The sequence below is a fragment of the Stegastes partitus genome, unplaced genomic scaffold, assembly GCF_000690725.1.
Source record: "Stegastes partitus isolate 25-593 unplaced genomic scaffold, Stegastes_partitus-1.0.2 Scaffold750, whole genome shotgun sequence".
Classification (NCBI taxonomy): domain Eukaryota; kingdom Metazoa; phylum Chordata; class Actinopteri; family Pomacentridae; genus Stegastes; species Stegastes partitus.
Window position 1 is genome coordinate 341,733 of NW_007578481.1, and position 70,723 is coordinate 412,455.

Genomic DNA, 70,723 nt, shown 5'->3' on the forward strand with positions numbered 1-70,723 from the left:
CTTAGTAGCTGCTCTTCCTTCTCTAACTTTTTGACGATCATCACCCATCTAAAAAGCCTCCAAGCAAGCCCTCTAACCTGCCTATGAGGGCCACCAAATACCTCTGATGCATAGTGGCAACTTTCCTGTGTCTGCTGCAGCAATTTCACTACATCCAGGCCAAACATAGGTGAAGGGTCCACAGGCAGCTTCAGTAAACAGTCCCAATCTCCCTGCTGAGGCTGGGACATCCAAAGGTGGTGTCTAAAAACCCCCAAAATACGCTAAAGCTTTACCTCACGTTAATAATGTAGGAGAGACATGCAGGGCTGTACAAAGCTCCTTACTCAAACCCCCAGAACCTTCCAGCACCTGACGATACATGTGTCGAAGGTAGAGGGACACAATGAGCTCCAGTCTCCAACGTCCTCTTCTTCTTGTTCTTCCTACTCTGTCACCTCCCTGGAGTGGGAGTGGGAAAGGAGCTAATATGAGGCTGGACTGCTGTGGGCACCACAATGGGGTTAGGCTGGGCTCCTTGCCAAGGCCCTGCAATCTCCCCTTTTTTATTTTGTGGCCTCCATCTTTTCCCCCCATTTTTACTCTGTGAAGTGCAGAAAAACGGGGGAACCTACGCACTTTACCCCATGAACTTGCAGGCATTATAAAACAGTCCGTACAAGACAGTGGGCGCTCTCCAGATAATAGTGCATGTTGGTGACCCAAACACAGCACACATCTATCATGGTCGCCCTCCAAGCGATGGACACCCCACAACCCACGCAAATATGTCCCTAGTGGCTTGCTATAGTTGAAAAACCACACACTTGGCCTAAGCCAAGGAGGCGATCTAGGACTCAGAGAGCCGAGATGTGAAGGGAAGGGGGAGCAATTGAAGAGACATCCACTGTTGAAGGGGAGCTTTTGTCATAGCAAGGATCGTGCTAATGCTTGTTTCTAAGCATGGGACAAATACACATTCGTTGTTGAAGTGTTTGCAAAAAACTGAAAGCCTCTTGCTTGAGAGGATGGTTACGCTGTCCCACCGGAAGTTTTGAGAACCTGTTTTGCTCGCTCGTCCGTGACTCACTGGGTAATTAGGTGGAGAGATAGTCTTGAGACGATAGAGAACAGAATGAGGAGCAACTGAATTAAAAATAAAGAATAACAACCCAGACTTTTCCTCAAAGAATATATTTAAAATAGTTACACAATGTTCTCTGCCTTTCAAATGGGATACCTACTGTCATGCTTATATTTTGATTTCATTGTTTTGCACATGGTGGTGTCAGATTCAAAGACAGAATCAAAGTCTTTGTAGTAATATATTGATAGAGTCACAGCATGAAAAGGTTTAAATAGTTGTTCATTAGGTCATCAGAGTGATTCCTTAAAAAGATTCTCATTGACCCTGAAACACACATAGAGACTGCATTATATAGGCGATCTTTTAAACGGTTTTGTTCATAACAGGTGTTCATGTTAAGTCTCACTTATCTCCCAGACAACAGCACCATCTGCAGGCTTTAGGCAAATAGTATTCCACAGCAACAACGCCCATAGTCGGTACATTTCCTGATTAAATGTTTAAAATGTTTTAGGCTAAATTAAAAAAAAAAAAACAAAACAGTGGAGGAGTTTTAACTCCAGAATTAAGAAGCTGGCCATATAGAGATGACTTCTGCCAATGTATGGGAGACAGGAGTAAGTAGCCTTTGAACATCTAATAAAATTAAATGATGTGACCACATACACAACATGTATGTTGTATGAACTTGTTTGGGCTTTGGTTGTGGTGTCCCTGGGGATAAACCACCTTGCGTCCTCCTCTTCCCCTACAACAGCCCATGTATAAGCTCACAAGACAAACCCCAGGCACATCAGGGTTGCACGAAAATTATCGACAACAACAAAAACCTTGTGAAAATCACAGACACACTGAATTTTAAGGCCTCTGGAAGTTGAAGCAACTCACTCCAATGACAGTTTCACCACCACACTCACATTCACATTCACACCGACGGACAATTTAGAATCACCAATTAACCTCAACATGTTTTTGGACTGTGTGGGAGGAAGAACCCGGAGAGAACCCACGAACATGCAAACTCCACGCAGAAAGATCCCGGGTGTCCTCACTGGGATGAGAACCGGCGATCTTCTTGCTGTGAGGCAACGGTGCTAACCACCGCCCTTATTCACTGCTATGGAATGACGTGCATTTGTGCTATATAAATACAATTAAATTTAATTGAAAAACAAATAAATTTGAAGTTGTGCCAAATGTAAGGTGTGCTTTTATTTTACATGTGACTCATATGTTTTTTCTTCTTCTTTACGTTTCTTTACATAAATCATTAAAACAACAATGTGAATTTTATCTGTCATTTCTTTTATCTCTGTCTGTAGACTCTGACTCAATGAGAATAAGACGTCTGCTTGTCCAGATTTGTCAAACAAGCCCCAAAATTCCCAGATAATGTAATCAAATAATTTCCTGCATGGCTGTGTGTGTGTGTTTTATACACCCATATAATCTCTTAAGCTTTGTATTTGGTAAAATCCTGGATGTCTCATTCTTCTTTCAACTGCTTCTTGGAAATATTGACAGAACAGATAAATAAAATTAAACAAGGATATCGGACTTTATTTATTTATTTTTTTACTGATTTGATGCAAATCACTATGACCTGCAGTGATTATTGATTTGATATCGCATGTGTTACACTGTGCCAACTAAATAATAAGCAGATTCCAGCTTGAAGTTCAACAGTAGCCTGTGCAGAGATACCAAGTGGTGTGTGTGCAGTGCAAGTTCAGTGCTAACCTGCACAGGCAGAGAAGCACTAAGCCTTTAATCGTACTAATCCTTTTCTAGTATTATAATAAGCACAGCTGTGGGCCTGTTACACCCAGTAAAACCAATTTCTTGTAAATCAGTTGTTTTTTCCTCTTTCCCTGTCTGGCCGCCCTCTGCAGACAATAAACAGAACAGCCTGTAATATGAGGAAGTCTTACTGAATTTAAAAGTGAACAAGCAGGTTTAAAAACAGCTGTTCCGCGTTTTCACAGCACAATTGAAGCAGACAGACGCCGTATCAAGAGCTCCTGCTTTCAAGTTTGAGGGGATCACCAGAAGAGGAAACGGGAAAAATGGGTTGGTGCTTGTGTTGTTGTGCTGCTGATAAATGTAGACTTTCAGCATGTTTGTAGAATAAACAAAGACTTTTCAGAGCTAGAAGCCTTTTTGCCAGGGAGACAACATGGTTCTTATCACGTTTTCATAGATGTCTTCATAGTTTAAAGGTCATCTAAGGTGTGCTGCTGTAACTCAAGTCTGAACTGTTTCTTTAAAAATCATTCTTCATTTGTATCTCTGTAGCTCCTGTCACGTATACACACACGTTACTGTGGCTCTTGTTTGTAAGGATGAGTTCAATATGTAAGTGCAACCCACTGTCATGTGTTGACACATTCTGTGCCGATTCTGGTCTCTAACAACTGAAATATTTGCAGGTAATGGAAACATCATGGATGTTGAAACTACCGGAGCTTCAGAGAGAACAGCTCGGCAGGACAAGCTGGACCACGGGGGTAAATACTGTAGAACACTGGACTTGTAATTAAAGTATTCATCTGAAACATTTTTTATAAGCAGGGACAAGAAAACAGAGGAATTTGTTCCACTGAGGCCTAAATCCTGTCGTCTGATTTTTCTCTAAAAGGCGTGGCAGCATCACACGCGATGGCAAAGACCGATTCTGGCAGAATGGAGAAGTACAAGTCAATAATCAAAGAAGTGGGAAGTAAATATGACATCGAGCCAGCTCTCATTGCTGGCATCATCTCCAGAGAGTCCAGGGCTGGAAATGCGCTTCATGACGGCTGGGGCGACTTTGACAAAAACAGGGGAGCATATAACGCCTGGGGACTGATGCAGGTTGAGAGAAAATCCCACTGCTTTACTCACAACCTTCTCTGTTGAGCCTCACAGAGCCTTTACAACATCCCATTTCCTCTCCATCTCTGTAGGTTGATGTCAATCCAAGTGGAGGTGGACACACTGCTCGGGGCGGATGGAACAGCGAGGAACATCTCTGCCAAGGCACCGAGATCCTGATTTATTTTCTCAAGCGGATCCGCAACAAATTTCCCGACTGGAACAGTGAGCAGCAGCTGAAAGGTTTGTTTTACTGAATCAGTAAACTCTCACATGTATCAGCTCTCTTGAACAGTTTGTTAATTCTAGTTTGTGTTTGTCTCTGCAGGGGCGATAGCAGCCTACAACACAGGCGATGGAAGAGTCCACTCCTATGAGAACGTGGATGAGAGGACAACGGGCAAAGACTACTCCAACGACGTTGTTGCCAGAGCTCAGTGGTACAAAACCAACGGTGGCTTTTAATAGCTGCAGTATTATTATAAAGTCTGGTCTAAACTGCTGCACCTTCATTCATTTTTTTTTCCTGTATTAAACTGCACATTTTATCTCTTAAATGCTTGTATTCTTCTCATCACTTGTCTTTTTAGTCATCTTAGTCAATCAGCTTGAATTATTCTATAAATCCATGTGCACTTGATTAAATTCGTCTGTACTGGTTTGATGCAATTACTTAATTTTTAATTAAACATAGCGAACATGTCTTTCACCAAAATGATGTGTTAAGCTGAATAAACATAACGCAACTCACAAACTGTGCCTCTGCTCATTTGTTGTTCTGTTTTGCTGTGACATAATTTCTGCAGGCTTTCTGTGGATATGATTAAATTAGCGTACCCAGGAAAAATGGCTCTAAAGCAAACCATTTGAAAGTGATTGATTCATTTAAATACATTGACATTTCACCGTTTTAATATGTACTGTAGGTTTTTTGCTTCACTGTTGAGACGGATAAACACGACCAGAGAGAAATATAATTTAACATGATTAGCTCTTCACCCAGATTTTTGTACAGTTTTACGTTTTTCTGCTGCTTTTAGGTGATCATTCGGAACTCTGGTCTGAACTGCCTACACTTTTATTAAACTTGTCTTCACTTTCATTCACTTAATTTTATTTTTTCCTCTATTTTATTGCACATTTTACCTCTTACATGCTTTTATTTTTCTCATTCCTTGTTTTTTTTAGTCAGTTTCAATCATTAAAAAAAAAATTGTGCACACTTTAGTCCACTTTTTTTTGTTGTTGAATAAATTACTTAAATTTTTTTTTATCACATATTTAATTTAACTTTTTGCCTCGAAAGCACTTTGGATAGCCTCCGTATATGATAAGCTGCTATATAAACAAACTTGCTTGCTTGTTGTTACTGTGTCTTAATAGCTGGTTGCAGTTTCACAAGTTTAAAAACTGTGAAACTATCCTTTAAAGGTTCATTTTTCAACATACTCCACATCTGCTCATCCCTTTTCATTCACATTTCAGTTGATTAAAGTTAATCCAGAAGGAGGTCGACACGTTCCAGACGGCGACTAGAACAGCGATGCCAAGGCACAGAGATTTCTGTTGAGTTTATTGACAAATTTCCTGATTAGCAGGGAGGTTTTACAAAATCAGTAAACTTGCACAATGGCTCTCCTGCATTCTCAGATTTAACGGTCTCTGCAGGGGAGATTGAAGCTGATGTGAGGCTTGAAAACATGGTGATGTGAAATGAAGCTTCCCGCAAGAAAAATCTTCTACAAATCATAAAAGAAAAACCCTCTGTGACGTGTTTGTAGTGACGTAAATAAACATAATTACGTCTCTGGTTATCAGACTAGGTGTGAACACTTGCTGTGATCATTTTCGGTAATATTCACCGTAGCTTTGTGAACTTAACTGCCCTGCTGTTGGGGTAACATGTGGAGTTTGATCGTTAACTTCATGCTGCACCACATCAGGTTTTACAAGTTGTTCAGGCGGCTGGTAGAGCGAGAGGTGCAATCGAATCCTGTTGCACCACCGGTCTGTTGCAAAGCTCCATTTCTTCAGTGTTAAATCTGTGCACTGTGGAGTGAAAGTAAGTTCTGTGCATCAACCTTGGACTTGTAGAATAAGTACGAACCACAGGGGAAATAAACACAAAGTGAATTCATCAGCTGTTTGTTTTGTTTTGTTGACGTAATGTTTGACATAATTTTGACAGAATGATCTCGGCTTCTCAGATTTTGCTAATTAAAAAATAGCCACACCCATCCATTATCTATACACCGCTTAATCCTCACTAGGGTCATGGGGGGCTGGAGTCTATCCCAGCTGACTCAGGGTGAAGGCAGGTTCACCTGGACAGGTAACCAGTCTATCACAGGGCTACACTTAGAGACAGACAACCAAGCACACTCACATTCACACCTACGGACAATTTAGAATCACCAATTAACCTCAACATGTTTTTGGACCTTGTGGGAGGAAGCCGGAGAACCCCAGAGAACGGGGAGAACATGCAAACTCCACGCAGAAAGATCCCAGGTGCCCTCACCGGGACGCGAACCAGCAACCTACTTGCTGTGAGGCAACAATGCTAACCACTGCGCCACCTTGCAGCCCAAATAATCACAATGAATCATAAATATATAATATTGTATTTAGCACGAGAGCATTCAACAAGTACACAGCAGGTTCAGCCATTAATTCCACATTTTGCTACAAGGGTCATGACATAAACCTGCAGATGAAGAACAATATCTTCCCTCCTTTTGTCTCCTGAAAGGCAGTTAACTCTACAATATATACAACATACTCTGGATGAAAGATGTCCAAACCACAACACAGTCAGTAGCTTCCTGTTTTAAACGTGTTGTTCCTGTTCACGGGGTTCAGCGGCAGGTGCAGTGATGCTCCTGGTGCTTCCGCAGGTCCACTTTGTGCTGGAAGCTGTAGTGGCATCGAGGGCAGCGGTAAGGCCGGTCGTCGCTGTGTTTGCGGCTGTGTGTGATGAGGTTGGAGCTCTGGCTGAATGCCTTCCCGCATATCTGACACACATGGGGCTTTTCTCCTAATGCGCACAAAGCACAAGTAATTAGTACACACAGGGTTTTAAAATGTATAGATACTGTTTAAACCCAAAGATGACATACAGACATGAGGGAAGTGTTTCAGAGGCTCAAACCAAAACATATTTGCATTTTTGCTTTGTTGAAGAACATCTACATTCACTTCCTTACTGACAGTTAGATGTGAGGGAGGGCACGAGGACTACACCCCCCAAAAAATTGCATAAATTCCAGACATTCAAGCTTGATCTGGAAAACGAAAGGCCGTAAACCTGTGTGGGCTCATGCCTTCTTCAGGGTGATGACACAAAGAAACCAGCAGAATAATTATAGTCGTGTTCACAGGTGAGCCACACTCAGTTCCTGCATCATGTTCTCTCTTAAGGGGAATCACATAACCAATATAACACAGGAAATGCAAATTTCTTGTGTAGTTCAAACACTTCCCTCATTGAGGATGGTGTGAAAAAAAACAGGAAGATAAAATCCACAATAGGAAATGAACATCTAGAAGAGAAAACCGCAGATGCAGTTGCACCGTGGCCATGTCAGTAAATAGCGTCTTCCATGAGGAAATCGGACTGAGCGAACTTAATGCAGGTTATTTGTGCTGGGAATTTAAACTATCCTGGAACCAGGCACTACATGGGAGTGGTTCAACCCAAAGAGTGCTGAAGTTAATAGCGTTGATGTCAAGGGTAGGGATAAAATCAAACACCTTAAACAAATACTGGATGTGTCTATGAGTCCACCAGCAACCCTGCTCTCAACAACGACTTTGATCATCCATCTTTTCTTAAACTCATCAGCGAGGTTGCAAATTAAGAAAGTCATGTTTATAATTTTTTGGTGAGCTTTTCAGTGTCTGATTACTTTTCAAACCCACCTCAAATGCTTGCATCTGGGTTTTTTATGCCACTTTTTTCTCATTTGTACTCTTCCTTAATATTATTTCCTTCCATGAGCTCCACCACATGTTAGCTTAGCTTAGCATAAAGAGTGAAAACAGCTGGCGTGGGCCTGCAAATCTACTGTACCAGCAAATGTGTCACTCATTCACACTTTATGTCTTCTTTGTTTAATCCACACAAAAGCCCAAGTATAACAGACAGTCTGCATGTGAACAGTGTTGCTAAATGTGGTCATAAATCCATTTTGCACTGCTTTGTGATTAAAAACAAAATAAATGCTTGTAAATGAAATAACATTTTTAGCAAACATCATGAGGACTAGAATTAGCGTTTGACGGACTAGTATACACAAGTTCTAAGGATTAACAGGGTTGTATTGCTTCAGATTCAGACAGTAAACACAAACCAACCGGTGTGTATGAAGGTGTGTTTCTTCATGTCGGACTTCTGGTGGAACCTTTTGCCACAGTACTGGCAGGGATACGGCCGAGTGTCTGAATGAATCAGCAGATGGGTGGAGAGGGTGGAGGAGCGCTTGAACACTTTTCCACACTCGGCACAGTCAAACGTCTTCTCCTGAAAACAACAGGCACGTGTAGGTTCAGGAGAGCTGCACCTCATGCGTGTGTTTTGTCTCAATAGGCGACAAAAACAAATGTGACACTGACCTTGCCTCTGCAGGGCGACCACTCGCTGTCGACCCTGCTGGACTTGATGTGAGCCGCTGACAGACGAGATCTGCTTCCGTGACTCTTACATATGTGACTCTTCAAACTAGACAGACATGAAAATATCTGCAAAGGAAGATGAATGCAGTTTAATGCTGGGGATAGCTGTAGGAGAGGGGAAGGTGGAAAACGAACTCTAGACAATGTCGGGAAACTGTTTACATTTCTTACTTCTTGAAAATAATTTTTTTTTTTACAAAATCTGTAGTTTTGGGCTCGTCAGAGATGATATTTTTTGCAAAATTCTCAAAATGTTGACGTTTTAAACGTAGCTACACTCTTAGAAATATCTGTGAATAAACAGCTGCATGACTGTATTTTAACAGGAATTGTCCACAGAACCTGATTCACAGGTATAGTTCTGTTTAATTACATTTGAAAATATGATTATTATCAGTTGATAAAATTATTGTACGGCTGCAAGGTGAAGCAGTGGTTAGCACCGTTGCCTCGCAGCAAATAGGTTGCTGGTTCGCGTCCCAGTATGGACACTTGGGTAGAGTTTGCATGTTCTCCCCGTGCAGCGTGGGTTCTCTCCGGGTTCTCCGGCTTCCTCCCACAAGATCCAAAAACATGTTGAGGTTAATTGGTGATTCTAAATTGTCCGTAGGTGTGAATGTGAGTGTGCTTGGTTGTCTGTCTCTAAGTGCAGCCCTGTGATAGACTGGTGAGCTGGGATAGACTCCAGCGCCCCGCGATTCTAGTGAAGATTAAGCGGTTTATAGATGATGGATGGATAATTGCTGTATTGTCTTTGTTTATGTTTGCATGTGTGGAGAGAGTTGAAAGTTGGGACTTGGAGATTAAAAAATAACAAAACTTGATTTTAGTTTTTTTTTTTCTTTACTCAAATGTAAAAATATATAAGTTAAAAGTTCATTGAAGATTTATTGGAAGACTCCTTGCCACTGTTGGTTCAACGTTAACAAACAGAACAGCAACATTTTGAGTCTTTGGCACAACTTACAAAGAGGCTATGAGAAGGTGAAATTAATTAACCTACTCCGGTCACTGTCGGGATAAATTATGAAAACTTTGGTCACTTCTCCTCTAACGTCACCGTCTGCTGCAGCATTTTATTTTGTGCATTTAAATATGCTCTGTTAGTTTGTTGGTTTTATGCTGCACTCTGAGCTCACTGTGGCAATCATGTAAATCACTTTTTCCTTCAGCAGAATAAATAAACATCACAAATTAGAACTCCTGACGTGTTGGCCTGTTTGTCTACAAGACAAATGTTAATTACTGTACCGAAGCGGCGCTTTGCTTACTTTGCCACAGAGGGGACAGTCTTGCCTCAGAGCACCGATCTCGGAGCAGTCGCTGATTCTGGCCTCTCTGAGGATCTGAGCGTGCTCAGTGAAGTCTCCCAGCGCCCTCAGGTCTGGATAACCGGAGCTCACACGAGGAGTCGACCACACTGTCGGTGTGAGAGGGCGAGGGTCGACTTTCTCCACTGGGATGAAAGTTTCTGAGTTGACTGTTGGACCGCAGGGTTCGGATGATCTACAGTCTGAGAACACAGAAAGTATGCAATAAAAACCTTCATCGTCAGAGTCACTTGAGACGTTATTCATCTATTCTGCTTCTTGTTCTTTGAAACCATCATTGCTACCTGCTGGAAATTGTAAAATGTAGTAAACCAAGTCATTTAGGAAGCGTTCTGTGTCTCATTCTGTCTTTGGAGACGTGCTTGTGGTAACACCCACCGTATGATACTGGACTGAAAGGCTGAAAGAGCATATTTCCATGAGAGCGGTTGGCAGCAGTGAGGTCCTGCTGCAGCAATACAACAGACACTGCCTTATCATCAGTTGTCTGTTCTGCAGTGTTCTCCAGGGAGGAACCCCAGGACCCCGTGTTGTCGTCCAGCTGGCTGAACATCGATGTGGTCGATCCAGGACTGGGGCTTCTAGGTGGAGGCCGAAGGTGGTGCAGCCCTCCTCGCTTCACCAAGAAGGAACGAGGCATCGCTCAAAGGGGGGGAGGAAGACCTGCTCTACACCTGATTCAGATATCTACAGGACGAAAAATAAAATGAGGTTGAATGTGCAGTTTAGTTCAGCATGACTCGACGAATCCCACTTTCACAGACTGACATGTTGCTCAGTTTTAGTTCATGATATAAGAAATGAACCAGCTGAGATAAACTTGTCTGTCATTTTAGTAGTTCTTATTTATTGTGTATTATTTTTTATACACTGCAACCGAAAGCATGTAATATACAGGAAGGGTATTTGTACTTCCCAAAAGAGGGCAGCAGAACTGTACGTTCATTAACACTTCCTGCTTGAATCTGTACAAACTCTGCACATGCTGTTAGTTGTAGTTTACATTTAAAGCATTAAATGAATATTTTGCATCTGAAGACATATAACACAACATATTAAATGCGACCTAAAGATGTTCTAAAACACCAGATTTACTTGAGCTCTCTACAGACTCTTTAAACGGTAACGTCATCCTGAATCCAGCCTTGATGACTTTATCGCCTTTGTTTCGCTCTGATTAACGTTCCCTAAAAGTGATGATTATGATCAGTTTCCCAGCAGCAGAGGGTTAACTGGCATTGACGTCCAAATCTTACAAAATACCCTTTATTTCCTCTCTTTGGTCTTTTAAATTCTGCTTGAAAAACTCTAAATGCAGTTTGTCAGGAGAAGCATATTCGACCAAAAAGGCAGCAGAGATGGTTTTCTCTGGCGGGTGAAAGCAGCCTGAATGTGACCGATCCTCACATTTGGATTTAGGGTTCAAGCGAACATCATTTGTGACACAAACTGTCATATGAGAATTGTCAAAATATCACCTAACAGCAACACATTTCAAGACTCAGTGTTGACACTTGACAAAATGTGAGCGAGTGGGGGAGGTCAGCAAACAGGACAGGGGTGTTAGATCACATAGCAAACACTAATAAAGTGGCATTTACGTGGCTTGTTCAGAAGTATTTTACAAAAACAGGACGCTCCGGTTTAAGACGGAATGAATATATTAATAAGAATGTTTTAGGTATTCTATCTTATGTTACATGTTTAGGGGTGTGACCAGTGGTACTCGGATCTTTTACTTACTTCAGCGCAGAAATACAACGATGTAAGTCCTGCAGCATAGTGAAGAGTACAAGTACTATCAGCAACATGTGAAATTAAACACCACATGTTAACAGGTCCTGTGCCTTATTCACTATAATACATTACAAGGTTGACAATGCTGATATATATATATATATAATTATATTTTAGTGAAACTATCTGAAGTGGATCTGCTTTAACGGCCATAAACGCAAGAAATTCAGTGGTTCTCAACCTGCGGCAGAGGCCCCCCGAAAGGGCCACATGATAAATCTGTGGGCATGTGAGATGATTATACGGAGCAGAAGAGCTGAACTACATAATTATGATGCATAGTAATGTGTTCATTTTTTAGACTTTCAAATCGCTTTGTTTTCTTTGAGAAATCTAGAACAAATGTAAGCCCAAAACAGTTATTTGAAGTTTTAAGACTAAATGCCAACAACAAACATGGCAACGAAGCTTTGTAAGGTTTGGACAAGCAAAAAAGATAAAAAAAATTTAAAGCAATGCATTTTAAATGATAAGGTTATCATTATAATGATCACATCTAAAGTACATATATTCATAAAGTACACACACACATATATCTATATTTGTACTTTCCACTGCTTTACAGTTACTTGTATGCTACCAACTATTTATCCTTAAAATGTTTTTTTTCCCCTAATGAATGTAAACTCAGTTCTGGAAACCAGTTACCTTCACGTTTGCAACTCTGGCCCGATGATTTATTGTCTGTGAAAAACTAATATTCATGATTATGAGAGAAAGCTTCACCTTTTGGACATATTGAGTTATTTAATGGCGGTTTTACAGCCACACTGGACTATAAATGTACTGATGTTATTATGTGTGGAAGCATATATTTCACTTTATTTTATAGACAAAGCACACAATATATAAAAATGGCTGGAAATATAGCTGTAAAAACATCATTCTTAATTGTAGACTTCTGTATTAAGTATACATTTGGTGTTGTTTAGTTCAATTAAGACAACATATTCAAACTGATGTTAATATTAATCAAACTGGAAAGCACAATCTGGAGGAGTAAACAAAAAAATGGATCTAAACAAGAAATATAATCTGTGATTGTAGCCTCAATGTTGCCTGTTAGTTTTTACTCACTCACGTCCTGTGAAATGCTGGCTGACATACAAGACGCGGTTCATCCAACCAACTGCACGCGATCAACTCTTATCAAGATACGTTCGTAAAGGATAACCATCTAACACGAGGATTCCTAGCATAGATTTTTAAGAATTTGCTTTGAGAATATATTATTTGTGCGCAAATCAAAGGTGAAGTGAGCTTGTAATACGATAAAAATGTCAACTACAGAACAGTACAGGTGCTAAACGATAAAACTGAGACAGATGTTTTTGATCAGAGGTGCTTTCGTCATAAAAGTTTGCTTCTAAACTTTGATGTTCACTGTAAAACAACATGAAAAGTGACTTACGGTAAAAGGAGATCAGTCATATGTTCTTTTTTTTATGATAAAGAAAGGGGATGATTCACACGGCCACATGAAAATAATCACTGAGCAAAGAGATTGTTCTCTGAATTCATGAGAAACGTCTCTAAATAGTATCAAGCAGCGGTGAAAGTTCTTCAAAGAAAATTAAATCTAGAATCTACAAACAGAAATAAAAAGGCAAATACTCACCAAATCTCACATTACACCAGAGCTCCGCAGCATCACACAGAAACTTCACACTAATACTTTAACTGAGATGAGGGCAGATATGAAGTTAAAAAAGACACATGTGAGGTCATTGCGCTGAGGTGGGTGGCAGGAGGATGATGATCTCTGATGCGACCAACGAGGAAGTGTTTGAGCTCTGACACCTCTGAACCGACTCCAACCACACTGCTTCCTCGTACACAAACCCAAAACTCTGCACACTCGCAGCAGCAGCAGCGGCAGCAGCACGATCTGTCCAGCTCTGCTTTAGAAAATAATGTGCAAAATGTGGATATGTTGCAGTGGTGCACAAACATCATGGCATTAACCTTGGGTAGACAGATAAATCTGAGCAGAGCGGAAGTGAACGGACAAGTGTGCTGCAAATTCTTTAGAAAGTGTTGACACACTATGTTGACACAGATGTGTTGCAAAAGAGCCCACTGAGGTCAACACTAAAAGAAGCTGGCTGATGCAACAGTAGATCCTTTTCTATAGAATTCAGTGCAAATATATAGAACATTAATGAGGAAGGGAAACAAGAAGAAATGTGCATGACTTTAAAGTATAGGTCTAGTGGGTGATTGCCCTCCATGCTCTGTATATTTTCAACAAACTGTGTAAAAAGAGAAAAAAAACAGCACATGAAATGATCATGATATAGAGCAGTTAAAGCCGGTTCCGTTGTGGCAAATAGAGTTCCGGTGTTGTCCAAAAACTGTTAAAAAAACCACATCAGTGAGACAGATTGCTGCACCGGCTGATGTGTTCCTACATTAGAATGAACACTGATGCTCTATGAGTGTTTCTGTTACCCTAATGACTGATATTGTCGTTAGGGGAACAGATTGTACTAATGCTGGCAGAGTCGTGAACTGGGGGCTGCAGGGTGATGCAGTGGTTAGCACTGTTGGCTCACAGCGACAAGGTCGCTGGTTCGCGTCCCAGGGGGACACCCAGGATCTTTCTGTGTGGAGTTTGCATGTTCTCCCCGTGCAGCGTGGGGGTTCTCCGGCTTCCTCCCACAAGGTCCAAAAACATGTTGAGGTTAATTGGTGATTCTAAATTGTCCATAGGTGTGAATGTGCTTGGTTGTCTGTCTCTAAGTGTGGCCCTGTGACAGACTGGTGACCTGTCCAGGGTGTCCCCTGCCTTCACCCTGAGTCTGCTGGGATAGACTCCAGCCCCCCACGACCCTAGTGAGGATTAAGCGGTGTATAGATGATGGATGGATGGATGGATGGAGTTGTGAACTGGGGAGTGTTAAGGGGAATGAGGGCTGAGGAGCTGTGCAGCAGGGTTTGAGGGATATTGAAATGTAAGACTTCAAATCAACCAGATCCAGGTGTGTGAGGAATTATCTTCAGCAGGGAATCCAGATGAAGAACAGGCCTTAAGCTGGCCTGAGTCGACCGACTGTGCATCGTACAACAGTCCAGCACTGAGTGGTGAACCAAGCCTTCTTTATGTCAGGTGCAGATTGAAAACAGGTGAGCCACATCCTGCCACAGGTGTCCTCATTCAGCTGATTATCCAACAGGTGTCCAGCACACATCCACACCTCACGCAGGCCCACATAAAGGGAAAGGGAAAAAGTAGAAAGAGCTGCCAACTATGCAGAGGTGGAGGTGGACAGTTATGTCATAATGTTAAGGGAACCAAGGGACAATGAATGTTACCCAAAACAAAGAAAGTAATAAAAAACTGAGGCAATCTAGCTGCTCACTGGATAATCCAAACCAACAAAAGAATACCAGAGGGCTGTACTACGAAGCGAGATTAGTGGGCTATCGTATCCACAATCTCATTCTTTTGGTCACTACAGAGAGCTAATTGAAGTAGGTGAGTGCAGGAACATAGATCGGCTGGTAAATCGAGAGCTATGTCCTGTACAACGCCCACAGATGCTGCACCATCTGCCCATCTATCATGAATATGATCATGAAATTCTTTAACCCCTTGGCGGTACCGACTCTTTACAGCTGCTTCACACTCAGCTGCAAACTGCTGCAGAGCATGCTAAAGGTCACAGCCTGGTGAAGCCAACAGAACCACATCATCTGCAAAAAAAGCATCATTTTCAAACCCCTAAAACCATTCGAGATCCTTATTGCCCTCTGGATGGGGGCACTGTTTTACAGCATGAGGATGCTTTGTAGTATGTGATCACTCAGAATGCAATTCCATGACTCAAATCATGCTAGCAAAATGCCCGCCCACAGCATAACACAGCCACTAAATACCCCCAACGGTATGGGCCAAGTATTAAGGCTTGTACTTGAATTTGTCACCATTTGTACGTCCACCAAATCTTACTCCTCAATCTAAAACCATATGTCAGAAAGCTAAAAGTTAGCTTTGCTTTAGTTCTGTTAGCTGCATAATAGCGACACATGGGAGTTTAAGGGTTTGTGTTTTCCGATGGTGACAGATTAATCTTCATTGCATCATATCAAAACTAGATTTGAACTGAAAGAGACGACTAATCTTTAGCGACCAGTAACACACGACAACAACAACAAAATCAGGCCTTTGCAAAGGTGCAATGTCAAAGTTTATTTGTATCATTCATAGGATACAGAACACTGAAATGTATTTTTTCCCCATCATACAGGAATTAATATAATTTTTACTGTCATTTAATATATTTGACAACATCAGCTGAACTGCAAGAGAGAAAGAGAGAGGGTGGACAAGGCTCCTGGGTATGATGCTGTGGATATACAGTACGTAAGTCTGAGAAATCCTCCATCAGATCTAAAATGGAAAAAAACTCTCATAGTTTCTTTCTTTTTTTTTTTTTTCTTTTTTACTGTATTGTTAAATTTCCTGCTTTAAATCAGAGGAAACATGTGGGTGGGTGTTGCAGTTTCAAGATGATAAATCTGGAGTAACAGTGCGATCGTATTTCACGTAAAAATTCACTTCATGTCACATGGCTGTTCGATGAAGTGGCTAACTCGTCGATGAAACTTAAACAAAGTCATTCGGCACACTGTGTAAATCACTACTTTTATGGCACATTAGGATGTTTAATCATCGTAACGCTGTTAGCAGGAGGAACAAAAGTACTGACGGTGAATATAAAAATAATACTAAGGATGAAGGCGATTACCGTTATTCAAAACTAATTTACAAACATATCAAAATGTTTCGTCACAGTAGATAGAGTTGTATTGAGACAGTGGTGAGAACAGAGCACCATCACTGAACAGCTGTACACATGTGGTGATGTGTTGAAGGACACCGAGCGCTGATATGGATCCAGATTAAAGTCAGAAAGGACGCTGTTCTGAAGGAAGCTTCCTACAAGAAGTTTATATATTTCTGAGTGGAATCCAAACAGAAATAATAAAGTTATAATCCTTAAGGTTTTGAGTCATTTGGCAACATCTATACTTACTGGTGGGATTGGCAGGTTAGTTTTAATACTGATGTAGCTCCAAGAGTTTAAAAAAAAAAAAAACTTTAATAGAGCAACTAAACTATGATGCCTTAATGTTTTAATGGAGAAGAAGCCAGTCGAGAATAAGCAGGTTTCCATCTAAGTATGAGGCAAATTTAAGGAAATCTCAAGGAAATCCTAAAAAAATGTGCAAATCATGTTCATTTTCATTCATTGGCGCAAAACTTTTCAGTTTAAATGAACCACTGCCACGTGATGGTGTCATCAAAGAGCTCCAGGTAAATCTTAAATCGCGTTTTATGTTACTTTTTCTAATATTTTCACATTTTCAAAACATATCTTTCACGTCTGCTGCATACGACTGAATGAACTGTCCTTGGTCCGCCTAACGATTTAAACTTCCACACAAAGAGGCGACTGCCCTGCGTAAATGCACCAAAAAACCAAATCTGATCACAAATCTGGGACTGATATGATGAGAAATCTTAAGGATTATGACTTTAAGCATGAAATTCAACCAGATATGATTTGAAGTAAACACATTTAGAGGCTTAGATGTCACGTTCAACAGAGCCGGCATCAAACTACAGCCTGTACTGAGAACTCAAAGGAAACATTTGAACAACCGTCATTTGGCCTGACCTTATCCACTGATTCCAGTGTAGAGATTTCAGTTGCTACATCCACCACTAAAAAGCTGTTATGTGCAACAGTCTGGTGGGCAAACCAACATCCTCTTTAGCTCCTTGATGGCCATTACTGGAAGATCCAGTTTCCTTATTTCTCAGGAGACGGCAATAATGCTCTGCGTTCTAGTTGTTTTATTTGCGTTGCACAGACTATGTCGGCATAGTGAAGGAAAATTTGTCAGAGGATTAATGAAGCACAACACAAAGTCAGGATGTATAATCTTAAGGTCCCTCTGAAGAGATGAATAGAACAAGAAATGATCCCACCACGAATCTATTAATCCACACCGTCTCTCACAGCTTAATGTCATGAGTGGAGAGTTTGTCTTTCCCTGTAGTGCAAACAGCAAAGATCACTGCTCTGTACATATGATACCCTGTTTGATAAACCCTCTGACTTGACTGACAGTGATGCAGCTTTAAATATCATCTATATACTTTTGTTCCTGTCAAACAGTATATTTCATATTTCTCCATACATTTTACAACCTTTTTTTTCTTTTCTAGACAGAATATATTAACGTTTGATATGTAAAATATTTTCCATCCACACACTCTCCAGCCATGACGGCAGCCTTTCGTCAGCACTCTTTACAAAATGAAACCACCACCGTCCCCTTTGGTCGGCCCACAGCTGTAGCTGTCAGAAAGTGATGTGGGCGCATGAACTGGTAATTCCAGATCAATGCTGATACCTGGATTGGTTTTGTTAGTTTTTATGGGACACTGGTAATCAAAGGAACAGTTCGAAGAGAGGACTGATACCACCCTCATGGCTGTCTGGTAAATGTGAAGCTACAGCTTGGAGTCGAGTTAGCTTAGCTTAGCATGAAGGCTTGAAGAAAGAGGAAACCGCTAGTCTTGCTCTGTCCAAAAATCCATCCATGAACACGTGTAAAACTCACCTCTCAACTGTTTAAAGAAGCTTAAAAACTATATAATGTTTGAAAGGAGACATTCTTCTATTTTAAAATTCAAAGTTTAATACAAAAACTTGTAATTAGCTAACGTCAACGAACCACAGTAAGATGTTGCGATGTAAGTAACATTACTGATTCAGTTTACTGGCTTTATGGCCCTTATCTATTTGTGCTAAAGTTGCACAATGTTTTAGACGTGACTATTATAGCGCTTACGGCCTTTGCTCAGCAACAGCTACATGGCTTGCTTTAATCTTTAAACATAAAAACAAGCTGGCCTTCAACCATAGAATAAATATATAAGAGGCCTTCTGGACTAAACAGTAAGGTCAAGGGGCACCCCAGTAGCTCAACTGGATAACACAGCGACCCTAAAAACGGGCTATAGTCCCCGACACAGCGGTCGTGGGATCAACTCCTGACGACAGCCATTTGCTGCAGGTCCTTCCCTGGTCTTCTACCTCATTTCCTGTCTCTCTCCACTGCTCTGATAAATAAAGGCAAAAGCCAAATAGAAAATAAAAATAAAAATGCAGACATGCTGCATTCTTTCTAACAGCCAGCAGGGGGCGACTCCTCTGAAGTCGGATTGTACAGAAATACATGAGAAAATAATCCTACTTCTCACTTAATTTGTTACCTCAGTAACCATTTTCCTCATGTGTTTATGGTCTCAATTGCTGCTTTCAAGTCTTCTTTCGCACAACGAGGTGTTCATCTAGTAAATTATGGTCCCATTCACAGTAAAATAGGCGATAAAGCAGCACAGGAATGCAAGCTAAAGGCTTCATAGAGACACTGGAGTGGTATCAATCTTCTCGTCACAATCTCGACAGCAAATAAAGTCATTTGCCAAAATGTCAAAACTGTTCCTTTAGGTCACACATACTAGTGTTTGTTTTTGAAGGAAACTGTTCCCATCATTGGTCCAAGTTGAGAAGTTCCACAGAGGAAGTTAAACTGTTCAGTTTGTTTTTAGATGTGATTGCTCTGCACAGTAGCTGTCAATGTAATCTATAGCAGAGTTAGCGTAAGTTTGGACAAAGATGAAAAAAAAAAAAAAAAAACAAAAAAAATAAAATAAAAATAACAGCAAGAACAAAATGGAAGGAATAAATCCAAAATCATAGCAGCACGTTTTCTGTCTCTGAAACACTCAGTGTCACAGTAAACTCATGACAGATGACAAGTTGGCACAAAGGACGGTGCAGAAAGTTTGGCCTCTGTCGGTATCTCTACACTCCTACAGTTTCATATAGATATATAAAAAAATTAAAAAATATCAAAATAAATTACAACACATAAATAATAATTAAAAAAAAAAAAAAAAACGAAACAAAAGATTTGGCAACAATGAGTTTCTTCCTTCCTTTTTTTTGTGGGTTATTGTGAAGTCACATGAACTTGCTTGCCCCTCTTGTCTTCTGCAAGCCGCACACAACACAAATATTTAGTATGTTAATGAGTCACCTATGAATGCCATCTTGTGATGTCCCTACCAGTTTGATACTGATGTGTGTGTGTTCTTGTCACGCTCATTTAAATGTTCTTGGTCTACACAGAGGTGAACAGATGGCTGACAGAAGTTGTGTTTTTTTTTTTTCTCTTTTCCTGAAGGCAGTGAAGATGGATGTGAGGCTTCCTTATGAGAGGCGTAAAAAGGGGGAAGGGGATTACAACGGATTTAATTCTGAACCAATCAGGAAGGAGAGTAATATAAGGGCAGACAGAGTATACAGTGTGTCAAGTGTCTATTATTCAGTTTACAGGGAGAGGGCGGAGTTATTTTCCTGTCTGTCTACCCATCGTTCACTCCTCGCCACAGTCACAGATTCAGGTCCAGTGGTAGATCTCGAGCAGCAGCGGTCGCGCTGGTCCAGTTTTTCAGTGTGTTTTGTGTGTATGCATGTCGTGTGTGTGTGTCGTGTTTGGATGGATATGCGTTTCGACGGACAGTTTCTGGCGCAATTACACGTTGGGAACAAGGAGAGAGGCTTTACATTACCTCTCTGTCGGGGGAACACAGGATCGGACACTGTGGGCAACAAGGTGGTAGGAGACGGTAACGGGAGCAGAGACAACAGGTAGTGATGATCAGAAGAGGTCCAATCAATGCCACTATGTCTGCATCAAGTAAAAGGTAAACACCGGAAAAGCTGAGGAGGAGGAGGAGGATGAGGAGGAGGAGGAGGAGGACTGGGATGGACAGTACAATCCCAGTTTATTGTAGCAGTTTGTCCTGCAGAGCTCCAGTGTCTCTATAGGTCAAAGAAATCCAAAGAAATCACTGCACCCTCCTCCAGGTCTCAGTTATCCAGCGCCTCGGCACACACCATGCTGCCATATAGCTGCTGTGGGTCCGGATGCGTCTGAACTCGCTCCTCCGCCTCGCTGTCCGTGCTGCCTTCGCTGTCGAGGCGGGCGGACGGGTGACACGGGCCGGACAGGGTGGGGTAGAGGGCGGTGGCGGGCAGTGGGCTGGGGAGGAGGTCCTCATCTGAGCTGAGGTAGTCGCCCTCAGCGGAGGCAGGGCTGGCCAGGCACAGATCCTGGTAGTTGGTACTTCCTCCACCACTGGTGACCCTGGAGCTGGGGGCCGCCCTATGCCCTCGCAGCAGCCTGATCTGAGTACAGAAGAAGAAGGAGGGTTTTACTTCAGTGAGGTTGTCTGTAGTTCAGCTGTACTTACAGAGTCAGGATTTTAAAGCCTGACATGATTGTGTAGTTATCTTGTCAGTAAATCCCAACGTAAACACCAAACAACCATGTCTTTGGCACTTCCGGCAACCAAACAGTGTATCTGAAACTGACTCCAAAAATAAATGTAGTGTCCATCTGCTTCCTGTTTACTTTCGGTTGCTTGTCATAAAATAACAAGATACAAAAATTGTTCATGAGGTAAAATATAAAAGGTGAGAAACTATAAGTGATGTTGTGTATTGTGTTTTAACGGACCACAAGTGAACAACCCAGTTCAAGTTCAGCCACGAATTCTCAACAGGATTGAGGTCTGGCCTCTGACTTGGCCACTCCACAACATTCATTGTCTTTAAAGTTTATATGCTTTGTGTTATCGTCTTGCTAGAAAACAAATCTTCTCCAAAGTTTCAGTTCTCTTGCAGACTGAATGAGGTTGTCCTCCAGGATTTCCCTACACTCTGCTGGATTAATTTCACCCTCTACCTCTACAAGCCTCCCAGGGCTGCCAAAAAGCATCATGATAATGCCACCACCGTGCTTCATGGTGGGGATGGCGCATCTTGTGCGTAGCATCTCATGTGATGGGTAAAAAGCTATTTTTTTTTCTCATTAGACCAGAGAACCTTCTTCTAGTTGACTTCAGAGTCTCCCACATGCCTCCTGGTGAACTCTAGTCTAGATCTAATATGAACACATTTCAACAGGGGTTTTCTTTTTAAGCAACAGTTGTTGTATGCAGTCTCTCCTATCTGAGATGCAGAAGCTTGTAACTCTTTTAGAGGACTGTCTTGCTGGCCTCCACACTAGTCTCTTCCTTGCAGAGTTACTCAGTTTTTGAGAACGGCCTGCTCTAGGCAGATTTATGCATGCTTCATATTCCTTCCATTTCTTAATGATGGATTTACCTGTATTCCAACAGATATTCAGTGACTGGGAAATTTTCCCTGACTTGTGCTTTTTGATAACCTTTTCACAGAGTTGCATTAAGTATTGTTTGGTCTCAATTGTGCAGTTATAGCCAGGACTTCCCCAGTCTTTATAATACAGTCACTTGAAACACATCCACTGCACTCAGATGGTCTCAACTGTGTGACTTCTAGCAGCAATCGGCTGTGTTGAAACATGTGAGCCACCTCAAAGTGGGTAAATACTTATTTGACATTTACAATTAATTGACATTATTTTGAATAAATCAGTTCAATAGTACCGTACATGAGTACATCAATGCAATAGACAGCATGTGCTTGTCATCTCAAAAGTTTAGCGCTTCTTTCCAAACAAGTGACTGAAAGCTGTCAGCTTTAGAATTAAAACTGAAGGGCAAACAGATTTTGCGGGAAAAAAAGCGGTTAAGTACACCTTGAACTGTGTCATTGGGTGAGGTTTACTGGTCTGTGAATCGTGTTAAATCGGTTTGACGAGCACTAAATGTCAGGTACTGGGAATTTTTTGAACCATTTGTTGGGTGTGAAAAAAACCCTGTGAAACCCACTGACATGTCTGTTTTACCATTCATGGGTTGCGTAAATAGGGCCGTGGGATGTTTACAGCAAAATCAGAGCACCCACCTGGCAGTCGAGTCAGGGAGGGGTGCTCTGATTTTAACTGTGTACAAGATCAAAATTCTACATAAATGAACAAATTTAAAGAGAAAAAAAACAAGCGCTTGTGGTTTATTGCGGCTGTCCAGCTGTGCAGCAGTCTCTCTTGCCTGACAGAGGAGCTATATGCTAATCCTGCACGTACCACAGTGACTCACAACAAATCTCAGAGGTTTTTGTTTTCCCCCAATCAAACTCTTAGGCAAGTTGCAGGGCGCAGGGGAAGGGGAAACCAGTGGTTAACCAGTGGAAATGTTTTGACTGTGACAGCCTGCTAAGCTACAGCAAAAAAAAAGAAAGAAAAAGGAGCCATGTTTTTTGGGTCATTTTCTAATATTTTGTATTTTTCAGTAAAGCAGGTTAGTTAATATTAATATAATACAAAGATTTATATTCCAAAGCATTATGTCTTTGTAGAAACCCCAAAACGCTTGTCAAATAAATGTATATAATTGTGTACACATATTTGATGAATTCAGCTGCATGTATAAAATGTGCCATCATGTATCAGCAGCATCAATGTGACTCAATTGCAAGAAGATGGCTTGGAGCTCTACACTGAGATTTTTCAAAATGGCTCATTGCTTCCTCATCTGTACTCACGCAAGTTTCAGTCTCATTTATAAAACCACTGCTTTGATTAGAAATAGAAAAAAAGCCATGCAGAGGAGCGGTAAAGGGCAGGGCGGTCTCATCACGCCTCTTAACTTTGAACACACTCCCTCCTTGTCACGCACTGCCACTCTCTGAATGAACAAACTCAGAACTGAGCGAGAACTTTGAGACCAATCAGGGCAGGAAATTATCTCCATAAACCCAAGACGTCATTGAATTTTCTCAAAACCGCAAAGCAGCCTGCAAGTAAAAGCAAAACATGTAAATTAGCTATACTGGTGCTTCATTTTTCAACAGAGTGAGTTAACTGTGCATAAAAGCTACAGAGCTGTGGGTTTAACAAGAAGACAAGGAGAAAAAAAAAACCTTTGTGAACGTCACACACCTATCTGTGTGAACCTCAGTCCTCTTTCAGGATTAAAGTTCACAATGAATCAACTGGTGAGAACGCAGCTGTTGGGGGAGAGCAGTGGTCTCCTGTTACAAGAAAGACACTCAAACAGCTGTGTGTGTGTGTGTGTGTGTGTGTGTGTGAGAGAGAGTGTGTGTGTGAGTGTGTGTTGGGGTGGAAGTGGTGTCTGTAGGCTGCACGTAGATGACAAGATTTTTCGGTGGTGGTGGTTAAGCAAAGCTGCAGCATATCTGTGTGCGTATATACAGTACACACATACTCCATTTACCAAGTTTCACTTATGCCGAAAAGAGCGACTAGCTGTGCGTTTGTCATCTACATTCTTGAAACCCTAACAGATCATGAAATGTGACTGAAAAACAGGTGCTAGACACGATTTGTCATCATGTGGTCGAGACAGAAGGCCACCATCTCTGAGTCTAGTGCTGCTGGAGGTTTCCAAATGTTAAAGCAGATTTTATTTTCTCTCGATCGAAGGGAATCAGTGGGTTTCTCTGTATAATATTTAAAGGAGCTGAGCTTACTACGTGAAGTGCTCTCAGATGACTTGTGATTTGGTTCTATACAGAGAAAACTCAGTTATAACTGTCTCTGGGTCAGATTACACAAGATGTTTTATAGAGCAAATATCCCTGAATCTCTGCAAGACAGGTTTCAAATAGAGGACAGCACTCAAATCGGTCTGGTGTCTTTTAAAGCTGGAGTAGGCAGTAATTATTTGACGTCATTGGGAATTTTTTTTCTTAACTATTTGTACTTTTAAATATCAAAACGTTGCCGAAAAATGCTCAGAAGCACGATGTGATGTCTCAACAACCGGCAACGTTATAGAGCCGGCTAACAAAGCTATTAGTCTGACTCACCGGATGTAGGATGCGGATACAAGCCAGCGATCATTTCAAGTTGTCTTTCCATCCGCTACCTGTGAGTAATTCAGCTGGCCCTTCCCTACCTGTGGGTTACCGTTTTCTTCACAACAGGAAACAACAACAGCAACCTCCAAAGCTAGCAACCCACCACGCTAAAAATGTTAAGCTTGGCAGAGGATTTGGCTTGTGCAGTAAGGAAGTTGTGCAGTGAATTATCCACATAGAGCAAAAGGATCATGTGGTGCAGTCAGACCATTATCTACAACACAGTAGGGTGTCTAGCCGAGACTACAAAGATATAAAACAAAGGAAGCAGCAAATTCTCTGATACCGAAATTAATTTTCTGCGGATTAACTAATTACCTCTGAGCTCTCTGAGAAGCAGTAAGAAGTTCACTGGAAACAGATAATATTTTCATGCTCAGGGTCAGTAAGGGACACAGTGAGGACGGCATGTGTTGTTACCATGGTGTTAACTGCTCCCAAACAGTACTACTTCATGTACTTCATCCATGTTGAAAATGCTACTTGTGACACACTGGTTATGAAACTCTGTACTTCTGAATTGAGTAGTACCTCGTTCTTGAGCTCAGTGATCTGGTCCCGCAGCTGGTTGATGTATTGTCTGGAGTCTGAGTGGTTCAGCTGGCCCTGGATCAGCCCTTCCTCCTTCTGAAAAAACACCCACAGCTGAAGGTCACAGTCCTTTTAATTGGTAAAATATTGTTAAACTGCTCGAATCAGTGACTCTAAATGTAAATTGTCGATGTATGCACAACTACAAACAAAGTCACATCCAGGCAGACGAACCTGTATCTCCAGCTCAGCGATCTTCTGCCTGAGTTCAGCCATGGCAGCCATACTGTCGGCTTCCCTCAGCCGCACTGCCATCACCTCCTCCTTACTCTGTGTGTATTACATGGGGGAGAAAGAAAGTGGGTCAACAGAGAGACAAAGACAGAAGATGACATTTTCTGGTTAATGGCTGCCTGCTGCTGTGGCTGCAGATCGTGGATAACTGTCCCATCATCAACATCCTGCTCTGGCCTTTTCCTTCATTGCATCTGCGAATCTTCTCAGGATATGAATTCCAGAATTTATAACCAGACTGCCAATTTCCCCATCCGCTATCTGTTTCAGCTCTACAGAATCTATCTGGTCTCCCTTCTCTGTGGTTTCATGCTCTTCATTAATGTCTTCATCCATTCAGTGTCTCGTTACTATGTGTTCTGATACCATTTAGCCTCGCTCTTAGTTAATTCTCTCCCCTCCTGCAAACTCATTCCTAGTCCCTCTGCCCTCCGTTCAGACCTTGCAGTCGAACTCGGCCTGCTTCCTTTTCATCTCGTTGAGCTGGGCCTGCAGAGCTTTGTTCTGATTGGCCACCATCTGTAGCCGGTCCTGCAGGGCGGATCGTTCCTGCTCGTGGCGACCGATCAGTTTGCTGTGGATCTGGTTCTACAATGGAGGAAGTCAAACAGGAGACGATGAGAATAGGGCGCCAACTACTGTAAATAATGAATTAATCATTATGAAAGGAATCTTTACACGTGTGAAAATAAATGCCTGACAATCACAGTTTACTAAAACTTAAGCTGAAAACCATCTGACCAACGGCCAAGTTACTAAACTAACAGGGATGTGAAAAGGAGTAAAAACTCTGCACATTTATGAAGTGACCCTTTAGCTTAAGAACCAACTGACTATTTTGTTTATGTTGTCATTACATCTTTATTATTCGTTGAGGACAATGCTTATGTATTAAAAGGGAAAACTGTAAATGAAAGAAGGTAGTGTTTTGTTGTACTTTCTTAGGTGTTATGAATGGGACAAGAATTAAAGGCAGTATACTAAGAAAACACTTTTTTCAGGTAATCGGTTCCATATTCGGCTAATCGTTTAAGTTTAAGGGAAAAACAAATCCCTACAAGTCATATGTTGTATTGTTTCCTACAGTATCCTGACGCCACATGACCCATCTACCTTTGTTCATTTTCATGTCACCATTCATACCAAATGCTTGCAGCAGATCGAACTTTTTTTTTTGCGCCTTATACTCGTGTATATAAAGAAAGGGAATGCCCTCTCTCATTGGCTGACAGTAACGCTGACCTGGCTCTCCAGCTGCAGGGCTTTGAGTTTGACCTCTCGGAGCTCAGCCTGACCCTGAGCCTCCCTCAGTCTCACTGTCATCAGTTTGTCCTGCAGCTCGTTCATGGCGTTCTTCTTCGGGGATTCCTTCCAGTGTCCGCCGCCGCCGCCGGTGCTGCTGCCGCGGGACATGTGATGCTGTGGGGACAAAGCGTGAGCGGGTATAACTCCGTGCACACACACACATGGATACTTTACACCAAAACGGTTTGTGTGTTGTACCTGCCAGCGCTGGTTCAGCTCAGTGACGGTGTCCTGCATCTCTCTGAAGGAGCGCAGTGTCTCCAGCTCCCTCAGCTTCATCTGCTTCACCTCCTCCTGCAGGGCCGCCACGTTGTTCTCATCCGGCAGGCAGCTGCTCCTCTGGATGGACGAACATTTCAGGTTCAGCAAGATGTCGGCGAACAAGTTCACAAGGAAGACAACTGTGGTTAAACCTCGGTGATGCACACGATGCATTTTGGTGAGTGACACTTTGCTCGTGAGAAAACAACCAGCATTACTGCCACATGTTGCTGTCTTCAGTCATCTTAGTGTGAATGTCATTAATTTCGCAGGTATTTTATCCATCCAGCTGCTGTGGAGTCATTTCAGTCTGGACCAAAGTTCTCACTAACGGACAAACAGCTGCTTGCGTGGTTACAAATGTAATATTGAAAACTGGAAAAGATCTAATACAGTTAAGTCATTATCATGAGGAGCTGTTGTGTCTCAACACCTCTCAAAGGAAAATCAAAAGCCTGAACACTCAAGCATGTGTTCCTGTCATTCACTGAGATATTATCTTACAGTAAACTAAACTGTAACATCAAACACATTCACAGAAGCTGATCACTCTGTTCTCTCCCACGCAGTCAGCTGCTGTAGCTCACCTTCTCCAGGTCTAACACTTTGTCTTGCATTTCCTTCAGCGCTCCGAGCAACTCGGCCTCGCGCAGCCTCGACTGCTCCAGCTGGGTCTGCAGGTTGCTCACAAACTGCTCCGTGTACTGAAAACAAACATCGCAGTGTTACACTGTGGACCACATCGGCGGTGCTTTGTGCCGGCTTGAATCGTTTTCTCGAGCCGCTTTCTTAAATATGTGTTGCTGTACAGACTCTAAACTGAGAAAGCTGCTGCTCAGCTTGTCTGGGTAAGTTTCCATTTTCTTGTCAGTTGCAGACGAGCTGCATGGATGGAGTTTGTCATGGTTAGCAGTTGAGCTCAGTTCAGATTACCACAGTGTGTCTGTGGGTGTGAATTCTGCCACAAGCTGCCGTTTTTAATCCCTTTCTCTTTCTGTTTTCTGCTGAGAAAAGAAGACACTGAGTGAACCCATACTATCCTGCAGTCTTCAATCATTGTATGTCTCTGCCTTTTTCCCCCCCTGAGAGATACAGTTGTTATTAAGCCACATTCAGGGATACAGTTGATTCCTGGCTGCAGCCACAAAGTTACTGCATTCTTCCTCATTTCTCAGACAAATCGATCACTGCTTTATGATGACTTGCAGCCGATCTCGACAGCAACATAAAAACTTCATCCAAGGCCTTGAAAAACGTAATAAATTCTCCTGTTGTGTCCTCGGTAAACATCTGGGTCCAAATAACCTTCAAACTTCAAAATAGCTGATCACCAAAATCTGAATCGAGCAGCACTTTTGAGTCAGAGTTATGTCACAAATTAGGAAGCTACTGTAGGTTTTCATGTCACCACATCAAGGTGAAACTACAAAGTGATGCGTTCGAGAGCAGCGGAGAGACAGAGAGCTGACTGGAAATGTATTTTCCTATCAGGCTAAATACTGAAAAAAAAAAAAAAAAAAGCTCGAAATTGGGCGAGCACATAGCGTGAGTGCAAGATTTTCGATTTGTCATATCGAGCCTCCCGGCCTTTGTTATCAAAGAGAAACTGCGAGTGTCTGGAGGTGTGTGAACCCTGGTGGGTGATGGCTGCCGGCAATTTGAGCTCAAATAAAATCACTTGTCACGAAATCAGTGGCGGTTCAAGTAACTTTTGGTTGTCAATTTAGTCAATAATTAGCTTGGCGCACGTCTGTCACGCCGTCTTCTCGCACATGATCGTGAGTTGCTGAGGCGAGCTTGTGCATTTTTACTTTAAATCAGTGTTTAGCAGCACGAGCAAAGACCACGAGGCTGTTTTTGTCTATGCTAGTGAAAGGTCCATCTAAAACCGACAGCCTGCGTGCTTATCACAAACACAACGTGGCGCTATATTTCTGAATACGCTGCTCTCATATATAGCAGGAAATCATATAAGGACACTGAGGATTATTCAGTCTAGGCATGTCAGAATATTTCAGAATCTAACAGTGAACAGTTTCCATATCCTTCACTTGATTAAAAGTAGAAATACTACATGTAAAAATACTTCAAGTAGAAACCCTGCACTGGAATGTTAAGTATTATGAACAAATTCTACTTTAATTACCAGAAATAAAACTTTTCAATGAGCAACCACTGCTTTGAGAGTGTTACACGATTCACTACATCATAGTTAAGATAGCGCAATTAAACACATAATATTCTATTGGCAAATATTATGTATAATAGTGGATCACATCTGACACATTTTTTTAACTGTTTTGAATGTAAAATCTAAGCTTGTGAACTAATTTGTAGCTCTAAACGTAGCAAAAAGTACAAATACAGTGTTTTAATGTGAACTGCAGTAATTCAGAAGTGCTTCAAATCTTCAGATCTATTTGTTGTTGTTGTAAATGGACAATTTTTTATGAAACCAGCAATACTAAAATAATAAATCATTTAAAAGTCCCCCTAAATAGTATAGAGTGGGTTTGGGAGCTTTGTTAGCTTATTGTTTCATGATGGAACTGCTGTTTATTATGTCAATAATACTGCCTGTGACTCTGTTTGATTCTGTGCAAAATTAATAAAGAAAACTTGAATTAAAAAGTCCCCATAAGGCAGATGATTTCACATAAACATCAAACAAAGTTGATCAAACTTTTTAAAATAATACAATAATAGAATATCAATTCAGATTAGCTGTGTCTCACAAACTCTGCAAAGAGGAAAAATTGGATACTTGAAAAAATGTGGTATTGCAAAGCTTTGACTTTGTCGTCCTCAGGCTGAATGCAGTGCTGTTTATATTCAGACAGCAGTAAAAGCTGCATGTTATTTGTTTCTACTCCAGAAAACTGGATTTAAACGATATTGTGATTATGAGAGTAAATTGCTTTAGCAGTGAGGCTGCTTACATCATTGTTTGTTGAAAACTGTAGACTCCTTAGAGCCTGTTACAGATGTAAACATCCAGCAATTTATGGGAGAATAAGCACTGTAATCTAATAACGGCTTCACTTTAAAGTCAGTGTGTTGCATCCAAAACTAAACTGTGGAAACGCTAACAGAGTCCAGCGCATCAGTCTCGGGTGCTGAGCTCTGCAGGGTCGGTTCATGAGTGAATCACTCATATCCTCTCAGCTTCATGTGGAAACACGACCGTGTGAGTCGCTTCTTTGTTATCAAAAGGAGCTCAAAGAAAAACTGCAGGAAACAAAAAAAATCAGCGCACATTTCTGTTGTGACTGTGACAAACTGGTGCCTTCGGCAAATAATTACACAAACCCGGGTTTTCCCTGACTTTCTCTGTGTGAGCAACCCATCCCGCTAAGGCTGCACGGTTTAGCGCTCCCACCCAGGGCGTGTAGTTCCTGATGAGGGTGTGTTTGAATATGACAAAGTGGAAGCTTGACTAATGTGGAGGGAGCTCAGAAAATGCAATCGAAGCAGCGTGGTGGGTGATCATCAGTGACAACGTGCACATCTCAATACATTAACAGAGATAACGGCAAACATTTAAAGACAGGATGAGGAATTTTTAACCTTTCGTAGCCGTATTTTGCGTGCGAGTTGCTGTCTTGGTGGTTTTTGTGCACACGGAAGTGACAAGATGTTCCTACTTGATGTGGGTTCAGGCTTCAAAGAAAAACATGCTAATGTTTGAAATGAAATTTAACACATTGGTCAAACCTCAAGGATACAAACAAGGCATTTAGTAAGTAACAGAATATGAGCAGTGAGTAGAGTCTTCATTTACAAGAAAACACCACAGGAAATGTTTTATATATAATCTCTCAGTTTGCTAATTGATTGATTGATTTATTTATTGGTCTCAAATTAATATTATGAACAATTTTTGTTGTTTGACTTTTTTTTCAATTAGTGATAAGTTGTGACAGAAGAAAGTAGTGAGACGTGTAGAACAGAACAGTCTTTGAGCTGGCGTTTGAATTAGAAATGTTTTGTTATTTTCTTTAAAGTGAGAGTAAATCAGCCAAATAAAGGCAGCAGAATCAGTGACTAGAGAGTTATGATTTGGACTTTTGTAAGTGTGAGTGACGAGCCATGTTAAGGAGGCACGGCTTAGAAGAAGCTCAACGACCAGGGAACTTAAATATATCACTATAAAATTTACAATATAAATAAAAAATCAGGTGTGAAGTTGGAGGGAGTTGCCAAAACATCCGACATGCAGTTCAGACAGAGCAGCTTAAATTTCTATTTTCGTGTTGTACATTATAGATGGAGTCACCATGTTGACACAGAAATCTAATGATCTGTGATGTTTTTAATGGAAAAACTTTACATTTTGGAATTATTTTATTTGTTTGTGCAGTTTTATGTCTTTATCAACTTGGTTATCATCTACTGACTTGATTTAAACGGACTTAAATGATCCGTGGTTGTGTTTCCGCCTGATGAATATGAATTTTTAACACCCTCACACTAGAGGTCAAAGGGTGCAAACTCTAAAATAAACTTTGATGGAATCTGTACGTTAAGAATTTCCTCGCAAGCTCATTTTTCTTTCATTAAGTTGTGAAACACGTCCTACACTTTGCGCTTCCATTGAACTCTGAACAAACAGTGATGTGGCAAAAATCATTTCCCAATTTTTTTGCCCCGAGATCGACCTCAGGCCCTAAGCGGATTTGACAACTTCAAGAAAGGTCACAACTGCTGCGGTTTGCGTCTATAAACGGGTATAATAAAAGAAACGGTTCAACATTTGAGGAAGTAGACTTCTTGTGAAGAGTCTGTAGGTTGAACTCAGCAGGAAACATGAAGCTTTCGTTCATTTACCTTCTGCTGCTGCAGCTCTCTGATGGTGTCCTGGGCTTTCTCCAGGCTCTCGCTGGCCGTGTTGCACTGCTGCCTCACCACCGCCAGCTCCCGCTTGATCACGTAGTTCTCCTCGGCCTCCTGCGCCCTCGTCACCTGACCCTGAAAAGCAAGGCCAGAGCAGGACCGGAGGTCAAGATCGGCTGGAGAGCTTTCAACTTCAAAATTCAAACTATGCAGGGAAAACAAGGTAACTCTGGTCAATATTGGGAATGCAACATTCTTAAAGTGAAGAGGAATTTGGTTACACGTTTTTTTTTTTTTTTTAAGCCTTTAAAGGAGCATTTTCTAAATTTTGGGAAAGATGCTTAGATGCTTGCAGAGAGCCAGCCGAGAGGATCAATCTGTAGCTTAAATAGCACAAAAAATGTGGGTCGCTTGGCTCCGTCTGAAGGTAACTAAATGCCTGCCAGCACTGTTAAAGCTCACTAATAGACACGTTATAGCCTCTGAAATGCACAAATGACGAGTGTTTTTAGGCTACAAACTAAATTTCCCTCCCAGAAAATTTCATTTTTACACTCTTGTGCAAACAAAATATGCTGATTAGAGAGTCTTAGATGTACCATTAGGCTGATTTGAACAGACTATAGCTGTTTCCTTAGTTTCCAGTGCTTATGTTCATCTATGTAAACCACCTTCTGGTCGTAGCTTCATATCTTCTTTTCTCATTTATGGCAAGAAAGCAAATAAGCGCATTTCCCAAAATGTCAAACTATGTGTCGGACATTTTATTAATGTCGTTGTAACAAAAAAGTGTAATAATAATAGTAGTAAAATGAAACTTTAACATGCCACATGCAGGGATTTATACAACCTCATATTGTTTTGTTTTTAATATCATGGACGAACACTACATGCATTCAGGGGTTACGGGGGTCTTGTGGACAGAACAGATATACGACATTCATGCACTTTTGTCTGGTTATTGTTCAGAAGAGGGACAGAAGCAGTGCAGGAGAGCAGTGGAGGGAGGTTAGAGGACAGCGAGGGGAAAGTGGTTGACAGTACTCTACCTGTATCAGTCTGTCTGCCAGAGCAGCACTCTCCTACAGCGCCACCGAGGAGAGGAGGAAAAACAAAGTGATGAAGAGAGTGGAACAGAGTGGGACACCAGGGAGGAGAAACCACCAGAAAAACCCAGGAGGAAATTCAAGGGAAAAGAGAGAAAGAAAGAGAGAAAGAAAAGAAATGGAATCACAGGTTGAGGAACCAATCATTTGAAGCGAATGTCGAGAAGCGTGGAGGAACAAAGAGGCAGCAGTGAGATCACTCAGAGTAAAAAGTATTTCACTGGAAGAGGAGAAGATTAAAAGCTACAGTCTCTCTCTCAGTGAGCAGAAAGGACAAACAAGTTGCTCTCTAACTGCACCAATCATCCACAGACGCAGGGATACAAGAACAAGCTCCTCGGGGAGACTACAAAAAAAAAATGAGCTCATGAATTTAAATGGTCACCACGGCGTTTAACTGGAGCTTCTCGGGTCTATTTTGTACGTCAAGAGTCGTAACCTGGCTGTTTAGTCTCAGTGATGCTGCTGATTTGTATTAGCATTTAGATAAAAGGAGTCAAAAGCCGTCGCTCACCTTCTCCAGCGTCTCGATCCTCTGCTTCAGCAGCCTGTTTTCTGTGCGTAACCTCTGAAAATAGAGACGGGGACGATTATTTGGCCTTTTCGTTTGAAAATTTTAAACCCAGGCACAGATATGTAAAACCCACACACACCTTAATCTCAATCTGTTCCTCCATTTCTTTGTTCTTGATTGTGGTGTATTCTTTCTCCAGTCTGGAAAAAAAAAAATCCATTTCCGTCAGAGGAGGATAAAACAGTAAAGTGCTTCTTCCCACTTAATGCAGCACTTAAAACAAACACACGTTACACAACACCGGATGTCGGCGCAGAAACCTCAGATTTGCTAAGACAGAAACAAAAAATCCTTCTGGGGGACATTGACTGCAGTCTCTAATGAGTGTTCTCTTACTTCTTCATCCTCTTGGGGTTGTATTTGACCTGGTAGGCCCTGAGGATCAGCTTGTCCGGACAGCTGTCAAACTGGTGGGGGATCACCTTCTGGAAATGCTGCAAGGCCCAGAGGGAAACACACACATGAGACAAAGATGCTCATTTGTTATTTATGAAGAAACAGGCAGACAGTTTTTGAGATGAGCGAAGACGAGCAGCTGAGGATCTACAGATGCCTTGTGGGCAAACCGGCTATATATTCACAACCGCGATCAAAGACAATGAACCACATTTTTTGTTTAAAATCTAATTAAAAACTTGCAAAATGTCACTCAAACCAATAATTTACTACCATAATATGTTGTCTGCACATCAGGCTACAGAAATAAAGTTCACAGATGCATTTATTTTGAATAAGAATTACTGCATGTGTGAAAACGGACACATCTGTCTCCACAATTTAATGTCAAAAAGGGGCAGGAAGACACCAACAGTACAAATCCGATAATAAATGAATAAATAAATAAATTGTAAACCAGCATCTGCGAATCACTAAACTAGTTTTTATATAAAAGAGCTGAATGACAATCAATTCATCTGACTATTACAGCTACTACTACTATATATATACTTTTTTAAGATTATTTATTTGTTTTTTTTTTGCCTTTATTGGATAAGACAGTGAAACGAGGGGAGAAGAGCCGGAGGAAGGACATGCAGCAAATGAGCTGCTGGCTGGTCGCCGTCTCATCCGGTTGAGCTACCGGGGCGCCCCCACTACTACTATATTTTAATCGTTAATTAATCGCCTCTGTCTTCTATCAAGATGACAAAAAAAAAAAAAAAACTGATCTGGTTCCAGCTTCTCAATTGTGAAGATTTGCTGCTGTTTCATCATCTCTCTCTCTCTTTGCTCTCCATCTCATTATCCTCACTGTTATTAGTCACTCTCGTAAATTCTCGTAAATAACTACAGTTCTATGGTTCTTATTTAAACTTAACTTCATTCTTCACTGCACAATATCTTTTGCTTCTGCTTTGCACGACTACAGTTATGTTTATTTTTAAGCTATTTTTCATATCTTTTTCTTGTACATTGTTCCTCACTGTGTGTATTTATTGTTGCACCAACCCACCAGAACAAATTCCTCATATTGTGCAAATTATATCTGGCAATAAATCTGTTTCTGATTCAGATATATGGTGAAAATGTGATGATATTGTAGTTTTTAAACTGTTGGTCAAATATAACAAATACTTTGAAAATGTCACCATAGGCTTTGGGAAATAATAGTGAAATTCTTATTATATTTTACAAACAAAACATTAAATTCAAGATTAAATAAAACACAAAAAGTGAAAAAAAATCAAGCTATAAGTTGAAAAACATCTGTAGTGCTGGCAGCTACCATCTTGATTTAGTCTCTAAAGTTCAGATAGTAGAAATAAAGATTTTAATCTAATTCTTGATAAGATTTTTGCTGACGAGCAACAAGACTTAAAACAATATCTAAAAATCAACACCGTGCCAGGGTTTCATGTCACATCGTGTCACAAGAAGACCGATATTAAAGCTCGCTGACGGACTGGAACAGAGTGAAACTTCTTTTTATCTCAACTTCAGATACGTGACTCGCTACGCTTGCGTGCAGAAGGGAAAGCGGCACGTGGAGAATTTGACTTGTGGCTGAATCCGTGCACGAAACGCGCTTGTGCAGAAAGCGGCACAAAACTGCGACTGCTTACCTGCGACATGCCCTCCATGTCCAGCTGAATGAGGTCAGTCTGGTTGTACTGCAGGATGGCCAAACCCACACGGAAGATAATCTCTAGGCCCTGCAGAGATCACAGATTCATGTGATTTTGCAGGTTGAAATAGCAGGTTAGCACATCGAATATGCACATCTCCCGATACTGATTCACACAATGTTTCCTACCTCATACATGAAAATATCAAAGATGCGCGTGGCAACAGGCAGAGGGAGGAAGGTGAGAAAAAGGGTGAGGAACCAGGACGAGGCGTACATGGACGTGTGGAAACTCTGGGAGCGGAAATGGACGTTCAGCTCTGGAAGCTGCTCCTGAGGCGACAAAAGAGCAAAGTTTTAAACCTCAAATGACCAAAACAGGAGTGCACATGTTAGAAAAGAGGTGCTGGAAATATAAACGAATGATTTGCTGCCCCTTTGTGGACAAGCGTCACACTGCAAGCCTCGTGTTCGTCGTCTCCGGCTTCATATTTACCTGTAGCAGATATTCGAACTGGTAGATGCAGAGACCGAGCTCTGCCATGCTGGGTTTGAACAGCTCCCTCAGACGGTACTCCTGCATCAGACGCACGAAAACGCAAAACGCCTCCTCCTCTGGCATCTGGGAGGAGGTGAGAGGAGGATGAGCGAGGCTCCCTCATTAGGTACAAATTAAAAACTGCCTCTGCTGAACTGTTTATTACACGGTGACTCTCATATTTCACAGATAACCTCGAGAGACAACTTAAGTGCATTGTAATTTTTCAGAGAAATCTAGCGGGACTGATCCTAATGAAGCAGAGGCGCACCGCACCGAGGCTTCGGGCAAAATATCCTCATTATGGATTGTTCTCCAGAAATACAGCATTCGATCATTACCTGCATCAGAAGCAAGCCAACGATGAACGCGCTGCCTTGGCAGTAGCCCACTTCTCGATCCACCAGAGAGTACGCCTGGAAAACACACACACACACACACATTTCATTACATTTTCTCTGCTCTGTATTTGTAGAAAAACGACATCTGTAATCCTGACTGAACATCCAGACAGCGAGCAACAGGACCGACGTGTCACCACAGATCCCTTCATTTCCTGAGCGGCTCGGCTACAAGGGAACCCGAATGATTTGTAGACAGTCAACAAGCCTGTTTCCATGGTGTTCGGCCACACAGTCCCACATTTTCTTGTGTTTCTGGGGATTTTGTTTCAGGAGCAAAATGACATTAGGAAGGTAAGACTGAGCCTGGCAAAACAGAGGCCTTAATAGCAGCCAGCCAGATCTTTCCAGTTCCCTGCAGGATGAAACATGGCGCTCTGGTTTGCATGTTTGTTGTGTCGTTAATGCCACACAGGACTAATCCACCAAGCTAAAATAGGCAAGTTTGACACATACTAAGTTATTTAAATCAAATTATAAAGGAAAAAGGCAACTGTATGATGATTTCTTTTTCTTAAATGCAAAAATTTGCTGCTAGTTAGTTGGACAAAGTTGTTCAAAGATGTCTCCTCAGCCTCTAAATGTGAGAGATTTGAAAAAATAAACTAAAGAAAACAAACCAGAAAAGATATATGGATTTGTTATGTGGCTGCTTGTTTGAATTGTGCATGAATGAGGCCCATGAAACATGCTCAGGTTGCAGTTTTCATGCCGCTGATTGAGTGTTTGTGGCAGCGAAGCTCAAAGAAACGCAGCAAGGCAGCAAAAAAAGACGACTGTTAGCTAGAAAACAGGGATGTAAGCAATGCACAATGAAAACCATTAAAGAAAATCTGCCTTACAGAAGCTTTATGAGGAAGGAAATGTATGTTTGTTGGATTTCAATGTATGTGCATGTGTTCTGGTTATTAAAATTAAACATCGATCAGCATCTTTAACTTCTCGGCCACCAGGTCATCCAATTTTAGCAACGTTGGTCCCATACTGGCTACACAAACATGCAGGCGAGCAACAGAAAAACATTTAATTTGGCACTATGTAAACATAATCTGAGCCTCTAGTAGCAAAAAAAAAGCCATGTAACTTACACATACTTGTGCCAACAAAGGGGTTCAAATAGTTAACGTGAGAAGATCCGACCTCACGGTGATGAGCTGCCGCAGTTCTCACCTTCATGACGTTGAAGAGGACTTCTTGCCCCAGACTGTCCTGGCCTTTGAAGAACTCGTGCTCGGGGTAGGTGCGGGCGATGTCTCGGCGGATGAGCTTCTCGCAGGGGGACGACATCTTTAGCAGCTCCGAGTACTGGTTCTTCACCGGCATGTCGGTGGCGTTGCCCAGCAGCTGCCAGACGATGGCCCGGAAATGATGAGGGATGCCCTTCCTGATCAACTCCTGGAAGACATCAAAGAGGACTGCTGATTGATACCTCGCTTCTTTAAGCACACAAAGCGATTTAAGGATCTCAAAGTCGCATCTTTAAGAGCAGACAGACGAGAGGAGAGGACTCAATTACAGATTGATGAAGACGTGTATTTACAAAAGGCTATTTAGCATCACTCCATAATTACACTCAGCACATTATGATTGATCGCTCTTTCCCCTTTTCTTCTTTTTGCATCTGCAGAGTTTGCAGGCAGCCGATATATTTATGCTTGGTTTGTCTGCCCTGACTCAATTTTGCTGTCTGCTCCCTCATCCATCTTCTCTTCCCCTGGGTTTACTCTTTTTTTGTGACAGAGGACACAGAGAGACAAAGAGGGAGGGAGGGGAGGCAGAGGACGAACAAAGAGGAGTATTGGTGCAGTGCAACTAAAAAGCTCTGCCGTAGAGGACTGAAAAGGCTGTTTCAACACAGAACAGCTTTATTTGAATAGATCTGTCACTTGTGCTGAATGTAGGGATATCCCTCCTCCTCAAAGATCGGGATCAAGTCTTTTTTTGAACTGATTGGTATTGGCACTGACCCTTTGTTTGTGTCTGCATTATCAATCTGTGATCAATTAATTGATATTAGACTGTTTTAGCTGACAAACGGGCCGCAAAGTCAGCTCTGGTACATGAACCACCGGGATAGAAGAAGAACGCTGGCTTGTTTCAAACACCGTAGTCCGCTAAGTGTCGCAGAAGTCTTTGTCATGGTGCTAGCTGAACTCCCACAATGCTCTCTGCTTGCTATAACAGAACTGCGTCTTTTGGAGCTTGTGGAAGTACAGTACACCTACATTCTCAACAGTTTTTATCCCACTGCCATAACCCCACTGAACAGCTGAGCCACTCCAAGCCACAACTGCTGTATGCACTTCCATTTTGCACTATTGTACATACCTTTTCTACTGGATGTGTAAATTCTTGTATATATTTGTCTTATTATCTTGTTTATTTTCTTTATTATTATTTATTGTATTTTATTCTTTTTCTTCTGTAGTTATTTTACTTTATTTTATTTTTTAAATGTTCCTATTTCTATTATTCGTGTAAATTCCTAGGGCGACACTAACCAAATTCCTTGTATGTTGTGTACATACTTGGCCATTAAAGCTGATTCTGATTCTACATGTCAGACAAGAGGAAAGTATTGCATCCAATTAGACTTTTACAACAAGGTGCGGAACCACCCAAGTAAGGAACAGCTTGGATGCGGAAATGCAAACTTTTTTGTGTGTGAATGCACTGCAGTGTTCAACTGTCAAGCACATACGCTACAATAATTTTAATAACCTGAAATGACTTGAAAATATTGAGGAAAATTATGTCAGATTGGGACTAAATATTAAATTGCTCAGATGAAATCGGGACTTTACCAGGACATCCCTACTTGAATGTTTTGGTTTGAGTGCAGCACAGCAGAGCTCATAAATGATTATCTCACAAACACTTTGTTCCACACATGCATTCAGCTGGAAAGGACACAGTAACCGTATAAATTAAAAGTCTGTGTACATGGCAACTGATAACAAGCCCTGTGTGTTTTTGCTGCAAAACAATCCAGCAAACCTGCTGTGAAACCTCATTTGCCAAGTGTGAGGTTTCCTTAATGGAGCTCTTACTGTAAATGAAGCTCACTGACTCATTCTGAGGAAAACGCTCCATGTGACACGATTATCTTCCCATTTCCTGAATGCCCCACCTTCAGGAGTTTGTCCTTCTTGCGTCTCCACTCCTCCCACTCGTTGACTATGCGTCCCCATAAGATCCAGGTGTCTTCCTCCAGGTGCGACAGGTTCGAGGAGGCCGAGGAGCTGGACACCAGCGAGGAACCGCTGTTGCGTCGGGAGCCGCTCATCGACCGCATGGACTTGGAATCGGCTTCCAGCAGCCTGCATGCAAGGAAAGGAAAGGAAGAAGAATTTATGACTAATTATTCCTGATGGAAACACACAACAGCACACTGGCTGTATACAACATGGTACCGACACTGGAGAGTAGAAAATATCAGCGTTTGGAGTCATGTGACATTGAAGCAGACTGTGACATTGTGACGAATTACAACCTTGAAGAGGCACCAGAGGCCTCGGGGCTTGTTGCCTTAAACTAGAGTACCAGAAGCTGAGCCATGAGCCGCCGCATACAGCAGGCTGGGCTCATACACAAGAGGGAAAATGTTAAACTATACAAAATATATGGCTCCATATATAATCAGGCTAATATTTTAGGGTTTTTAAACTCAAAATTGGGGTTGTTCAGTCATTAACTCAGCAACCAGCCAGTCAAGCTGATAAAAAGCTCTTATCTGTTTCCAAATATTTCCAATTTATATGCTAAGCTAAGCGATCCTGCTGCTAAACTATTCCATTAAATGTTTTTATGTATTTTTTCCGACCCTCGTGCAGCCAATGGGGCAGCAGGACAGCAGAAAGCAGAGATGATGTGATTAAAGAGGCTGCTCTTTAGCCCGAGGGTGTTGTGTTCAGTCCTGTTTGACCCCTAACGTCGGATTCTTTTAGGTCACTTGACTCTTCCGCCCTGCACTCTGACCCATCTGCTGAAACTGGCTGTGAAATTTAAAATCAAACGGTGCAACTCTGTCTTGCTTCGAAAGAGATTTCTGGAGTTTATAGCCTGCGTCGGGGTCAATAAAGTCTTTTTAAAACAGAATGCATTTTCTGCATTGGCGGGTTACGTAAGGAGAAGTGTGTAACAGATTTGTATTTACAAATTCACATGCAGAATCTGGTGCTGTCCGTTGTGTGGGATTAAACCTTATCTAACACAGGGATTAAACCTCATCCTCGAACAGAAAAGTAATATTTTTCTATACATGGTGGTACAGCCAGGTGATGTATTTAGCATTTTTTTTAACCTCCTGAAAGAACAAAAAGTAGTTTCCAGCATATATGTTGTAATATGTTGTACTTTGACATGCTGAAGACTTAATTAGAAGACTAAAAGTTAAACATTTGATTGAATACTTAAATCTCCTTTCCATCATGTCATACCTAATTACTTAATTGCCCCTCGGGGACAAATAAAGTTTTTCTGATTCTGATTCTGCCATGACAGCTGGCAGCGAAACTGAAATGTGAATTTTAGTGTTTCAGATCTCACTCTGAGAGAAAGTGAAAACTACTGCAGTAGTGAAAGACACAAGAAGCACATCTAGACTACTTGTTTGCTGTGACATATGATATGATGTAAGACATAGGGAATATACACAGTTGTATGCAAACATTGAAGCACCCACTTTAAAAAACGATGCCGTTTGCATAGTGAAAAGATGTAAATACAATCCCTGCAGTAAATAGACACTGATCCTCTAAACCCCAAAACCCTGCAGTGGGTTTTAAAAGGCAATTTATGTTTAAGAAATTAGGAAAGAAATACACCATTTATCCGAGTCAGACCTGTAAAAACTGAGAGATTTTTTTTTTTTTAACTTTCCAATGGTCCTTGAATTACTCATAACGAAATCTAAGCTTAAATTCATGGTATTTCATTAATCACTTAATTCTAAATGTCTTTACAATTAGGCTAAAAGTGAACCATTCAGTGCAACCAAGAAGCCATTAGTGACTGTACAGTAACCAATAGATAAATTCTCAGACTTTTCTCCTGAACTGCAGGCTGTGTTTTCCCAGAACAGAAAGGAAAAAAATTATGGAAATTTTTAAATGTAAGTAGTACAAAATCTGTAGTTTGCTTAGTCAGCTTTTTTCTTTTTTGTGCTCTGGCAACATCTGTGGGCACATCTGTGAACCTACTTATTCCATTTTATTTATTATTTTGTAAAATAAATAATCAGGAAAGAAATTCAACTCTCATTTCTTTTTTTTGAGGATTTAAGGTACTATAACCGTGTCATACTGCACAAAAGACATTTTTGAGTCCTCTCTACTTCTAGTCATGGTTGCGTTGTTTCCGTAGAGACGCAGGACTTTTTATTGCAGTGAAAAATTAGACGACAGTTAGTAAAAATGTGAACAAAAAACCACCCAGAACCTGCTTCGGGTTCAGGAGGTTAAAAACTGAGTTTTTCTTCAAATGTCAATCCAGTACTATTTTTTATTTCATGACTTCAAAAAACAGAAAAAAGTTAAAATTCAAGTCGAAATTAAACAAAATGTAACGGGCCCAGAGTGTCCTAGCTTTTGTATTCAACTGTACAACAAATACTTATTGAGCTGTTCCTGTCAGAAAACTGCTTTTCTCAAGATTAAAGCTCAACCTTCTCAACATGTGTTTAACTAATAATCTACTCCTCGTCCTCCTGTTCTGGCACAACGCCTCGTACTCATTGAAACTGCAGATTAAAAAAGCTGTAAAAAGATAGTGACTATCCCTACAAAGGAATGTATGAACCTCAACTGTTTCTTTCTTACTGAAACATTACCCTACACATGATTACCAACAACCCCAAGGAGTCAGTATTACATTACTCATTTCTTTCCGTAAGCATTTCATTCTTAATAATGAAAACTACGAATAAAGTTCTTCATGTTTTCATCAAGGTCGCTAATATCAGGGGTCACTATGCAAGTCACAATTCTTGGCCTTATACGATCTACCACAAACTTTAATGCAACTAAATGAAAGCTAGAAATATCGCGTCGATCAAGATTTTTTCTTCAAATATCAGCTGCCCACAGTTTTCAAACGATTCTTTATTATGTATTCATGTATTCATCCCATCATACAGTGTAAAACTGTGCTGAGATGAGTCAGTAATGACTTTTCTGAAGCCCGCTTTACATCTCGGATGTATGAAGAGAGCTGGATGCGGCGCCTCCACTCAAGCTTGCAGCTAATATCTCCCAGTGGTTTCTCACGACATGACAAAAAAAAAAGTCCCCTGTGGAACAAAAAGCTCTTTCCTCATAGACCACCGTTATAAAAGGGATGTCTGTAAAGCTGTTGACAAGACGTCTCCAACTGCAGACAAGTTGGGTTTCACTCTTTTATCGAGGTTTTAATTCATGCAGATTTATAGAGAAGTGAGTTTGACTTGCTTTAAATTTTTTAAAATGTTGAGTCAAAGCATTGAGCAAAGCCAGCAGAGAAACATGAATATATACAGTATGTGCAGCCAGTGGGCCGCACAATGTGGAAGGAAGCCTTGAAGCTCGAAAATGAAGTAAGCCGGTGCTACCTTTGAGGCTAGTATATAGTTGTAATACATCCAGGCTTTACATGCACCTCCTCCTTCAGTATTAAATGACCAAATGATCAAATCACAGTTTAGAAAAGATAATCTAAGGTAAGCTCCAAATGTTCACGTACCCAATTTGAACATGTCTGCGTAGATTCTCAATCATCCAGGTCATGGTTGCTCTCGTAGATTAATGGTAGCAACTGGACTTGCTTGACTTCCTTGAAGACGTTCCACCTCTCATCCAAGAGGATTCACCAGTTCTGACTGACTAGTTGGGAGATCCAGATAATTAAATCCTGAAGGAGCCATTAACACCTGAGTTTCAGGTTTCAGGTGGGGGTAGTTACTCCTCCCCCTCGATGTGTGAGTCGTTAGTGCTCCCCCTGACACAGTGGGGTTCGTCAGGGTCTTTTGTGGCGAGGTGTGAATGCAGTTTTGTCTTGCTGGGAAGAGTTCTTAAGACTGAACTGGTGAGAGGTGATGCATCAGACCTCCACATCTGGTCTTTCCAGTTTGACATAGATGGCTTCTTTCACCCCTCTCTCAAACCATCTATCCTCTCTGGCCAACATCTGTACATTATTATCTTCAAATGAGCTTCCTTAAGATTTTTAACAGCTTCTCATCTACAGCATTAAACTCCTCCAAAACCATTCAAGCCTTATTTCACAATGGACAACATGTTAATTACATTTCTGTTTAAATACTACACTGAAGTTTAGTCATACTCTGCCATACACAAACTGTTGCTCCTTCCATGTTCCACTAGCAGCAAGTTAATGAGGATGCTGACTTTCTCCTCGGGGTGTTTTCCTTTTTAGAATTATAATTCATCATGCATGTAGCCATATACTGCTTATATAAGATGCATTTCAAGTCTTATTATTTAAACAAAAACAGACCAGCCAAATCAGTTTTAGTGCTCACATAAATCCAAGCTAGCTGATAAAATCTGCTGGAGACAGCTGTCGTCCTCGCTGACGAGCTCCGTGGTCATCAGGCATCAGAGAGCTGGGAAGCTTCATTTTGTTTACTTGTGTGTGAAAACATTGTTTCAGAAATGACTGCAAAGTTGTGAGTAGGCGATCTGGCACCGCGACTGCATTTGCAGGCTTTGATCAAATCAAATCATATTTGCCACTGTACAGCTTAGGTCTGGGCCTCATTTAGTCATAATTAAGCAGTAACAGCTGCTTTGTTTTCACTGCAATGGCTTAACCCTCAGAAACACAAGCAGTTTCTGCTTTGTTTTTTTTGCTCCTGTCACATTTTTACTTACCGTGGGCTCATTGTTCACTGCAATATGAAGTCCTGCACACACACATATGGAAACAGCAAAACCATGGCTAGACGTAGAATAAGCTCACAGATGTCTTCTGTGCAGTATATTTGCCGTAAATGATGAAAAATGAAAAAATAAAAGTTGAATTTCTTTCATTATTAATTTTCCAACACTGACCAAACTGGGATTAACATGTACAACATGTTTCAAGTACCCACAGATGCTGCCAGCAACGGGGAAAAATGGTGACTCTATAGTATAGATATTCTACTCACACATCTTATTTGTTTACTGGCTCCTATATGCTCTCTGCAAACACTGCCTGCAGTTCAGCTGAGTCGTCTCTGAATGCTGTTCATAGTGGAGTCAGTCGTGACTCTTCGGTTGCGCCAAGAACCGCATAATGTTTTGTTTTTATAGAATCTGGTCAGTTCATTTTTTTAACATGAGAACTGTAGAATAAAATAAAGTTGATAAAATATGAACATTTAAGACTTGGATCACATGGACTCACACGACTAGTTTAAGTACCATTGGATAATTGAATGATTCTCTTTATTTTTATGGTTTATAACACCGATATATTGTGGATTTTTGGTGATTTCTTCAAAGCCTTTTAAACCCATCTGCGGGTTTTGGGGTTCTAAGGATTCACACAACAATGATGGCTGCTGATCTCACCTGTTCTGCTCCTCCAGTTTGGCCAGCAGCTCCAGCTCATCAGGACTCAGGTTCTCAGAGTCCGCTGGGGAGGCTGCCGGTGCCGACAGCACTGCATCGTGGGAAGAAGAATCCGGGCTGAGAACCGGGCTGCCCGTGGACGAGGGGTCTGCGTCCATGCTGGGAGGGGAAGAAGGGCACTCGAGCTGAGGGGGGGTCCCACCAGAGCCCTCTCTTTCTGGGCTGCCGCTGGGGATGGACATGTTGAGGGTGGAGAGGGACGGGTGCAGCGGTTGGGGCGCGGTAGGAGGGTCTCCCTGTTGGTGTCGGTGGGCCTGGCTGTCGGCTGACTGGCCGCCTGGCTGGCCCTGGTGCCGATGTGATCACAGGACTTCAAACCTGTCACGGATGCAAACAATAAAACATTACTCAGCTGTACTATTCATTTTGCATGGCATGTTTTAATCTTGTCTCGAGCCTGACTGAAGAAAAGCCTATTGATCCAATAAGATAAAGGGATAATTAACTTTTTAGTATTTGATTAACAATTCAGTTCATTACAACCTTCTGATATGAAGCTGATGCTGTGTTGTTAATATTTTTGTCTATATTCACCAGACAACAGACAAACAACAGTTAAAAAACAATGAATCCAGCAGCACAGCATTAAATCCTTGCTTCAAATGTATGACAGAGGTGTGGATTTAGCTTGTTGGTTTAGTTTCTGATGCTGCTGAACTGCAATAAGTGGCAAGGGAACTGTTTTAATATTAACTCTACCCTCGGATAAGGAAGTAAGGAAGCTGAACATGCACGATGAGTGAACCCAAAGCAGAAAAAACAAGAGACTTCATTGCCCTCTAAGACCAAATGTTCCTGTTATTCACATTTTAAGTTTGCGTACTGTGAAAATTAGATGGAAAAAAGGCGTAAGATGACATAAAGGGGCTGAAAATTCACATTAAAACGTTAATAACGTTCCATCCGCCCTTTCCCAAAGGACTGCTGTGAAGGAGTGACCCTTAGTCACTGTGATGACGTCACCCTCAATGCATCATGGTCCGTCACTGCAGACAAACTCTGCCATCAGAGAGTGTTTACTACTCATACTAAAGTACCGAGAATAGTACTATGTATAGAACCTTATAGACCTCATAGACCACTGGTGTTACAAGGTGCTTTACAAAAATAAAAAGAGCAACAATAAAAGATTTAAAAAAAAAAAGAGAACCGAACATTGGAAAAGTAATTAAACGTAGACGATGAAAACACTGCCTTCCCTTCTGATGTGACTGTTGTGATCTAAAGCTCTGTGATTTGTACAGAGATACTCCGAACTTCAGTGAGGAGGAGTGACAAAAGCAACCTGTCAGCAGCGTTACAATCACACTGAGCTGCTACTGCTAATAACCTGATGTACTGTTATTCATTCATATCAGCCTGTGTGTGGTCGCACCTCGGTGTGAAATCAGAAGCGGCGCAAATTTATCAAAGCCGGCCAGACCTAATTTAAATCAGCTCAGGTGTCACGCAACTGAGGAGCAGCTGACACCGCAGGCCTGTAACGGAGGAACCTTTAATTGTTTTCATGCAAACCCAGGTATGATTTCACAGTCGAAACCGATGCAGCTGCACTGTTTGGGCTGAAGGCGCTGTGAGCAAACCCGTATTGATTAGAGGTTTTTGTAAATGATTGAAAAACGACCCTATGTGTGCGTTTCCAGTTTGATACTTACACTGATTAGGGGCACACAAAGAACAGTAATTTGTGGCTTCAATGCAACAATCAGCTTGCTTTTTTTAAACAGTGCATCTGGACCTTCTGCTTTGCTTTCCTGCATCATTTTCATCCTTAAAACTACACATTTAAATGTAGATTTCTGGCTACAAAGAGGCAGTGGGAAGATTTTTTCAGATATTTTTTTATGTGCCAGAAAAAATCCAACCATCTCAGAGCTGAAGACTCTCTTAAGACAAACAAACACATTGTGTACAGATATAAATGGATGTCTCTGCTGTCTTTGTGCAGCAGCAAACCACCAGAGAGGCAACCAAAGAGAAGCTGCAATTGGTCTGTGGAGCAAATGAGCTAAAAGGCTGAAAAGCTTCTCCACAAAGGGGAGCTGAAATGTGGAGCTCCAGTCGATCCCCATGGATCTCCCTTGTCTGCTTTATAGATGGCAGCTCTTTTAAAGGGGCGGCCTGCAGAAAACACACACAGACAATGTAGCTGAAAACAAGCTAATAATAACCTGTATTATATAATAAATATAGAGGCTCATGTAGATGAAATAAATCACACATGTACACACACAGTCATCTAGCCAGCCTCACCCTCACCAGCACAGCGAATTGATTGAAAAACACCAGCTCAAACTCCAACACAATGCAAAGACGAATCGATTTTATCCCGTGTGACCAAGCCTGACGGCTGGGAGAAACATTCAGTAGCCTATATATCATGAAGCATATGATGCTGACACACACACAACAAAACAAGCAAAGCAGAAATATCGCCTGCAGGAGAGGAGAGGAAAGGAGAGGAGCATAATAACTATCTGAGCACTGCATGGGGAAGAAACAAGGACCACATTCATGCATTGCAACGCTCCCCATCAAAAGAGCCATTAAGGAGCCAATGGGACCCATCACATTTGTAAGACGGTTTCTTAAAAAAACAAAACAATCTGAAGCGCAATCATTTTGATATGAAAACTAGTTCCACTAATATAAGCAAATGACGGAGCTGATTTTCCCAGTTAAAGAAGAATTTGCTGCAACAATCAAAGGACAATCCGTCTAAAACTCATCCGACACACGGGGAAGCCTCCGGCAGTGACGCATCTGCCTCGTCTGTCACATATTTACCTCGATCTCAGCAGTAAGACGGAGGTGAGCTTAAAAAAAACATGCACTAGGCACATGTTCAGCAAGCAGCAGACAGTAAAGATGAACCCAGCAGGTTCATGCTCACCATCCAGTCTGAGATGTTTCACATCAAAGCCACATGGGGATAAAAGCGACGTGGAAGCTGGCTGTGGACGGGCGGAGGACTCGCTCGCCAACAAAAAGTTGAATTTTACTGATATGTATGAATCTCTGCAGCTGATTTTCTTTGCTGAGTTTATATGACTGCAGCTGCAGATTTAGACTAATCCATAAAGCCACTTTTAAAGCCCCAAATTGCAAATTGCATTTTAACTTTTCAAAAAGCCACTTGGGCTGCAAAAAAAAAAAAAAACCTCCAGAGAGGAATGTGGACTTTTAATAAAGAGATCATTAGATTAATAGAACACCGGGTTAATGAAATGCATTATGCCGTGAAAGCATCTTGTTAAGTGTCACCCTTTCAGCCACGACACAATAAAAGAATAGATGCTTCAGAGAGGTTTCAGCACTACAGAGGGCTTTTCAGCTGTGTCATTGTGGTCAACCCACATTGTAGAAGGTGTGAGTCATGCAGGACTGAAGAGCTTTTTCCTCTCTCTCTCTCTCTCACACATACTGGTTAATGGAAGGACGCTGTGAAGGTCTCTGACAAAGCAAAACAAGCCCAATTTTCCAAGCTTGGCTGTTGCTGCATAACATCAGGTTCACTGTATTGTTGCTGTGTGCTGGGAAGAAACTGCAGCATGCCAACATGGTGATCCACTTATATTTGTGTGTGTGCGCTACAAGAAAGGTTTAGCATGTGCAGTGACATGCGTCCACTCATGGGGACAGTTGGCATGCGATCTGCGCAGGAGTCCTGCTACGTGATATATGCACAAATGGAAGCGAGCACAACAGTTTAGTTTCTCCTTCATCTAACTCTCACCATGCACAATTATGGTGTTGTGTGTCGTCTACGCTTGAACGCATCCTCTCCGAGCTCTCGCCGTCTACACAAACAGACAGAGCTATTGTTTCCTCCTCTGACCTTCCTACACACACACACACATCAACATCAACCCACATCCCATTTGCCCTTCCATGTTTTTAAAGCCCTATGCATGGGTTGCATGTAGACCTTAGTGCAGAATGTGTTTGATTTACAAAATACTTTTCTTTTTTCTCTCTCTCTTGGTGTAAAGAAGCTTTTCAGAGTGCCCATCTGGTCCTGGTGACATGGAGACTGATCCAGCCTGAGGCAGTTAGAATAAAGAGGGTAACACACACAAACACACACACACACACAAATAAAACAGACACTGTGAGGCTGAAATCACTTCCCCAGAGACGGAGACAAACACAGAAACTCACAAATGTGTAAATCTGATCAGCATTTTATGAAAGAAGCGCTGCTGGTTTTCAAAGAAACCCGGGCCTTTGCTGACTGCGGGCCTTCCTGCTGGGATATCAAGCGCGACTCCCCGCCTCTTTCGCTAATCTGTAGCTTCTAACCTCGCTGTTGTTCCAACTCATGATCTCATGTTTGGCTGCCGACACGTGCACTGTCCACTTTCATGCTATTCAGCTACTGTACCCGCTGTCCTTGTGACTGGCTGCTGGGTCCACGTTGCTCAAAGCGTCCCATTGTATGGAAGGGATGTGATGTTTTTTTTGTGTGTTTTTTTTCCCCCCCAACACTCTCTCCCTCCCCGTTCTATGAAAGCCATAAGCGGAATCAGAATGACTCGATTAGCTAAAAACCGATGCATGGAATTAGCTCTCAGAGAACTGATGCGGACGTATTGACGAGTTAAACACACTCCTAATATAGCGCAAAGGAGCAATGGTGTGTAAAATAGATCCCGATCAATTTGTGGATGATGAAAGCGGGCCTGACAGCGGTTGAAAGCGCCTCTACTGAAGCACTTTACTTATGTCCGGCTTTGCGGTAGAGTTTCCATTTACTTTTCAAGTGCAAGTTTTATATAGGAAACAAACAGGACTGACAGAGAGCCAATTCTGCACAGTTAGTTATTTTACTTTTGATGCTTCTGGCACTGCACTCCTAACACTCTGAGATTATTGAACCCTTGATGCAAAGTTTTAGGAAAAGGAGAAGCAGAATCAAAGGGATTGTATTTGTTGTTCAATGTATTCGTCCTCATCGTCAATACCTGGCACCTATATTTTCCACTTTTTACTAAAGTAAATGATGCTGGAGCAACTCAGCAGCGATTCTAAACACACACTGTGGCTCGTGTTCACATCTCTGTGCACTGGGTTACCTGAGAACCCAGAGAACATTATCCAGCATGATCATTATGCTAATGACAATCTGTTCAGCCCTCATGTACCGACAGCACCGTACAAATCAGCGGGACGCACGCAATCGCTAACTCTGTCCTGTTCGTGCCGAGCAGCGGATGTATTCTGGGATTTGTCGAATATGGATTCCCAGTGGCATTAAGAATAGAGGAGGACGAGATGCGTTCAGGACAACTGAAGTGTTGAAGAATGAATGACAATGAATGTCTGTGAGCATTCTCAGTCATCCAGGTCATAGTTATTCTCGTAGATTAATGGTAGCAACTGGACTTGCTTGAGTTTCTTGAAGACGTTTCACCTCTCATCCAAGAGGCTTCATCGGTTCTGACTGATGAGTTGGGAGTTCCAGATACCTATAGCCTTAAGGAGCCATTAACACCTGAGTTCCTTAAGGATGAAACCGAAACTCAGGTGTTAATGGCTCCTTCAAGATATCAGCATCTGGAACTCCCAACTAGTCAGTCAGAGCTGATGAAGCCTCTTGGATGAAACGTCTTCAAGGAACCCAAGCAAGTCCAGTTGCTACCATTAATCCACGAGTATAATGACAATGAATGTTTTCCAGACATTTTCCCTCTAAATCTACTGATGACGCTCACTTTGTATGACTTGTGCTTTCCTGCTCTAAATTTAGTTAGCGTCCCTCTTGAGATGATTCGGTTCCCCTGAGTGCTACTGTCAGAGGAAATTGCACTAGAAAAAGCTATCCGCCGCAACCCAGCTCTTTTCCACCGCTGAATGATCGGTACATTATTTCTAATACTGATCGGATTATTTCATATGTGAAAAAAAAAAAACATGCTGAAGCCCACGGCAGAAATCACTAATCTCACAAGTGGATTACACGAGGGTGTCATGGAGGATAGTGTTGCATAGCCAGACCATTCTCTGGTCTGACTGCACCTCACGATCATTCTGGTATAGGAGGGGAAAAAAAGGAAAAGCTCTGGCATGTGTGCAGTCCTTTAAACCAATCACAGCGGTCGTGGGAGGGTTAAGAAAAGGCTGGTGCTAACTCAAAATAGTGGTGGAAAATAGTTTTGGTGGAATATTTGCACGCAGGGAAGCGAGTACTGTCATTAAAGCGGATAATTCACAAAAACATGCAGTTGCAGGATCCAAAACTTCAATAAAAAGGCACATTTTGAACATGTAGTTTGTTTCCTGCAGCGAAGTGGGTTTCGAAAATGGTAACATAGATAAGGGCGGCTGTGGCTTAGGTGGTGGAGCGGGTGGTCCTCCAATCGCAAGGTTGGCGGTTTGATCCCCTCCACAGTCAAAGTGTCCTTGGCCAAGACATTGAACCTGAAGTTGCTCCCAATGGCAGGCAGCATGGCACCATTGGTGTATGAATGTGTGTGAATGGTTAAATAAGAAACACATTGTAAAGCGCTTTGGATAAAAGCGCTATATAAGTGCAGACCATTCACCATTTACCAGATAACAAAAGGAGGGGAGAAAACCACATGAAACGACGGACTTATACCCACAATCTAAATCCGAGGATTCAAGCTACATGTGAGATAACCGACCTGCTACAAACCGGCCTCTACCACAGTCACATACAGCGTTTTTCCAATTTAAATCGGCTCCACCTGCAGAACCAAACAGCTGTGACCAGGTAAATTAGCATCGCCAGAACCACTAATGAAGCCCCACAAACTCTGTGATTAGCGCGCTGCATTTCCTCTAACTTCTCCACATCCCGCTGGTTTTTCAACGGAAAGCTTTCAGCGTTGAGCGGTAATTTAACACAGCTTGGATAAGGCTGCGAGCAAATAGTAATATGGGGCTGTTATCTGAAACTACAAATACACTCCACAAACACTCGCAGGACCACAGCAGTGCAGCAATCCCCTGCTGCGAGACTTGCAGCGGAGACGCGTTTTGTCACGGCCTGGCACGGCGCGCCGCTCTGCAGATAAGACGGGCCAACTCAGGTTAGTGCAAATACCCTAAAAGTCAATAACCGATATTAGTTTTCATGTTGCTTTCATTACATCATTTTTAATTTTCCTCCTTTCCCAGCGGCACAAACACTGATCAGTGGTGGAGCCGTTTAATCGCTCATTCTGACTACAAACATCTGTTGTTTGCCTTTGAAACAGCTCTGAGTGGAAGAAGCAGTCAAACGCTTTAAATCCACATCTTCAAAATGATTTTTTTTCCCTAATGATCTTGTTTTCTAGTTTTCTGTAGCTACCTCAAGGGAAAATGTAATCAGACTGTCCTGTTAGTGGGAAGATCTGGGGAGATGCTCACACATACATATACGCTGTGGGAGTTTAAATCAGCGACAAGGTGGCGCGGTGGTTAGCACTGTTGCCTCGCAGCAAGAAGATCCTCGGTTTGTGGCCCTGTTAGGATGCCTGGGATCTGTCTGTGTGGAAATTTACATGGTCTCCCTGTGCTGCATGGGTTCTCTCCAGGTTCTCCGGCTTCCCCCCACAAGGTCAAAAAACATGTTGAGGTTAATTGGTGATTCTAAATTGTCTGTAGGTGTGAACGTGAGTGTGCTTGGTTGTCTGTCTCTAAGTGTAGCCCTGTGATAGACTGGCGACCTTTCCCGGCCTTCACCCTGAGTCGGCTGGGATAGACTCCAGCCCCCTCGCGACCCTAGTGAGGATTAAGCGGTGTATAGATAATAGATGGATGGAGTCTAAATCAGTTTTAGTCTGAAACAAGGAAAAAATAAACATGTAAAACATGATGGATGGATTTATTCCGGCAATCTATAGCTTAAAAAAAGAGCTATGTCAATGTAAATAAACCAATAAACAAACATTTCATTGCCACTTGAGCTGCAAACCCTCTCCACTGCACTGATAGCTTATTAACTCGCAGTTATATTACAGGTCGACAGTGGAACTGAACCGCCGTCAACAAGCCAGTGTGACGACACATGTTTCAAAATGCCACAGTCTCTCCCTTGGCAACACGTCTGTGTTGTTAATCATACTCCCACAGATTCATCCTGCAGTAAATCATTGCTGCATGTTCGTTTTAAACAATAACAGCACGTTGACTGTGCTGAGCAAACCTCTCTGTACATGTTTGCATCTGTACGAGAAATCACAGTAATTAAGGTGATTAAAGGTAAAGGCGGTTTCGGAGGCCACGTGCCTTTAAAATCCTTGTTGTTTACCAAACAAAACGATGCCGGGCGAGGAGACGGATTAAATTACGTGTCAAACAGGTGATTGAACAGACAGGAAGGTAACGGAGCACAGCACAGTTCCATGTACACAAAGCCTTGATAAATGTCACGGCCCGCGGTGCAGCTCTGCCTCGTTATTCGAGCTTAATTTGCACGTAGGTATAAATCCGACAAGCAGCATTTGGGAACATGAGATTTAGTCGGTGTAAAAGGTGCAGGGCCACAGGGATCCAGTTACAAATCTGCAGCCTGCAGAACAATAGAGCAGCGTGAGGAGCTGCAGATGTAGTGAGCTTGAACCACAGCAGCCAGGTCATCAAGCTGCTCCCTGTTTTCATGTGTCAGCACAGGAGATGAAGTGCAGAGCGGAGCACGGGCCTGAACAGCACCAGCCAGCCAGAGAGCCAGGCAGGAAGACACGCATCAGTCCAGAGACATAATGAGCAACACTTTAGAGGGACAATGTTCTTTAAAAAAAATAAATACATAAAAGCATTTTAAACAGTATATCATACATCCGTTTGCCAGGATGGTGCGTCTATTTACAGTGTAAAAATGCTAAAAACAACAACACTGAAAATCTGTCAGCAAGTTTGTCAGAAGGTAAATGTTAAAAAAAAGATGAATACTATAATGTTCAAAAACTGTGAAAACAGTGAAAATAATTGCAAATATCTGAAGAATAACTGTAATGCAGTAAAATTGTCATTTTATAGTCAGTCACACGTTGTAAAAGAACGAATTACGATTAGTAAAAATACAGATTTATGATGTGGACAATATGTGTATGTTGGCCTGTTTATTTTTTTTAACATGTAAATTATATTTTTTTCTGTGATTTTACAAGATATTATCTGTAACTTAAAAAAACAGGAATAATCTGTGAAATAAACATTTTATAATCCTTAATATACCGAATTTTTGTTTCAAATAACAAATATCTCTATAATAATGTTATACACTAATAAATACAGAAAAAAATAGTGTCATCTTACTTTTGAACACTACAAAAGAATAAAGTACCATTTGCAAAAATACATATTTCTAATGTGGGCTGCAAGGTGGATCGGTGGTTAGCACTGTTGCCTCACAGCAAAAAGGTCGCCAGTTCGCGTCCCGGTGAGGACACCCGGGATCTTTCTGCGTAGAGTTTGCATGTTCTCCCCGTGCAGCGTGGGTTCTCTCCGGGTTCTCCGGCTTCCTCCCACACAGTCCAAAAACATGTTGAGGTTAATTGGTGATTCTAAATTGTCCGTAGGTGTGCTTGGTTGTCTGTCTCTAAGTGTAGCCCTGTGATAGACTGGCGACCTTTCCCGGCCTTCACCCTGAGTCGGCTGGGATAGACTCCAGCCCCCTCGCGACCCTAGTGAGGATTAAGCGGTGTATAGATGATGGATGGATGGTCCCTAATGTGGACATTATTTACAGTTTGGGCCTTTTTGTGGGGTTAACATGTAAACATTATATTATATTATTATTATACATTATTATTAGTTATTCTCCGTAAATTAAACAAAACTGGTAAATCCGTAAAATCTCATTAAATTGTTGTTAACTGTTAAAAAAACATTAATTTATTTCCAGCGTAGGAAATACTAACACATGGAGCAAAAAGGGCACTAATTCTAATTTATGCTAAAGTCAAAAGATGAAAATGTATCGACAAGTGTTTTAATACACGATTAATCACAATTTTTAGGCAAATATCCTGAGTTTTCTGGGAACATGACCAGAATATCTATCTATCTATCTATCTATCTATCTATCTATCTATCTATCTATCTATCTATCTATCTATCTATCTATCTATCTATCTATCTAGAGTTTCATTCATTCTGGACAGTTTATACACCAGACAAATAATCAATCAACAAAGATTAAATGTCAGATTCATCAACACTTAAAAAAAATATTTCTGGCAGATGTATCAGATGTATATTTAACTATATTTTACTCTGAGTAAAGACCCAGTGCCATTCATTGCCTGTTCCGGGGTCAGACTGAGGCAGCCACCAGCAGAGCAAACATCTACGTTAACCTCATGCATTAATAAAGCTTCTATACTATGAGGAGAAAGTTGCGCCTGATCCTGCGAGACACTGGAACAGAAAGTGCATCTGAGGACTTCGCAGAGACGAGATTAAGCCGGAAGAGTAACGGCGTGACTAATCTTGTCTTTTTTTTTTTTAGTTACACTCCCTGATTTGTTCAAACAACATTGTTCTTGAAGCAGGAAAACAGAAGCGCATACGAAGAGGCTTTAAGCGGCGATAGGGACTTCCTACACAACTGCAGAAACAACTGCAGCTTATTAAAAAGTTATAATGCTCCTCTTTGATTATTTATCACGTGTTTTCTTGCTGGATTTAGCCACCAGTGGAGCGAATGTTAGCTCTCAAAAAAAGAAACACAGAATCACCCTTATGTACACTATCTGTAAATCTTGTTTCAGGTGTGAGGGGGGGAAAAAAAAATCTTTGCTGAGACTCGGATGTGGGGCTCTTGTTTGTTGCCGGCATCCCTGTTGTACGATCAAACACAGCGGCAGGAAATAATAAACCTGGACAGCAGCAGCAGCAGCAGGCGGAGAACTCTACCGAGAAAGCCGCGAGATGATATCCCTCCTCCTGTTCCGCACAATCGAACGCATCCGCAAACATCTCAGAGAGTGTTTATCCTAAAAACACTGTCCTTCCAGAGCGCTTTGGGCTCATCGCTCTCTAACGCAGATGAACAAATAGGCAGCAGCAGTAGTTAGTACAGAGGAAAAGGTTAGCTGGCTGGGATACGCCTGCGTGCCACAGAGGTTGCCTTTTGTATGCATGCAATCTGATAAAGCACAAGTTTCAAGTCATCTGCACTTAAAAACAAGGTCACCAGGATGTGAAGAATCTGATACCTGTTTCCTTGACGGGGGAAACGTGTGAGCGGCCTTTTGCATGGTGAGTGGATTTCACAGATAAGCTCTCGAAGTAATCTCGCTGTGCCTCATACAAAAGATACGATGAGGCCATTACTCAGCGGTGCGTGGCCTCAGTCATGGGGCATCTAAGCTGTACTTACAATCAACACATTGACATAATTAATTCCTTTATTAGCCCTCCCCCCTCTTCTTTCCTAAAACAAAACAACAAAAAAAAGATAATTGCTTGAGGGAGCTCTTCCATTTTGTGACTAGTCAGCTATATCCTTAAAATCCTTCAACCCAAAAAACTATGTCAGTCCCCTACTTTTTTTTTTTTATTACAATTATAAATTATATGCGTCTGGCCTAGATTTACACTGAGTCATTTAACTTTTCAGTCCTGGTCCTCTGGGTTTATAGGAGGGTTGTTTTTTTCTGTTTTACAAGCTCATTTAAAAACAACAATAAAGCATCTCTCCTCTACTGTCTCTCCGTGTATTTATACGCCACCACTGCATGTTCTCTCTCCTGTGTTTTGGTACCTCTGAATCTGAAGCTGCACAGTTCTGATCTCTAGTTACTGGTCTCACCAACTTGTCTATAGCTGGTCCCATTTCTATCTGCTGTTCTGTTCTCTCTCTGCTTCAACATCACCCCGACCGGTCGAAGAATTAGCGGTGTATAGATACAACTGAATTGAGTTAAACACTATAGACTTAAATATAGTCAAGGAGATTTGTCTCTAGTTGCAGCTCCTTAAAGTCGAATATATTCTTCTGTTCTGTCTTCTGAGAATAAACTGAAAATCTTTGAGTTCTAAAATGTGAATATAACATGAATTGGTACACATGCTTCCTCAACTTTGGTCATTTTGTTCACCAAACAGACTGAAGAACTGTTTTGACAACATTTGACAACAACTTACTCCCAACCTCCCTTATAGTTTGTTACTGATTCAAACTAAGGCCGCCAACATTAGGAACACCAGGTTTCTTCCTCTTAAAGGGGAGTTTGCTCAAAGGAAATCTGTTGAGTTTCCCTCTACAATATATGTTCACCTTGTTCTGACAAGACTGATGTTGTGATTGCATTATGTAAATGAAACTGATTAACACTGAATAAAACACTGTGGGCTTCATTTAAGCCAAGGTGACTAATCTCTGGCTGCAGCTGCTTAAAGGTGAACGCATATTTTCTTGTGTCCTCTGAGAAGGTAAATATCGTCAGAGCGTTAGGATGTGAAAATAACGGGAACTAGAGCTCGTGCTTCCCTAATTTTGAACATTTGACACCAAACAGATTAGTCAACAGGATCAACCTCATTCACAGACGGCTACTGAGTCAAACTAAGGCACCAACGCACAGGAAAACGAGGATTACATGGAAGTATTTCTTTCACCACAGTGCTTGCTCAAAGGGAATCTGTTGGGTTTCTCTCTATAACACAACACTGTACCCAATGTTGTGAACTATATAGGAGGAATTTTGCAATTCATCTCAGCCAAGGTGACCAGTCAGGAGAGCCTGTGTTTACCAACGACAGCTTCACCAACATCTGTACAGACATGTTGACACACATCTGTGCTGACTTCCCATCTTATGCATGACACCTGAGGACGTCTCCTACCATCCATCCTCTCGCAGTTTCATACTTGACGAGTCTGTAATCCAATCGACCGGTTTGTTTGGACATGACAGCTCGATCTCCAGGCCTCCTCCTCCTCCTCCTCCTGCTGCTGCTGCTGCTGCCTGAACAACAGGCCTTGTGATGCTCTGCAGTGGATCAACATCTGTGGCCAAAATGACACATCATCCGCGTCTTTTGCGCCACCAAATGTCCCGACTTCCCAAACACGATTGTGTAACGGCACGAAATGAGGACGAGGCGTTAAAGAGGAGAGAGACAGAGAGACGATACGGACACGAGAGCTCACACAGCACCGCGCTGTGAGGCGGCTTAGCGAGAAATATGGTTTAGAGGCTAATGAATGGGCCGCGTCTCCACTGGCACGCTGTACAGTGGAATTTTTCACGGAGATACACGGAGCAACACGGACTGATGGAGCCTCACTGTGGGGCCTGTTTGCTTTTTAATTGATCAGCTTCCACACTAATAAGCTCTCGGGCCCGTCAAAATAAACCTCTTCCCCCCCCTAAATAAGCAAATAAGAGCCCCCGGAAAGCTTACCTGCACTCCTTTTCCATAATCGGAGCGGTGCGTTTATGGTCGCTCCCCCACGCCGGGACCGTCGTAAATGTCAAACGGCGCGTTATCAGGCTAATTAAAATCTTAATGGACCGCCGAGGACAGACAGACAGACAGAGCCCGTCCGGCGCAGTGCCATCCTCCTCCTGCCGCCGATCAAAACCGGGAGGGAGGAAGCGCCGCGTCGCTTTGCTTCGGGAGCCTCCTTGTACAGGTTTTTTTTTCTCCTCTTCCCGTGTGCGAACCGAAGTCAGAGGAGAAAAATATCTCCGGAGGCTGAGACAACCATGACAGCCGTGTGACGGAGCCGACGGTTCAGCGGGGACGTTGCTATAAACGGCCGCATCAGTCACAGCGAGTAAATCACACAGAATGGCTGGCGTCCTGTGGCTGCCGCCGAGCACGAGGTGGGGCGAGCCAATCGGATTGCAGAACCGACCGTGATTGACGTGTCGCGGACCAATGAGAGGGCGGGACTGCGGGATCCCCGTAGACGGACAACAGAGGGAGCCAATCAGCGCCGAGATTTATTCTGCTGGAAGGCGGGCCCTGCAGGTGTCACACAGCGGTGTCACTTAAACGGATTTATATGTGTGTGGCGGCTAAATTATTAATTACGTGACAAAAATGTTATATGGGATAGTTTTAGTCACTGAGATTGATTATGCCACAGCAACCTACTGTAGTCATGCCATAACTACAAGCGTCTGTAGTCTTTACTGCTGTTTTTAGTGGTAGGAAGTACCTGTTCAATGTAAACAGACGGAAATTGCCCTGAGATAGGCAGCAGGTTGCCTGTTACTGCACAGTGGTTCCACATCTCTATCAGTTCCTCTGTTTAAAAAGCTTCCTACATCAGTATATTGAGCAGCTAGTGAAGGTAAATAAAGAAAAGGACAATATTTTACTAAAAGTCTTCATAGAGGCATATGAATGAAGTCAAACAATAGTCATTCATGAAAGGTGAAGCTAAAATTGGAAAGGGAGGCAGTGTGATGGGAGAAGTTATGTGAGCTACAATAGAAAACTTAAGGTTTACGAAGAGTTCAGTTGGAAAAACCCTCATGAGATATTTCATTACACATTATACGGAAACTTCCATGTTCTGGAGACATTCTGGGCCGACTGAAGCAAATCACTACCATATATGTTGTTCTTGTCCTTTATTTATTCATGGTATGAGGGTCATAAGATTTAGCAAAAAAGTAGTTAGTTTGGACATTTCATTTAAACTACAGACCCCTGTACATTGGTGACATGGCATCAAACAGAGTTACGTCCAATACCAGTTATCTACTACAGTTTACTAAACCATTGCTTTGGGTATTTTCAAGATAGAAAGAATTACTTTTACTTTAAAACTGCAACAGGATGTAAAACTGTATCTTGTAGAAGTCCACTATAATTCACACTTCATCTAAAATCAGAAAGACATTTGAATAACATTTTATTCCTTGTCTTGTCATGTGTTGTCTCTGCTACTGCTCTTTTTAAATTTGAAGACAGATATTTTTGTTTTAAAGCAGGTGTAGCAAATCCAAGTTGTCATAAAGTAATAAAAAATATTTAAAATGTTCTTTAAGTGAGTATTAGATCATGACTGCTGATGCAATAATGTGTGAGCAGCATTTTGACAAGCCTATTGTGTATAGTACTGAGTCTCTAAAAATGGATTGTGTTTTGTGAACTTGTGTTTTTGTATGTACATCTCACTTTGTATGTAATAGTAGCTGTAGCTGCCAGATAAATGTGTGAAAATGTACAATTTTCCCTGCCTCTAGTGGAGTGGAAGCAGCAGCCTATAAAGCATGAAATGGAAAAATGCAAGTAAAGTGCCTTGAATTTGTTCTTTAGTGCAATACTTGAATTAATATTGTACTCTGTCTGCGTTCCACCGGTGTCACGGTGTAACTATAGATTTATGTACCTTGAAAGCAGACTTTGTCTCGTTAACTTTAGTCTCTCTGTCTGGAGCAAATTGAAATTAGATTTATGTTCATGGTTTACAGCCCACTAAGGCCTACAACACTAAATTAAGTAGATCTACCCCTGAGTTCGTTAACTTAATGTGAAAAGTGTAGAGCTTTACACATTTTAATCAAGATCTGAAGCAAATAAGTAAACAAAGTAAAGCAAGAGGCTGTCACATGCCAGCGGTTTTCGAGATGAGGTTACAAAGGTCGCCTTTTAAGGAGGCAAACACCCAGCCAGGAATCTTCAAGCCAGAACAACAACTAGTACTCAGATAGAACTGGTGTCTTTGAAAATCCTGCTTTTCCAACTTCAATACCAACGCTGCCACAGTGAGGTATGAGTTGAAGGATGACTGAACAGCAGGAGATGAGGTGCTGCAGACTGCTGTGGAAAAGCCAGAGTTGTTCTGAGGCTGCAGCAGCAACAGCAGGAGGCCAGTAGGGATCAGAACACAAGGAAGGAGCCAACACTGGGGAAAACATACACATATTATACAACCGAAGCATCCACTAACAGTAATTTGTATGCTCCTTTTGGAAGTCAGTTATTTGTGCCTTACAAGAGATACTTAACCAGCGATAGATTGCTGACATCTGGTGCTTTCAGACATAATACTGTCTGTGTCTTCATGCATCGTGATAATGTACACTGTACCTGTGTTTAAAGCTCAGACTGGAGGTATGTTTTCAATCTTCTCTTCCATTTGATATCTTTTTCCACAAATACCCAGGAGGAGATCTTACCCAGCTCTACATCTATGTACCTGTACTGTCACTGTATTCCACACAAACAGTATTACTACCCCAGCATGTAAACTTCCCAAAGCTGTGCCTTCATATCTGCCTTCACTGTTTAGAATGGGCCAGAATTTGATTTAAGAATGAAATGTTGACCTTCCACATGATGAGAGAGGAGGATGTTCATCTGGTAAAAGACCTTATTGCCATCCAGTGGACAGATTGGATACTGCAGTTTCCACGGTTCTGGTTTTCAGCAGTATATCGTTCAATATATCTATATGTTTGTCTTCTCTCTCTTATGCTCTGTCCTAAAACTTATGCTATACTTGAAGTACCATAATGGAAACTCTATTACATTCATTCATTGACTGCATTTAATTTTGTATACATATTTTTTTAATAAATAAAAATGTACATTTACATACATTTATATACAGATTGTTTGTTTATTTGTTTATTTTTTGTCCAGTCTATGCGTTCATTCTGTGCTTGTATTAATACTGCACAGGCCCTGCTGCTGGTGCCTTCAATGTATCACAAACAATTATTATAGTACTTATCATACACACTCAGGAGTAAATGTTTACATAAAGCAGGAACATGATTATGTATTTATTTTTGTGTTTTTTTTAACGTGTCCGTTTGTCAATTTACGTGACGAAAAATTTGAGCCATCAATAGGTGTTTATTAAGTATTTCAGTATCCAATAATTAGTCGTTTTTGTTTGTTCGGATGAATGAAAAAATGCAACTCAATGCATTATTCGATGTATAAAATATTATTAAAGCCTGTTAATATTTTCGTTGTGGTGTTTTTTTTTTTGGTTATAATCAGGCAAAAAGAGCTGAACTCGTTTCTCCCCGCATCCAGGACTGGCAATGTTTACGAGGTGCACTTGAACGCAGCATACATGTGTGCTCACTGTGCCGTGAGTCGCTACTCGCTAGCTTGGTAGTTTCACGCACATCGACATCTGCGGAATATAAAATACCACAGCAAGGTAACGTTGTAGTGCCTATCAGCAATGTACATCACGCTCGTAAAGAGTGTTGACACGCTAATTTTTTGACAATGGAGAAAAGTTGTCAATACTTCAGCAGCAGCTACATTTGTAAATTTAACGCTTGCTTCGGTAGCTAGCATGCTAGCCGCATTAGCATTAGCTTTGATTCAGCCAATTTGGCATTTAGGCTAACGTTAGCTGTTTAGCTTTAGTTAGCTCTGGTTTGTAGAGAGCAGTCTTATTTCTAGCCATGCACACGTAACGGCGTGATGACACGAAAGTTGCTAAGTAGATAAATCATATGTTGCTGCTAGCTTGCCGCTAGCTAGCCGGTATGAATCAAAGAGAAGGAGGAGGACTCCATTGTTTATGACGCCGCTGTCTCCGCCGGGTCACACGCCGGTCCGCTATAATCTGAACTGACGCACCTGTCAAAGCTAACGGTATCACGTTGCTCATTAAATGCTGCGATGGCTTTTAGCTTCTCTTCTAAGTGGTTCATTAATTTCTGGAGCTACGTTATGCTAACGTTAGCCCAGTGATCCTTGAACATTGCTGCCACATTAGCAAGTTTAAAAGACAGCTGAACCAGTAGCAACACTTTATTCTTAAAACACAGTCCATTCCTAGATTACATATTTTTATACACTCATGGACGTTTCACCTATAATGATAAAATGGTATTACCAGATTGTAAAAATTTTGAAGAATATTTGATTGTTTTTATAACTACCTGTAAGAAAACCTGGCTTTCATTTACAGCTTAAATGTTCACATGAACGTGACTCCTGTTTTCCATGCTTTTGTACAGATGGCAGAGACCGATGTTGATAATGAGCTTCTGGACTATGAGGAGGATGAGGAGCCACAGGGAGCCCCAGAGAGCGGCATCCCAGCAAACAAGAAGGAGGTGAAGGGCTCCTATGTGTCCATCCACAGCTCAGGCTTCAGAGACTTCCTCCTCAAACCAGAGCTGCTTCGTGCTATTGTTGACTGTGGTTTTGAGCATCCTTCAGAAGGTGAGTAGCAGTTTTAGATTGTAAAAAACACACTCTTGGACAACGCCACACCACAAATTCTTTCTTTTGTTGTGATCATGACATCCTGATTAGTGCCGTTTGTTTAATTTTCAGTCCAACATGAGTGTATTCCTCAAGCTATCCTGGGCATGGACATCCTGTGTCAGGCTAAGTCTGGTATGGGAAAGACAGCAGTGTTCGTACTAGCCACCCTGCAGCAGATAGAACCCGTGGACGGTCAGGTGAGTCGGTCATTGCATTTTTACAGGCTCATATTTCATTCAGAGTCATTACACCTCCTCTGTATTTCTATATCCCGACTAGGTGGTGTGTACAATGGTGTGATTCTGTTATGTAAATTTATATTCCCATGGATTATTTTGTGTTGCTGTCAAATGGAAAAAAAAGAGTCTAGTTTTCAGTCCTGAGGCCTCTTGCAAATGCATTAAAGAGGCTTAACAGATCTGGTTTGCATTTTTCCTAGACAGTGTTTCCACCTTCATATGACATTTTTGAGAGAGTGGTATTTTTAGCACATGGACAGTAAGACCTCTAACTGATTCCACACACCCTTTTTGTTTTGTAAAAAAGAACTTAAAGGCTTTACGATGAAGCTTACACATGCAGCCCATGTGTGGCTGTTATAAAAATAAAGAACTGGCCTATTTACAAGGAGCAGCAGATCATTTATTCTTTGCTAAATTGTTTGTCTGCTTTATGGTGCGAATAACACTTTGGACAATAATGAAAACCAAGTGCTTATGAATAGGATTGTTTGAGGGGAATTTGGTTTATATCTATGTACTATAATTCGTCAAAGTAATGCATTCGATGTTTAACCAGTGGACCATGTCAGAACTGTCATCACAAACGATGCAGCCCTGAGGTTCAGCATTAATTTTTAAAATGTGTTTGGCATTTTATCGCCAAAGGGAAATGTTGAGAGAGACACCTGCATCAAAGGTCTGTGGCTGAATGTGAACCAGGGGAGTTAGAGTTGTTAGTTAGCTCCTACATCAATATGGCACCAAACCCCTCTCATTGGGGTCCAAGAAAGAGTTATATGATATGATATGATGGTTACAGAAATAGCATTAACGACAACGCTGAAATGTGTCTGAAATATTTAAAGTCCTGTAAATAACTGAAGGAATCAAGTAGCAGTAAAACATGTGAGACACTCTGTATGAAGAGTAAGAGGTAATTAAGACTATTGTCCCTCTTTTATTTGTATGCCAGGTGTCTGTTCTTGTAATGTGCCACACGCGAGAGTTGGCCTTCCAGATCAGCAAAGAGTACGAGCGTTTCTCCAAGTACATGCCCAGCGTCAAGGTGTCCGTGTTCTTCGGCGGCATGGCCATCAAGAAGGACGAGGAGACCCTGAAAAAGAACTGCCCTCACATTGTCGTAGGAACTCCAGGACGCACTCTGGCCCTCATTCGTAACAAGACCCTCAGCGTGAAGAACATCAAACACTTTGTGCTTGACGAGTGCGATAAGATGCTGGAGCAGTTGGGTGAGTGAGAGGAGCAGAAGTGATTTATAGTTACATAAACTTGAGAAATGACGACTTGACAGGTAGAGATAATGAGCAAGTTTAAAGTCGTGTCAGACAGACAGAGGAATGAATGAGTATGCGATTTGTTTTTTTCCACAGACATGAGGTGTGATGTCCAGGAAATCTTCAGGCTGACGCCACATGAGAAGCAAGTCATGATGTTCAGTGCAACACTAAGCAAAGAGATCCGCCCCGTCTGCCGCAAGTTCATGCAGGATGTGAGTTATCATCCAATGCTGCATGTCACAAGAAGCAGCTTCAGTTTGATCTGTACAGTCTTTACCATAATGATAGCAGTAATACACTTAGTTTGCTTTGGAAGATAAGATTGTAGCTTGTCTATAAATCAGCGGCATTGAATTATACAGACTGACTGGTCAAGGTTATGTTTGTTTTTTATTTCTTATGGCTCCATGCCGGCTGTGGCTGCATCTGTCCTATGCTTGAAAATGCGATATTTCAGGATTGCATGGAAGGAATTCCTTCAAATCGGGCACAAATGCTTCACCTGCACTCACAGATGAGTTCTTGGTCAAGAAAATGATCCCCATGGAGTTTTTTTTTGGCCTTTTTGCCGTTATTAGATAGGACAGTTGAGAGAGAGAGAGAGACAGGAAAGTAGGGGAGAAGAGTGGGGGAAGGAGTTGCAGCAAAGGGCCATGAGTGGGATTCAAACCCATGGCTGCTGCATCGGGGACTATAGCCCCTGTGCATGGGTCGCCAGCTCCACCAGGTGAACTAAAGCAGCGGCCATGCTTTATGGAGTTTTATGACTGTTTTATGACTTCAACAAACAGCAGAACTTCATAATTATTTTCTATTTCATGACCTGCCTGTGAGTTAAGATTCTCTGTATGTTGGTCATGTGTAGGTGTTGAGAAAGACCGTGTGGTGCTTTTAGTCAAGTCCCTTTTAGCTTTGCCCACTTGTGGCTGTCTGTGTCATAAGTGGCCATATCAGAGGGGCAAATGAAACCTCCTCAGCAGATCTGGCTTCGTCAGGACAGTCGTCCTCATAGCCGTGCTGCGGTGAAGGAGAACAGATATGTCAAAAGCAAAGTCCATGCTTTTACATTGCTGATGTTTTCTGCAGAGTTGTGTTCTAAATTAACGTCGATCCTCTTCTTGTTTGCTGCGTAGCCGATGGAGGTATTTGTGGATGATGAGACCAAGCTGACACTTCATGGATTACAGCAGTATTACTGCAAGCTGAAGGACAGCGAGAAGAACCGAAAGCTGTTTGACCTGCTCGATGTGCTCGAGTTCAACCAGGTAATATTTAGAGATAAGTCAGAATCAATTATGTGCTTATTTATAACAGCATTTTCCATCCTTCATAAAGACCTTTATACTAGCAAGTATGCATTTGCAGCCTCGGTCTTTGTCCAGTTTGTAAGTTTTAGCATTTTATAAGCTAAACGTTTGTCCTCTAGATTACTGGTGCGACACCCTCCTCCCTCCCGCCTCGACTGTTCTCAATACAGATGTAAAAATGTGCACGTCTGAGTCGTTTGTTCTGGTTTCTGGTAGGTGGTGATCTTTGTGAAGTCGGTGCACCGTTGTGTTGCTCTGTCCCAGCTATTGGTGGAGCAGAACTTCCCCGCTATTGCCATTCACAGGGGCATGGCCCAGGAGGAGAGGTAGGTGCTGTTTCACAATGGAAATTTGACAGTGGTTTCTTAAATTAGTCTCAAAATGTATAACTTTCTTGTAACTACACACTAAATTTAGGCTGATGTTGTACTAATGATGTGCTATCCTATTCAAGCTAGGCTGCTAAGCTAATCACATAGTCACAGTTAATGATGTCGTCCCTTCTCTGGCCCCCAGGTTATCCCGGTACCAGCAGTTTAAAGACTTCCAGCGGCGGATCCTAGTGGCAACCAACCTGTTCGGCCGAGGCATGGACATTGAGCGAGTCAACATTGTCTTTAACTATGACATGCCAGAGGACTCTGACACATACCTTCACAGAGTAAGTTCAGCTACAGTGTAATTTAAAGTGTTTGTGTCAGAAATCTGTATTTTCCCATTTCCCAAACAAATAATCACAAATAAGACACATTTGTTTCTGTAAAATGTATTTGCATAGGTGGACAGGAATCCGCTGATTTGTAGAAATAATGTTAAAAGTAAATGTCATATTTTTAGAAAGTCATAGTAGCTCCAGTGTGAGATAAAAACTTCTTACATTTAAAAACATGGTGGCATTCCTGTTTCTTTCAAACACAGCCTCCTTTGAGCCTTAACTTTCTTCTCTTAACCTCAGGTGGCCCGAGCTGGCAGGTTTGGCACCAAAGGCCTGGCCATCACCTTTGTGTCGGATGAGACTGATGCCAAGACCCTGAATGAGGTCCAGGATCGCTTCGAGGTCAATGTAGCAGAGCTACCAGAGGAGATCGACATCTCCTCCTACAGTAAGTTTTTTTTGTTGCCTACAGGTGCCACACACTTGTCTAGAAGATGCTCATTCTCAGTAGCAGCGTTTGTTTATATTAGCACTAGCATCCTGGAATTTAACAGCTTTTTACATGTTTACACGTGTATGGATATCTGTCATATCTTCATTGTTAACATGGGGGATGCAATAAGACTTTTGGCCCCTGTATTTTGTCACAATGTCAACAATACACTAATCCGCAACATCCCATTTGATAGCTAGTGTATATAAAGTTGTTACATCACAGTGTAATATCCTAAAATCGTTCTGTTTCTGTTTTTGCAGTTGAACAGTCCAGATGAGTCTGAAACGTTGTTCCAGTGAAGACCGTGTGACCCTTGTCGTTGCTGTATTTTGGTGGAAGGAGATAAAGCTCTCTACATTTATTTGAATGCCCACCTCCCACCATATATGTAGACAAGTAATTAAGAAGACATTTTTATTTTCTCATGTCTTTGCGAGTGCTTGTTTTAGTGTTTTCCTTGTTGAAACCATGGATATATTGTTTTGGTTAAAGAAATAAACTTTTTTATACCTCATTGAATGGTGTCGGATGTATTTTGCACGATTTCAGTCATTGTCAAATGTTCCCATCATGTCAAACACAACTTTTGACTGTAGGTGATTATAACCACAAGCAGAGGGCGCTGTTGTCCCAGTTTGAGGCCAGGACCACTGTTTACCTTAACAACCGGCAGCTTGGAACTGCCTGCCAAGTAGCATAATTTGAAACTGTGCAAGTTGAGTTAAAATAAAACCTCACATGAAACCTGAGCTTGGAAGCCAGTTTTATCACATGGATGGACCAACAAAAACTTGTGACAGCTACACTGTAGTGTCTCAATCCATAAAAGTGTATAAATGTGACAAATAATACAAAATTGGATCAAAATATAGAAATGCAGTTACAGAATACATTGTGATCCAACAGAAATTCTGAAGAAATACAGGTTCATGTAAGACATTTTTTTTTCTGAGTTGCATTTAATGCAAAAACAAGAAATCAATTGGCATCGGTTCAGTCTTTGCCGAATGCTCGTCATGAATTGCATTTGTTTCCTGTTACACGGAAACGGTCATTCACTGATGTGTGCACATCGCAGCGTGCATAAAAGGCACATGTGATTTATGTGTTCAGATTTGTAACATTCTGTGCTGATTTTGTGTATTTGGAGGGGGAAAAAAGTCCACGTTTTGCATTACACTCTGGAGTTTTCTACATAAAACTGCAAAAGTTAATCTTTTGCTGGTTGTCAGTAAGTAGTCACAGTGCATTGTGGGACATAAAGTAATTACAGTAGTTCAAGCTACTGATGCAGGTGAGGTGATCTTGTTGGAGATTCTTGTGCACTGGTAACAGTCACAGGTTTCAGTGCTAAATAAAGTGCTTTGTTGCTTTTGTAGTGTTTCTCCTCTCAGGCTGATCTGAGAGTCTCGAAAGAAAAAAAAAAAAAAAAGAAGAAAAAACAATCCTCGACACCTGAACCAGCAATCAGTTCAGAGTACAGGAAGTCCAGGGAGTTTCAGGGCTCTAATTTAGGTCCCACGTCAGTTTGAACAGGAGCAGGCAAGTGTACAATCCACTCTGGTCACACGTATTACAATACAATACAATATGGGTTGCCTTTATGATTGTGTGAATAATACCAGGGCGGTTCTTCCTGCCTTGTGGCCTTCACTCGCTTGGAGCCAGATAAGAAAAAAACATAAATCGGCTCCTCGTCTCGGAAGTGTCCTCTCTCTTTAGGAAAGCTGACCTCATCACATTCGCATCAACAACCATCCTCACCACTAGTCTAGTCTATGAACTTGTGCGTGTCTCCGTACATCCAGTGCTGTGGAGGAAGGGCCACTTCGTTCAGGTGGCCGCAGTCGTCGCTGCATTTACACGACTGGATGAACATGGCCTGCCTCTGGAAGCGCTCGCCGTCCGGGCACACGAAGGTCACGGGCACGGTGCGCGTGCGCCGTGGCGAGCAGCACCGTCCGTCCGTACAGACGCCGCAGTAGTTCGGCCGGTAGAGGCGGACGCTCACGCATTCTCCGTAGGACAGGTGGACGGGCTCTGGGGCTTTCTGAGTGGGCGAGCAGGTCTTCCCTTTCTGTGGTTGGATTAAGAGAGTAAAGAGATGAGTCTCGTAGTCTGGACTGACAGGGAGTCTTGTCCCCAGTTGGCTTCAGTGGCAAAATTCAACCAAACAAGTCATACGATTTAAAAAGAAAAAAGAAAAAAAAATCTAATAAGCTTTGACTTCTCCACCCGTCTGCCCCGTCCTTCCACATAACAGCAGATTTAAGCAGCTTTACACTCCAACTCATTAGTTTCACATTAGGAGGACCAGACTTCCACTTGTTGTGCCAAAACAGGGACTCAGAGAGGGATTATTTTTAGATTTAAGTGATTAATTTTAAGATTAAAGATTGATTTCACATCTGAGTGTCCGTTTCTGCTAAACACACCGACACCAGCGATTGTTCCGAGGTTTTAACCCACTAGAGCAGAGAAAAGAGCCCTTAGTGTGTGTCCAACATGGAGGATTAATATAGACACACCACTTCCCTGGACTCTGAGTACACAGACGGGGGCTAGCTATGGACAGTTGCTTGGCAGGAATGCCGGGGGTGGGGGACTATATTTAAAAAGGCGCCTGCCTGCCACCAAAACACTGCTGAGTAAATCAGCACTGCCCAGTTCCCACTGGATGTGGAGCTTCCCAAAAGCACTGCTAAGATAATCTCTGTTCTTAAGCTCAGGATAAAGATGGCTTTAGCACTAAGAGCATATTTACTCAGGGCCAGAACATCTAATTTTTCATTCTTTGTGGCATGGATTTGATGTTTTCGGCTTCTGCGCTTTGGTTGAAAGACAGAAACAAGAAAACAAAACAAACACGAGCAGGTATTGTTTTGCTCTACATATCTAGACATAGATAAGAGGTGGAATTATCGCTTATTGGTGAGTGTTATCAGAGTGCAACAAGGCCTCGCTCTGTGCAAGAGATAAGCTGTCGTGATTAGAAGCTATCTTGGCAGTAACATAGTAATAGATGTGTTTGACCTGTGCTCTCTGTTTTTTCTTGGTCTCCCTGGTTCAGCTCACCTTGGCTGGGACGGGTAAGCTGTGACACGGCCGCACGGTGCAGATCCTCGTCTCTCTCTCCAGTTTGCACTGAGGGTTCTTGTTGGTGATCCGTGACGAAACGCCCATCCCACAGCTGCGGGAGCACTGGGACCAGTCGGTGGTCTGGACCGGACACTTCTTCTCCTTCAAAGGGTTCCACGCTGAGGAGCCATGAAGAGACGGAGGGTGGGAGACAGGGGGAGAAAGACAACTCAATTAGACCCGAGATAAAGATAAATCTGAACTCTCAAACCTCCTGACAGGTTTGAAAGGCTTTAAAAAAACAAAAAAATGTCAAAAAATTACACCATTTTTCAGCGGCAGACTGTAAAAAACACAAACGATTATCAG

The 70,723-nt window shown here is 41.8% G+C and overlaps 6 protein-coding genes across 7 annotated transcripts in view; 3 read left to right on the forward strand and 3 right to left on the reverse strand.

The window, feature by feature from the left end:
* Nucleotides 1–4,673, forward strand: part of LOC103364451 (lysozyme g-like) — a 16,665-nt gene extending 11,992 nt beyond the window's left edge. Inside the window, exon 6 of the mRNA XM_008291582.1 lies at nt 4,411–4,673. The gene's annotated coding sequence lies outside the window, so the exon portion shown is untranslated. The remainder of the gene's footprint in view (nt 1–4,410) is intronic.
* On the forward strand, nt 3,034–4,673 carry LOC103364450 (lysozyme g-like). 2 transcript variants are annotated; one of them, XM_008291579.1, is made up of 6 exons: nt 3,034–3,136; nt 3,362–3,421; nt 3,496–3,573; nt 3,705–3,919; nt 4,012–4,162; nt 4,248–4,673. In XM_008291579.1, the coding sequence occupies exons 1-6, from the start codon at nt 3,133–3,135 to the stop codon at nt 4,382–4,384; spliced, it is 645 nt and encodes a 214-aa protein (XP_008289801.1). In that variant the 5' UTR covers nt 3,034–3,132; the 3' UTR covers nt 4,385–4,673. The 2 variants fall into 2 exon arrangements, with proteins under 2 accessions (XP_008289801.1, XP_008289802.1); XM_008291580.1 differs by lacking the exon at nt 3,362–3,421 and having other exon boundaries at nt 3,035–3,136.
* A 1,853-nt stretch (nt 4,674–6,526) lies between these two features.
* LOC103364454 (zinc finger protein Gfi-1-like) lies at nt 6,527–13,722 on the reverse strand. The gene is made up of 6 exons (XM_008291584.1): nt 13,340–13,722; nt 10,303–10,611; nt 9,865–10,106; nt 8,534–8,659; nt 8,276–8,441; nt 6,527–6,956 (listed from the first exon to the last, which is right to left on the reverse strand). The coding sequence occupies exons 2-6, from the start codon at nt 10,562–10,564 to the stop codon at nt 6,778–6,780; spliced, it is 975 nt and encodes a 324-aa protein (XP_008289806.1). The 5' UTR covers nt 10,565–10,611; nt 13,340–13,722; the 3' UTR covers nt 6,527–6,777.
* Nucleotides 13,723–20,037: 6,315 nt separating this feature from the next.
* On the reverse strand, nt 20,038–58,687 carry evi5l (ecotropic viral integration site 5 like). The gene is made up of 20 exons (XM_008291583.1): nt 58,500–58,687; nt 45,075–45,452; nt 39,653–39,842; nt 37,693–37,917; nt 36,463–36,537; nt 36,080–36,205; nt 35,773–35,916; nt 35,582–35,671; nt 33,855–33,952; nt 33,598–33,658; nt 33,459–33,512; nt 32,888–32,920; nt 31,833–31,973; nt 27,593–27,709; nt 26,943–27,083; nt 26,682–26,858; nt 25,881–26,027; nt 25,380–25,475; nt 25,146–25,241; nt 20,038–20,996 (listed from the first exon to the last, which is right to left on the reverse strand). Exons 2-20 carry the CDS (start codon nt 45,314–45,316, stop codon nt 20,679–20,681), a joined length of 2,571 nt encoding a protein of 856 aa, XP_008289805.1. The 5' UTR covers nt 45,317–45,452; nt 58,500–58,687; the 3' UTR covers nt 20,038–20,678.
* Nucleotides 58,688–62,144: 3,457 nt separating this feature from the next.
* Nucleotides 62,145–67,790, forward strand: LOC103364455 (DExD-box helicase 39A). Its single transcript, XM_008291585.1, has 10 exons — nt 62,145–62,232; nt 63,047–63,254; nt 63,369–63,496; nt 64,494–64,770; nt 64,912–65,030; nt 65,952–66,083; nt 66,342–66,451; nt 66,642–66,786; nt 67,081–67,228; nt 67,537–67,790. Exons 2-10 carry the CDS (start codon nt 63,047–63,049, stop codon nt 67,551–67,553), a joined length of 1,284 nt encoding a protein of 427 aa, XP_008289807.1. The 5' UTR covers nt 62,145–62,232; the 3' UTR covers nt 67,554–67,790.
* A 232-nt stretch (nt 67,791–68,022) lies between these two features.
* Nucleotides 68,023–70,723, reverse strand: part of LOC103364456 (protein CYR61-like) — a 6,774-nt gene continuing 4,073 nt past the window's right edge. Inside the window, exons 5-6 of the mRNA XM_008291586.1 lie at nt 70,352–70,533; nt 68,023–69,353 (exon numbers count right to left, since the gene is read on the reverse strand). Coding sequence (XP_008289808.1) covers nt 69,048–69,353; nt 70,352–70,533 — 488 coding nt within the window. The 3' untranslated portion in view covers nt 68,023–69,047. The remainder of the gene's footprint in view (nt 69,354–70,351; nt 70,534–70,723) is intronic.

Bases quoted from the DNA above. Each gene is read 5' to 3' on its own strand.
- evi5l (XM_008291583.1), bottom strand. From the start codon at position 45,316: ATGTCCATCCCCAGCGGCAGCCCAGAAAGAGAGGGCTCTGGTGGGACC. The intron at 37,918-39,652 runs GTGGGGCATTCA...GATGTCTTCCAG, and splicing joins AGAAGGACAAACTCCTGAAG to GAGTTGATCAGGAAGGGCAT. The intron at 33,953-35,581 runs GTAAGCAGTCGC...TGGGCCTTGCAG, and splicing joins ACATGGAGGGCATGTCGCAG to CATTTCCAGAAGGTGATCCC.
- LOC103364450 (XM_008291579.1), top strand. The intron at 3,574-3,704 runs GTAAATACTGTA...TTTCTCTAAAAG, and splicing joins GGACAAGCTGGACCACGGGG to GCGTGGCAGCATCACACGCG. The intron at 3,920-4,011 runs GTTGAGAGAAAA...CCATCTCTGTAG, and splicing joins ACGCCTGGGGACTGATGCAG to GTTGATGTCAATCCAAGTGG.
- LOC103364455 (XM_008291585.1), top strand. From the start codon at position 63,047: ATGGCAGAGACCGATGTTGATAATGAGCTTCTGGACTATGAGGAGGAT. The intron at 63,497-64,493 runs GTGAGTCGGTCA...TTTGTATGCCAG, and splicing joins TAGAACCCGTGGACGGTCAG to GTGTCTGTTCTTGTAATGTG. The intron at 66,084-66,341 runs GTAATATTTAGA...GGTTTCTGGTAG, and splicing joins ATGTGCTCGAGTTCAACCAG to GTGGTGATCTTTGTGAAGTC.
- LOC103364454 (XM_008291584.1), bottom strand. From the start codon at position 10,564: ATGCCTCGTTCCTTCTTGGTGAAGCGAGGAGGGCTGCACCACCTTCGG. The intron at 8,660-9,864 runs GTAAGCAAAGCG...CTTCCTTTGCAG, and splicing joins ACTGTCCCCTCTGTGGCAAA to ATATTTTCATGTCTGTCTAG. The intron at 8,442-8,533 runs GTCAGTGTCACA...TGTTGTTTTCAG, and splicing joins GGTCGCCCTGCAGAGGCAAG to GAGAAGACGTTTGACTGTGC.